Source organism: Salmo salar, chromosome 17 (genome assembly GCF_965601325.2).
Source record: "Salmo salar chromosome 17, fSalSal1, whole genome shotgun sequence".
In the NCBI taxonomy this organism is placed as follows: domain Eukaryota; kingdom Metazoa; phylum Chordata; class Actinopteri; order Salmoniformes; family Salmonidae; genus Salmo; species Salmo salar.
The window spans coordinates 8,314,371-8,375,318 of NC_138307.1; the positions used below are offsets into that span (position 1 = coordinate 8,314,371).

General features: G+C 43.4%; 1 protein-coding gene across 1 annotated transcript; it reads right to left on the reverse strand.

The window, feature by feature from the left end:
- Window positions 1-39,002: 39,002 nt before the first annotated feature.
- Window positions 39,003-59,987, reverse strand: LOC106575196 (anosmin-1). Its single transcript, XM_014151530.3, has 14 exons — window positions 59,730-59,987; window positions 55,706-55,753; window positions 50,409-50,468; window positions 49,892-50,114; window positions 49,377-49,561; window positions 48,984-49,113; window positions 48,174-48,385; window positions 47,508-47,640; window positions 43,926-44,057; window positions 42,085-42,173; window positions 41,786-41,957; window positions 41,314-41,534; window positions 40,727-40,868; window positions 39,003-39,666 (listed from the first exon to the last, which is right to left on the reverse strand). Exons 1-14 carry the CDS (start codon window positions 59,925-59,927, stop codon window positions 39,575-39,577), a joined length of 2,037 nt encoding a protein of 678 aa, XP_014007005.1. The 5' UTR covers window positions 59,928-59,987; the 3' UTR covers window positions 39,003-39,574.
- Between the last annotated feature and the right edge of the window lie 961 nt (window positions 59,988-60,948).

Consider the following 60,948-nt stretch of genomic DNA (forward strand, 5'->3'; position numbering starts at 1 on the left):
ACAATCCAATGTGCAGCCTTAATCCCTGCCAATATTTATTTAACATGTTTAGACACCCCTTGTGTCAGGAACATAAGGTCAGGAAGCCAACACTAGTGGATCATAGTGAGACAATATTCTTCAAAAAAATCTATAATTCTATTTCACCAGTTAAAATGACGAATTCACAGGCTAGTATATTACAGATTACACCTTTACAATTCATTTTTTTAGTAAATGTAATTTACTCTGGCATAGGCCTACAGTAGAACACTGCAACCAGGGGTTCCATCATGGCTCTTTGAGTAGGCCTACAATCACAATATTCACTTTTCAGTTTCTGACCAACGCTGTTGTCCCTGCCTTGAAGACAAAGTTCCCGGCGTATGTTCTTGATGGCCCTCTCTACCCCTCGAGCAGAATGAGACATGACTGTTTCATACATAAATAGACATAGAAGACATAGAATAGAAATGCCCTAGATGTGCCGTAGAACCAAATGATGGTATCATCGTCTGTGGTTGGGTGAATTGAACTGGTCTACAGGCATTGACCAGTTATCTTTTAGATACCCTTGAAAGAGGAAACTGTGATGGTAGGTCAAGTCTGGTTCACACACTGGGCAGAGGATTGACCATATAATTATAATGACTTCTAAATTCTATTACCTCTGGGATGACTTCACATTCAAATTATCCATGGTTGACTCTCATAACAGACTCTGATCACGCTGGGATATGAGTAATATTGAAAATTCATACTTGTGCTGTTTTTGGTCTATCAAATATTAATTATTCCCACTGTAAATCCCTCAGCAAAGTGATTAACTAGTATGCATGGTTGCAGATGAGCGTCCCTAAAGTCTAAATACTCATTACAAAATGTAGAGCTTTCGGGTGAGATTTTTGTATTGATGCTTGCAAGCTGATTAGTCTTTTGATGTTGAGCTGCATTCCACAGGAGAAGCACATTACTGAGTGAAAAGAAGAAAGGGGTGAAATCCTACAAGCACATCAATTGCTATTCATGGGAAATATTCCAACCATGTGAAATTAGCAATTGAGGAAATGGTAATATGATATTTCCATTGGAATATATACCCTTATGAAAAGCTATCTTAGATTTGGATGATGGGGATGGTGGGGGTGTTTGTTTGTTTGTTTGTTACACCGCTTTTCGTTTTTTACAGCCGTTTGTAATACAAATCTGTTAAGGGATTTTCCATTTATCCATTTATTTTTTCTGCAGTTCTGCAACCTATTCCTAGGAGAGAACTATGCCTCTGTGTCGCCTCTCTCCCAGGTCTGGTCTCCTATGGATAAATACTGTCATCTGTTGTCTAAGCCATATATTGCAGAACAGGGGGCTGAGTTGGGCTCTATATGCATGATAGGCATGTTAATACTAGGAGTTGTTTGAAACTGTGAACTGATCATTTAATAGGCCTGTCCTACCCACTACCTAGTAAAAGTCTACATTTTCCTGCCCACTTAGATATTGAACAGCAACAGATATGTTCTTTAGTCCATACAGTCAAACTTCTGTGAAGGTTGCTGGACCATCTTCAACTACTTTTCCTATAAGTATCCAAGCGCAACCCATTTCCACCAATGTTAGATGCATAAATTACAAGGCGTGTGTGGTGTGTCATAAATTACTCTGTATGCCATGCGTACGTGAACTAGGCCCTGGCAGGTTTGTCTCTCTGTGTATTGTCTGCCTTAGGACTCACACCATTAGCTGTGTTCATGAGCATTCAGGGGACATCCTATTGGCTGTCTGGCCCCCGCAGTCCAAGCAGCGTAACACACGGCAAGCAGCCAGTATCAAAGCATTAACGTCTGTTCTTCCTATCCAGGGCCTCTTCAAAGACACAATCACTGTCAGACCTCTTTTTAACAGCGGCTTTCTCTCTGGCCCCAGCATGTACAGTACAATGAGACCGTAGCAATTACTGCTAGGATCATGTCCACTCCCATTACAAAAAGACGCACCATGGGTTATGAAAGGTATTCCAATTTAAGCTGATGTAAAGCACCTACAGTACAACTCCAATACTGTGTGATATTGTCAGATGTAAGCATAGCTGTATGTGAGCCCAGGTTTGAGCTCCTCGGATTCTGTGATCATCTCTGTTCTTCATGCATCCACACACACCTTTTAGTGGCAGCCACTCATGAATTCATAGTACCCTCATCTGCAGAAATAGAGAGAGAGAGAGAGAGAGAGAGAGAGAGAGAGAGAGAAAGAGAGAGAGAGAGAGAGAGAGTCTCTTCTGAATGTGTGTCGGTTGTACGTTGTTCACAGAATGTGCATCCCATAGAGATGAAACCAGTTCTATCTGTGGTGTATCCACAGAATCACAGGCCTGATGGTAACACGACAGCACCACAGGGAATCGAGTTCCAGCCCAGAAATAAAATGTCTGTAATTAGGCTGATTATACACTAGCTGTCTGACAACACAGTAAATCAGGAGAGTGATGAACCTGAACAGTCATTCCACATTCACTAAAACATCACTTTGATGCTGTGCTAATTTGTGACTGGAGCATTTGTATTGGTTCTTATTGAGTTTTGTGTACAAACAACGTTAATGTTGCTGATATTCGAAAAAATGTTGGTTATTAAAATAATGCACATTGTGCACTTTGCACCGTAGTCTTCTATTTTGATATTCAACGTGGTATGGGATATGTCACCAGCAGGGAGCAGCATTGCACAGCAGATCTTCCAGTTCAAGACATCTTACAATGAGAGCTGTGTAAAAACGACTTCACCTCAGTATGCAGGGATTTATTTAGTGTTTGCCATTGAGTCAGCTTATGTCTTCCTCTTCTAATGATGCTCTGCTTCACCAGCCTCTTTCCAAGACACACTCTCCTCTACGTGCTTCTACATCTGCATTGCTTGCTGTTTGGGGTTTTAGGCTGGGTTTCTGTATAGCACTTTGTGACATCTACTGAAAAAGGGCTTTATAAATAAATGTGATCGATTGATACTCAAAGACAAACTCTTCATAATGTGGCTAGCAGACATGCCTCTCTCCCCAAGATGACCCCAATATGCAGCTCTATTTCTTTGGGTCTGGGACTCATTCACTCATCACCCTGTGAGGTCCATGGCTTCCCCAGGCCTCCCCCTATCAGCCTGGGCCAGGTTTCGTTTGATATGTGATATGTGAATGGTTCATGACTGGGTCTCAGTGACAACAGCTGACCTGTAAGAGTGTCTATAGCCCCTGAGGGCCTCTCCTCCTCCTGGCTCTGGGGTCCTTCCTGCCCACCCAGGGTGATAACAGACTCAGGGTATGGTTAGGGTTGTGCGTCTCTCTCTTGTTCTCGTTTTCTCTGTGTCTTTCTCTCTCTGTCTTTCTCTGTCTCTTTCTCTGTTGTCTCTCTCTCTGTGAGTCTCTCTATGTTGTCTCTCTCTCTCTCTGTTTTCTCTCTCTATGTTGTCTCTCTTTCTTTCTGTTGTCTCTCTCTCTCTCTCTCTCTCTCTCTCTCTCTCTCTCTCTCTCTCTCTCTCTCTCTCTCTCTCTCTCTCTCTCTCTCTCTCTCTCTCTCTCTCATCAAGATCTTATCATACTGGTCATTGACAGCACACCAGGATAGGGACAGCTCAGGCATCCCTCACTCATGGTGATGACAGACCGAGAGGTGAGGTAGAGTGTTTGTGGTTATCTCTTACGGTACTCCATGACTCAGAAACATTTGCAGGAATCCTCATTGTTGGCATCCTCACATGTTGCCATATTGAAAACATACGATCTTGTCATTCATGCTCTCTCTTTGATCACAAATAGAGGAAGCAGGAGCAATATGCAGAGATCTCTTTCAAATTGTCCCTCATGTCAGGAGAGGAAAAATAACTAATAGGGTGGAGTAATTTCTAAAAACAAAATTCTATGATTTATATCTGATTCTATTTCTATAATGATCCTTCATTTATGTTGCCTGAAATTCCACTGACTACACTGTTCCACTGACTGTCATTTCCATACTTCTGTGGCATACTGGTGCATTCATACTGGAGCTATTACAATAAATTGGGTATCCGATGCTCTTATGTTTCTCTGCCTTTGGTTGACCCTGAAGAGACTTTAATGTTTTTGAGGGTTAATCATCCATTTTACAAAATGGATTGCAACTGAAAACAATGGTCTTCCTGTTTACATGTACATGACTATCCGAATAAAAGTTGGGGACAAACTGTTCAAGTGGTTTCACAGTGCAGTCAAAAGGGTCTGTTTCACTTGATGTTCAAGCCAGCGAAAAACGTTTGACTTGACGCATTCATTTGTCCGCAGCCCTCCGGTCATGCCGCAACCACAACAGATGGTTAGAGTGTTTGATTCTGTTCACAGTTATGCCGTATTTGAACTGGAATCAAACAACCTCCATGAAATCTGATTATGAGTACTTACATCCCTATTAAGAACAAAAGCATAAAAAATAAAAATAAGCATGATTGGGTGTGGGCAGATAAAAAAAAAAGCCAGATATGTGGACAGCAAACAACTATCGATGTGTCATTTGAAGCCATTTATTTTGGAGTTGTATTATGGGCTGTCCAGTCAAATATCTGAGGGTGTTTTGTGGTTTTCACAGAGGGGTGGCTAAACCTCATCACTCACAAGCAGGGTTTAGGTCGAAGCCGGGAAAGACACACAAGGCCTTAAGCTGTTTGTCAGAGCTGTGTGTGTGATAGACTGTCAACAAAATGAGCACTGAAGCATAGACTAGGCTTGTGCATGAGGATCACAGCAGTACTGCACACACACACACACACAATGCATGCACAACGGTTAAATATTGAACATTGTAACAGCTTGGTGGTTTAACATTAAGAACAATCAACATCAAAGTTAACAAAATACTCACTTGATTGGCAGAAGTTAGAGCGTTGGACCGTTGGACCAGTAACCAAAAGGTTTTTATTTTGAATCTCCGAAATTACAAGTTGAAAAAAATGAGTCGCTCTGCCCTTAAGCAAGGCACTTAGCCCCAGGGTCGCGGTGAATAATGGCTGATCCCTGGCCATGCCCCCACTCTCCGAAGGTGTCTCAGGGGGAGTTGGGATATGCAAAAAAAAACAAATTTCCATTTCACACCTCACACATGGACAGGTTACCCACTTGTACATGCAGTGAAGCAGGACAAATATAAGCACCCCCTATTTGACCTTTGACACACAGAGCCTGAACTAACCACTGAATGTGAAGACTGATTTCCCAGTCTTACTTCCACTTGAAAACAAGTAGTTTGATTTCCATCTCCAATACCTCAGCAGCCTGCATCTAATTGTTTCAACTAAGTATTATTAACCTCTTGAGGATACCCTAGGATAGGGGGCGCCACAGCGCATTTTGAAAAAAAATCGTTCCCATTTTCAACGACCTACTAATCAAACTCAGAAGCTAGGGCATGCATATACTTATTATATATGGATAGAAAACACTCTAAAGTTTCTAAAACTGTTTGAATGGTGTCTGTGAGTATAACAGAACTCAAATGGCAGTCAAAACCCCGAGACCGATTCAAACAGGAAGTGGAATTCTGAATTGTGGACTCGACTTCTCATCTTTCCTTATTAATCACACCGTTAACAATGGTTCAGTGAGCACTTCCTATTGCTTCCACTAGATGTCGCCAGTCTTTTCACAGTGGTTTGAGCCTTATACGGTCGAAACTCATTGAATGAGACGAGTTGGAAATTGGTCACAGGGGATGGGCCATCACCATTATGACGCCGGCGGCCAGGGCTACCCCCACCTTTGGAAACGGTTTTAAAGGCCATGAAATCATCCCCCTCGAATCTTATTGGCTCTCTTGGTGTTACAGGCCCTGAAGATTAATGTTTTACAACGTTTGACATGTTTGAACGAACCTACAGGCGGGAGAATCTCATTTTATCCGGAACTTCAGCCCTGCGCTTGGAGAGAGCCATAGGACGCGCTACCAACAGCAGGCTAATGGAACGTGAAGTATGGACTTTTTGACCGAAAATACATCTGTTGTGGACCTGGGATGCTTTCTGATGAAGACAACTAAAGGTAGGCGATTATTGACAATATTATACAAGATGAGATGTGACATGCGATTGTTTCCAAGATGGCGCCGAGCTCTGTATATTAGCTCATTTTCTGAGTATCGCATCTCCTTTTATCGCAAAGTGTGATTACCCAGTAAAGTTAATTTAAAATCTGGTATGACAGGTGTTCTCAAGAGATATTCATCTATAAATGTTAGATTGACAATATAAATTTAAAAAATCGTTATAGGATAGTAATTTAGGGATGTAGCATTGTTTACCGGGACGCATTTGAGGGGAAATTATTTATTCAACGTCAGACAGAGATGTAAAATGCTGTTTTTATATATAAATATGACCTTTATTGAACAAAAGAATGCATGCATTGTATAACATGATGTCCTAGGGGTGCCATCTGATGAAGTTTGTAAAAGGTTAGTGCTGCATTTAGCTGTTTTTTGATTATATGTGATGCAAGTGGTTGGTCGGAAAATGGCTATGAAGCTGCTTTTTACGATGGACTCATCTAACATAATCTAATGATTTGCTTTTCCTGTAAAACCTTTTTGAAATCGGACGACGTGGGTCGATTCAGGAGAGGTGTATCTCTAAAAAAAAAATATATATATTATTTTTATTTTATTTTAATTATGATTTTTTTTTATGCTAATTGGCGATATGATTTTTCGCTGGATTTTGATCCCGCTGACGGGATGAGACGCTGGTTCCACAGCCTTTTTTTTGTTTACTCAACTTTTCAATCCAAGTGTTACCTAAGTGTTACCCAAACTTACAGTGCCTTCAGAAGGTATTCACACCCCTTTTTCCCAAAAGATTTTGTGTTACAAAGTGGGATTAAAATTGATTTACTTGTCATTTTTTGGTCACCAATCTACATAAAATACTCTGTAATGTCAAAGTGGAAGACAAATTCAGAATGAGAATGAGCCAGGTTTTCCTCTAGGACATTGCCTGTGCTTAGCTCTATTTCATGTATTTTTATCCTAAAAAACTCCCTAGTCCTTTCCGATGACAAGCATACCCATAACATGATGCAGCCACCACCATGCTTGAAAATATGAAGAGTGGTACGCAGTGATGTGTTGTGTTGGATTTTCAGCAAACATAATGCTTTGTATTGAGGATTTCTTTGCCAAATGTTTTGCAGTTTTACTTTAGTGCCTTGTTGCAGTCTGGATGCATGTTTTGGAGTATTTAAAAAAAAAGTTTTGTACAGGATTCCTTCTTTTCACTCAGTCATTTAGGTTAGTATTGTGGAGTAACTACAATATTGTTGATCCATCCTTAGTTTTCTCCTATCACAGTCCAACTCTCTAACTGGTTTAAAATCACTATTGGCCTCATGCTGAAAAACTGAGCAGTTTCCTTCCTCTCTGTCAACTGAGTTAGGAAGGACACCTGTAACCTTGAAGTGACTGGGTGTATTGATACCCCGTCTAAAGTGTAATTAATAACTTCACCATGCTCTAAGGGTGGTGTCCTATTCAATGTACTGTATGCTTTAAAAATGTTTTAACCATCTACTAATAAGTGCCCTTATTGGCGAGGCGTTGGAAAACCTCCTTAGTCTTTGTTGTTGAGTCTATACTTGAAATTCACTGCTTGACTGAGGGACCTTACAGATAATTGTATGTGTGGGGTACAGAGATGGGGTAGTCATTTAAAAATCATGTTAAACACCATTATTGCACACAGAGTGAGTCTATGCAACTTATTATCTGATGTCGTGTCTTTGGCATCATTAAACTAAAGACTTATTTTTATCAAATAAATTCTCTGTTATTATTATTACGTGATTAAACTAACTTAATCATGTAAATGTAATTAACTAGGAAGTCAGGGCACCAAGGAAAATATTCAGATTACAAAGTTATAATTTTCCTAATATAACTTTCAGGTATTTTAATATCTGATGAATTAGTCTTCTAAATAATGAATTATTCTTTACCTCACGTTAGTCTCATTCCAAACGTCGTAAATTGTTGGTTATCTGCATGAACCCAGTCTTCACTATGAATCATCCATGCATCAATTGTCTTAAATCATGTATTTACTAACTAAATAATCACAGAAATGCATAAACAAACAAACAAACAGTAGATATAGTTACAAAGAAAGGATAGCGAAGTTTCCCAAGTGGGATAACCGGTATCGCGGCTTGGTGGACAAAAGGGAAGTGGGGGTCGACTGAGAAAGGAGGGAATTACGCACTATACACTTGATAATTATATTCATTGAAATGCTAGTCCTTTGCACATGAACGCTCAGTGTGCCGTCGTGATCTCTGTTGGAATAGTCCATCTTTCTGTTGGAGAGTTCGTCTGATTGTCTCTCGTGGTTAAAAGATTCAGCAATCTACTCAAACCTTAGCTCCCTCTGTGATGAGGTACTGGTCTCTACTCAAACCTTAGCCCTCTCGTAATTGAGGTAAGCTTGGTCTGAAGAGGATTTTCGTAGGTGGGGGTTATATTCGTAACAGCAGAAAGGGGCTGTCCCATGATGCCAGATCAATGTCTGTGCTCATGGGGCGGGCCAAATATTTAGTTAAACTCCAAAGGGAATTGTAGTTTCCTTCATTAAACAGTTTAAAATCACATTACATCATTTCACAAATAGTAACATTTTTTATTTATTTATTTTTATTTTTATTTTTTGGTCATTTAGCAGACGCTCTTATCCAGAGCGACTTACAGTAGTGAATGCATACATTACATTTCCTTTTTTTTTTTTTTGTACTGGCCCCCCGTGGGAATCAAACCCACAACCCTGGCATTGCACACACCATGCTGGGATTGCAAACACCAACATCTTTACTCATTCATTTTATACAACAATTAGATGCAAGCCTCACAACTGAGACTCTTGTATAAACAGAGTTATGGTAAAGTGGCTGTATTGTCTCTCATGAGTTTCACAAAATTGTACAAAATGGACCAGTTCGTAGCTGGCTACTTCACCGACCGTTTATACATTCTCCAGAACATGAATATTGTTCAGTTCTCAAATTCTGTGATGTGGAAGAAGTTCCTTTGTTCTCTCTATGAAAACTCACTCTCTCTTATACTCTGGCCATAAGGAGAGAACTCCTCAAGGAATTTATGACCTGCCTAACAGAGCCTGTTGGTAGGGGATGAGAGAGAGAGGGGGGGATGGTACTCGCTATCCCCAAAGAGGGCAACGTCATGACACTGACTTGTTAAGCAAATCTTTACTCCTGAAGTTATTTAGGCTTGCCATAACAAAGGAGTTGAATACTAATTGACTAAAGACATTTCAGCTTTTCATTTTTTATTAATTTGTAAAAATGTCTAAAAGCATAATTCGACATTATGCGGAAATGGGATACCTTGTCAGTTGCACAACTGACGGCAGGTATCAAGTGTGTAGTGCAGCAGGTAGTCTAGTGGTTAGAGCATTGGACTAGTAACCGATGGTTTGCTAGATCAAATCCCTGAGCTGACAAGGTAAAGATCTGTTGTTCTGCCCCTGAACAAGGCAGTTAACCCACTGTTCCTAGGCTGTTCTTAACTGACTTGCCTAGTTAAATAAAAAAAATGTGTCTTCTGCATTTAACCCAACCCCTTTGGTTATTACATGTGCGGGGGGCTGCCTTAATCTATGTCATCGGCACCCGGGGAGCAATTGTTGTTGAAGGTTAACAGCCTTGCTCAAGGACATAATAGCAGGTTTTTCCCTCTTACCAACTCAGGGATTTGAACCAGCAGTCTTTCAGTTACTGGCTCAATGTTCTTAACCACAAGGCTACCTGCTGCCCATAAATGTGTTATTGTGTGCCGATCACTGCCACAAAATGTAAATGTTGTAACACAACACAATGTGGAAATAGCCAAGGGGTGTGAATACTTTTTGAAAGCACTGTAGCTCCAACTTGAGAAAACTTCAGCAAAAAACATGTGTTTGATCAATTTGTCTCATATGTTCATTCAACTAGAAATCATTATTTGGGTATCTGGACTAGAAAAGGCTGTGGAACTGGTTCCACACACTTTCAACGTTATTATGGTGTGCGTGTTCATTTATACATTATTGATTATTGAACACGTTCTCACCTGGGATTTGAACTCATAACCTCTTGGTTCATGGAATTCCACTCTCCCTGCTACTCCACCGCGTGTGTAAACGATCAGTTAGTCTGACTATTCTCTCCTCCTTGTTATCATATACAGTGGGGGAAAAAAGTATTTGATCCCCTGCTGATTTTGTACGTTTGCCCACTGACAAAGAAAGGATCAGTCTATAATTTTAATGGTAGGTTTATTTGAACAGTGAGAGACAGAATAACAACAAAAATATCCAGAAAAACGCATGTCAGAAATGTTATAAATTGATTTGCATTTTAATGAGGGAAATAAGTATTTGACCCCCTCTCAATCAGAAAAATTTCTGGCTCCCAGGTGTCTTTTATACAGGTAACAAGCTGAGATTATGAGCACACTCTTAAAGGGAGTGCTCCTAACCGCAGCTTCTTACCTGTAAAAAAGACACCTGTCCACAGAAGCAATCAATCAATCAGATTTCAAACTCTCCGCCATGGCCAAGACCAAAGACCTCTCCAAGGATGTCAGGGACATGATTGTAGACCTACACAAGGCTGCAAGGGCTACAAGACCATCGCCAAGCAGCTTGGTGAGAAGGTGACAACATTTGGTGTGATTATTCGCAAATGGAAGAAACACAAAAGAACTGTCAATATCCCTCGGCCTGGGGCTCCATGGAAGATCTCACCTCGTGGAGTTTTAATGATCATGAGAACGGTGAGGAATCAGCCCAGAACTACACGGGAGGATCTTGTCAATGATCTCAAGGCAGCTGGGACCATAGTCACCAAGAAAACAATTGGTAACACACTACGCCGTGAAGGACTGAAATCCTGCAGCGCCCGCAAGGTCCCCCTGCTCAAGAATACATATACATGCCCGTCTGAAGTTTGCCAATGAACATCTGAATGACTCAGAGGACAACTGGTGAAAGTGTTGTGGTCAGATGAGACCAAAATGGAGCTCTTTGACATCAACTCAACTCGCCGTGTTTGGAGGAGGAGGAATGCTGCCTATGACCCCAAGAACACCATCTCCACCATCAAACATGGAGTTGGAAACATTATGCTTTGGGGGTGTTTTTCTGCTAAGGGGACAGGACAACTTCACCGCATCAAAGGGACGATGGACGGGGCCATGTACCGTCAAATCTTGGGTGAGAACCTCCTTCCCTCAGCCAGGGCATTGAAAATGGGTTGTGGATGGGTATTCCAGCATGACAATGACCCAAAACACACGGCCAAGGCAACAAAGGAGTGGCTCAAGAAGAAGCACATTAAGGTCCTGGAGTGGCCTAGCCAGTCTCCAGACCTTAATCCCATAGAAAATCTGTGGAGGGAGCTGAAGGTTCAAGTTGCCAAACGTCAGCCTCGAAACCTTAATGACTTGGAGAAGATCTGCAAAGAGGAGTGGGACAAAATCCCTCCTGAGATGTGTGCAAACCTGGTTGCCAACTACAAGAAATGTCTGACCTCTGTGATTGCCAACAAGGGTTTTGCCACCAAGTACTAAGTCATGTTATGCAGAGGGGTCAAATACTTATTTCCCTCATTAAAATGCAAATCATTTTATAACATTTTTGACATGCGTTTTTCTGGATTTTTTTGTTGTTATTCTGTCTCTCACTGTTCAAATAAACCTACTATTAAAATTATAGACTGATCATTCCTTTGTAAGTGGGCAAACGTACAAAATCAGCAGGGGATCAAATACTTTTTTCCCCCACTGTAGTTGTCTGGAGGGGAATATTACTCTGTTTTAACGTTACTCCTGAATCACTATGATGAATGAAATAGTTTTTCTGGATTGTAATTCAGCAGAACTGATATTCACTTTGAAGATAAAGTGCAGCAATACAGGTAAAGTCAGTTATTGACACAGACATGGTGGCATAGCAAGAAGCTTGATGTGTCATGAACCAAGAGGTGTGAGTTAAAATCCCAGTTGAGGACATGTTGAATATAAATGACTCGAAATGAACATTCCCCTTGTAATCATGTGTGTCAAATATGTAAGTTGGAAACATTGTTATTATCACTGTTATGTGTAACTAATTCCACAGCCTTTTTTTCTAGTAAGATGCCCAAATAATATTTTCTAGTTGAATGAACATATGAGACAATTTGAGCAAACACCACATTTTTTGTTTTCTCATGTTGAAGCTAAGTTTGGGCCAACTAAAAATGTTACGTTCAGGTAACACTTTGACTGAATAAATTGAGTAAACAAAAAAAGGCTGTAGAACCAGTTACTTAATAATATTTAGTTGAAACAACTAGATTTTTTTTTTACAGTGTGGTCCACAGTCCCACTACTTAAATCTCACACAAATGCAGGACTTCACTAACAGATTTCTGTTCTTCCTCTCCAACTAGAACAATCTGTTTGACACAGCAAGTCACACTGTGGAATCCTGAAAGTGTTCCCATGTTATTGTAACGGGTGTCGTAAGGATTAGACCAAGGTGCAGCGGGAACGTGTATACTCATCTTCTTTATTAAATCAAAAGAAGGAAAAACAAACAAATCACGTATACAAAACAACAAACGCCACTAAACAGTTCTGTCAGGTGCACAGACACAAAACAGGAGACAACAACCCACAAATCCCATTACAAAAACACCCCTATACATAGGACCTTCAATCAGAGGCAACGAGGAACAGCTGCCTCCAATTGAAGGTCAATCAACAAACCCTAAACATAGAAGTAGAAAACTAGACTGAACATAGAAAAACACTAACCTAGAACATAGACCAAAAAACCCCGGAACACATAAAACAAACACCCCTCTTACATAAGTACATAGCCCAACAAACCCTGAACCACATAAAACAAACATCCCCTGCCACGTCCTGACCAAACTACAATAACAAATAACCCCTTTACTGGTCAGGATGCGACAGTTATAGTATAATCTCAAAATTCACCATCTTGGTCTGAAAGACGCTGTGGGTGGCCCACTTTCCTAGATTAACCGATATAAATGTTTACTAGACCACTGCATACTGAACTAAAACTAACAGCAGCACTCTACTGTTAGTAGGTTAATAATTAATTATAACTCTGACTAACTATGACTTTGTGATCCATTCGTCCTTTGCTGAGCTGGCCAGGGTTCAGATCCCTGACAGCACATAATGTAGAAATCGATGAACACGCCTCCGGTGCTGACGTATATCCAGTGGTGCTTGACATATCTATCAATAACTCATAATTAACTGTCTTTAGGACTGTCTAACAACAGTGATATTATTACTGTAAAACAAAGGTTTTGAGCAATGACAAAGTGAACAATTCTAAAAAAATAGACAATCTAGCTAGCATGTACAGTTGAAGTCAGAAGTTTACATACACTTAGGTTGGAGTCATTAAAACTCGTTTTCAACCATTCAACAAATTTCTTGTTAACAAACTATAGTTTTGGCAAGTCAGTTAGGACATCTACTTTGTGCATGACACAAGAAATTTGTCCAACAATTATTTACAGACATTATTTCACTTATAATTCACTGTACCACAATTCCAGCTGGTCAGAAGTTTACATACACTAAGTTGACTGTGCCTTTAAACAGCTTGGAAAATTCCAGAAAATGATGTCATGACTTTAGAAGCTTCTGATAGGCTAATTGACATCATTTGAGTCAATTGGAGGTACCTGCGGCTGTATTTCAAGGCCTACCTTCAAACTCATTGCCTCTTTGCTTAACATCATGGAAAATCAAAAGAAATCAGCCAAGACCTCCAAAAAGAATTGTAGACATCCACAGGTCTGGTTCATCCTTGGGAGCAATTTCCAAACACCTGAATGTACTACGTTAATCTGTACAAACAATAATACGCAAGTATAAACACCATGGGACCACGTAGCTGTCATACCGCTCAGGAAGGAGACGCGTTCTGTCTCCTAGAGATGAACGTACTTTGGTGAGAAAAGTGCAAATCAATACCAGAACAACAGCAAAGGACCTTGTGAAGATGCTGGAGGAAACGGGTACAAAAGTATCTATATCCACAGTAAAACAAGTCCTATATCGACATAACCTGAAAGGCCACTCAGCAAGGAAGAAGCCACTGCTCCAAAACCGTCATAAAAAAGACAGACTACGGTTTGCAAGTGCACATGGTGACAAAGATTGTACTTTTTGGAGAAATATCCTCTGGTCTGATGAAACAAAAATAGAACTGTTTGGCCATAACGACCATTGTTATGTTTGGAGGAAAAAGGGGGAGGCTTGCAAGCCGAAGAACACCATCCCAACCGTGAAGCATGGGGTTGGAAGCATCATGTTGTGAGGGTGCTTTGCTGCAGGAGTGACTATTACACTTCACAAAATAGATGGCATCATAAGGAATGAATATTATGTGGATATATTGAAGCAACATCTCAGTCAGGAAGTTAAAGCTTGGTCGCAAATGGGTCTTCCAAATGGACAATGACCCCAAGCAAAATGGCTTAAGGAAATAAAGTCAATGGAGTGGCCATCACAAAGCCCTGACCTCAATCCTATAGAAAATGTGTGGGCAGAACTGAAAAAGCATGTAGGCCTGCAAGGAAATGCTACCCGAAATGTTTGATACAAGTTAAACAACTTAAAGGCAATGCTACCAAATACTAATTGAGTGTATGTAAACTTCTGACCCACTGGGAATGTGATGAAGGAAATAAAAGATTAAATAAATAATTCTCTCTATTATTATTCTGACATTTCACATTCTTAAAATAAAGTGGTGATCCTAACTGACCTAAGACAGGGAATTTTTACGAGGATTAAATGTCAGAAATTGTGGAAAACTGAGTTTAAATGTATTTGGCTAAGGTGTATGTAAAAATCCGACTTCTACTGTTAACTTCTAGTTAACAGAAGAAAAGAAAGAGAAAATCAGGACAGAAGAAAAAGGATATCAAAGTGAAACAGTTCTCTAAAGACACAGGAGACAATAATACAAGAAACAACACTTCTGTAGCTTGTCAACTATGTCTCTGTCTATCCCTGTTCTCTCCTCTCTGCACAGGCCATACAAACGCTTCACACCGCGTGGCCGCTGCCACTCCAACCTGGTGGTCCCAGCGCGCACGACCCACGTGGAGTTCCAGGTCTCCGGCAGCCTCTGGAACTGCCGGTCTGCAGCCAATAAGGCTGAGTTCATCTCAGCCTATGCTACCCTCCAGTCCCTAGACTTCCTGGCGCTGACGGAAACATGGATTACCACAGATAACACTGCTACTCCTACTGCTCTCTCTTCGTCTGCCCACGTGATCTCGCATACCCCTAGAGCATCAAGCCAGCAGGGTGGTGGCACTGGAATCCTCATCTCTCCCAAGTGGACATTCTCTCTTTCTCCCCTGACCCATCTGTCTATCTCCTCATTTGAATTCCATGCTGTCACAGTTACCAGCCCTTTCAAGCTTAACATCCTTATCATTTATCGCCCTCCAGGTTCCCTTGGAGAGTTCATCAATGAGCTTGACGCCTTGATAAGTTCCTTTCCTGAGGATGGCTCACCTCTCACAGTTCTGGGTGACTTTAACCTCCCCACATCTACCTTTGACTCATTCCTCTCTGCCTCCTTCTTTCCACTCCTCTCCTCTTTTGACCTCACCCCCTCACCTTCCCCCCCTACTCACAAGGCAGGCAATACGCTTGACCTCATCTTTACTAGATGCTGTTCTTCCACTAATCTCATTGCAACTCCCCTCCAAATCTCCGACCACTACCTTGTATCCTTTTCCCTCTTGCTCTCATCCAACACTTCTCACTCTGCCCCTACTCGGATGGTATTGCGCCGTCCCAACCTTCGCTCTCTCTCTCCCGCTACTCTCTCCTCTTCCATCCTATCATCTCTTCCCTCTGCTCAAACCTTCTCCAACCTATCTCCTGATTCTGCCTCCTCAACCCTCCTCTCCTCCCTTTCTGCATCCTTTGATTTTCTCTGTCCCCTATCCTCCAGGCCGGCTCGGTCCTCCCCTCCTGCTCCGTGGCTCGACGACTCACTACGAGCTCACAGAACAGGGCTCCGGGCAGCCGAGCGGAAATGGAGGAAAACTCGCCTCCCTGCGGACCTGGCATCCTTTCACTCACTCCTCTCTACATTCTCCTCTTCTGTCTCTGCTGCTAAAGCCACTTTCTACCACTCTAAATTCCAAGCATCTGCCTCTAACCCTAGGAAGCTCTTTGCTACCTTCTCCTCCCTCCTGAATCCTCCTCCCCCCCCCCCCCCCCTCCTCCCTCTCTGCGGATGACTTCGTCAACCATTTTGAAAAGAAGGTTGACGATATCCGATCCTCGTTTGCTAAGTCAAACGACACCGCTGGTCCTGCTCACACTTCCCTACCCTGTGCTTTGACCTCTTTCTCCCCTCTCTCTCCAGATGAAATCTCGCGTCTTGTGACGGCCGGCCGCCCAACAACCTGCCCACTTGACCCTATCCCCTCCTCTCTTCTCCAGACCATTTCCGGAGACCTTCTCCCCTTCCTCACCTCGCTCATCAACTCATCCTTGACCGCTGGCTACGTCCCTTCCGTCTTCAAGAGAGCGAGAGTTGCACCCCTTCTGAAAAAACCTACACTCGATCCCTCCGATGTCAACAACTACAGACCAGTATCCCTTCTTTCTTTTCTCTCCAAAACTCTTGAACGTGCCGTCCTTGGCCAGCTCTCCTGCTATCTCTCTCAGAATGACCTTCTTGATCCTAATCAGTCAGGTTTCAAGACTGGGCATTCAACTGAGACTGCTCTTCTCTGTGTCACGGAGGCTCTCCGCACTGCTAAAGCTAACTCTCTCTCCTCTGCTCTCATACTTCTAGACCTATCTGCTGCCTTTGATACTGTGAACCATCAGATCCTCCTCTCCACCCTCTCCGAGTTGGGCATCTCCGGCGCGGCCCACGCTTGGATTGCGTCCTACCTGACAGGTCGCTCCTACCAGGTGGCGTGGCGAGAATCTGTCTCCGCACCATGCACTCTCACCACTGGTGTCCCCCAGGGCTCTGTTCTAGGCCCTCTCCTATTCTCGCTATACACCAAGTCACTTGGCTCTGTCATATCCTCACATGGTCTCTCCTATCATTGCTATGCATACGACACACAATTAATCTTCTCCTTTCCCCCTTCTGATAACCAGGCGGCGAATCGCATCTCTGCATGTCTGTCAGACATATCAGTGTGGATGACGGATCACCAGCTCAAGCTGAACCTCGGCAAGACGGAGCTGCTCTTCCTCCCGGGGAAGGACTGCCCGTTCCATGATCTCGCCATCACGGTTGACAACTCCCTTGTGTCCTCCTCCCAGAGTGCTAAGAACCTTGGCGTGATCCTGGACAACACCCTGTCGTTCTCCACTAACATCAAGGCGGTGACCCGATCCTGTAGGTTCATGCTCTACAACATTGGCAGAGTACGACCCTGCCTCACACAGGAAGCGGCGCAGGTCCTAATCCAGGCACTTGTCATCTCCCGTCTGGATTACTGCAACTCGCTGTTGGCTGGGCTCCCTGCCTGTGCCATTAAACCCCTACAACTCATCCAGAACGCCGCAGCCCGTCTGGTGTTCAACCTTCCCAAGTTCTCTCACGTCACCCCGCTCCTCCGCTCTCTCCACTGGCTTCCAGTTGAAGCTCGCATCCGCTACAAGACCATGGTGATTGCCTACGGAGCTGTGAAGGGAACGGCACCTCCATACCTTCAGGCTCTGATCAGGCCCTACACCCAAACAAGGGCACTGCGTTCATCCACCACTGGCCTGCTGGCCCCCCTACCTCTGAGGAAGCACAGTTCCCGCTCAGCCCAGTCAAAACTGTTCGCTGCTCTGGCACCCCAATGGTGGAACAAGCTCCCTCACGACGCCAGGACAGCGGAGTCAATCACCACCTTCCGGAGACACCTGAAACCCCACCTCTTTAAGGAATACCTAGGATAGGATAAAGTAATCCTTCTAACCCCCCCCCCCCCCCCCCCTTAAAATATTTAGATGCACTATTGTAAAGTGGTTGTTCCACTGGATATCATAAGGTGAATGCACCATTTTGTAAGTCGCTCTGGATAAGAGCGTCTGCTAAATGACTTAAATGTAATAATAATGTAATACTGTAACGTCACAGTAGTTCTCGGAATGTATAGCGGGTGTAGGGTTGTAGCGGGTGTAGGCTACATTGTAGTGGTTTTAATGAAAAGTATAAATCTAGAGCAGTGGTTCCCAAACTTTCCATAGTCCCGTACCCCTTCAAACATTCAACCTCCAGCTGCATGCCCCCTTTAGCACCAGGGTCAGCACACTCTCAAATGTTGTTTTTTGCCATCATTGTAGCCTTCCACACACACACTATATGATACATTATTAAACATAAGAATGAGTGTGAGGTTTTTGTCACAACCCAGCTCGTGGGAAGTGACAAAGAGCTCTTATAGGAGCAGGGCACAAATAATAATATAAAAATAATCAATATTTTGCTCTTTATTTAACCAACTTACATATAAAACCTTATTTGTTCATCGAAAATTGTGATTAACTCACCACAGGTTAATGAGAAGGTTGTGCTTGAAAGGATGCACATAACTACAATGTTGGGTTGTATTGGAGAGAGTCTCAGTCTTCAGTCATTTTCCACACACAGTCTGTGCCTGTATTTAGTTTTCATGCTAGTGAGTGCCGGGAATCCACTCTCACATAGGTACGTGGTTGCAAAGGACATCAGTGTCTTAACAGCGTGATTTGACAAGGATACTCTGAGCGCAGCCCAATCCAGAAATCTGGCAGTGGCTTCTGAATAAATAAAATTTTCACTGAACTGCTTGTTGCAATTTCGATGAGGCTCCCTTGTTCAGATATCAGTAAGTGGACTGGAGGCAGGGCATGAAAGGGATAACGAATCCAGTTGTTTGTGTCATCCGTTTCTGGAAAGTACCTGTGTAATTGCACTCCCAACTCACTCAGGTGCTTCACTATATCACATTTGACATTGTCTGTAAGCTTGAGTTCATTTGCACACAAAAAAAACATACAATGATGGAAAGACCTGTGTGTTGTCCTTGTTAATGCAGACAGAGAAGAGCTCCAACTTCTTAACCATAGCCTCAATTTTGTCCCGCACATTGAATATACACTGCTCAAAAAAATAAAGGGAACACTTAAACAACACAATGTAACTCCAAGTCAATCACACTTCTGTGAAATCAAACTGTCCACTTAGGAAGCAGCACTGATTGACAATAAATTTCACATGCTGTTGTGCAAATGGAATAGACAACAGGTGGAAATTATAGGCAATTAGCAAGACACCCCCAATAAAGGAGTGGTTCTGCAGGTGGAGACCACAGACCACTTCTCAGTTCCTATGCTTCCTGGCTGATGTTTTGGTCACTTTTGAATGCTGGCGGTGCTTTCACTCTAGTGGTAGCATGAGACGGAGTCTACAACCCACACAAGTGGCTCAGGTAGTGCAGCTCATCCAGGATGGCACATCAATGCGAGCTGTGGCAAGAAGGTTTGCTGTGTCTGTCAACGTAGTGTCCAGAGCATGGAGGCGCTACCAGGAGACAGGCCAGTACATCAGGAGATGTGGAGGAGGCCGTAGGAGGGCAACAACCCAGCAGCAGGACCGCTACCTCCGCCTTTGTGCAAGGAGGAGCAGGAGAAGCACTGCCAGAGCCCTGCAAAATGACCTCCAGCAGGCCACAAATGTGCATGTGTCTGCTCAAACGGTCAGAAACAGACTCCATGAGGGTGGTATGAGGGCCCGACGTCCACAGGTGGGGGTTGTGCTTACAGCCCAACACCGTGCAGGACGTTTGGCATTTGCCAGAGAACACCAAGATTGGCAAATTCGCCACTGGCGCCCTGTGCTCTTCACAGATGAAAGCAGGTTCACACTGAGCACATGTGACAGACGTGACAGAGTCTGGAGACGCCGTGGAGAACGTTCTGCTGCCTGCAACATCCTCCAGCATGACCGGTTTGGCAGTGGGTCAGTCATGGTGTGGGGTGGCAATTCTTTGGGGGGCCGCACAGCCCTCCATGTGCTCGCCAGAGGTAGCCTGACTGCCATTAGGTACCGAGATGAGATCCTCAGACCCCTTGTGAGACCATATGCTGGTGCGGTTGGCCCTGTGTTCCTCCTAATGCAAGACAATGCTAGACCTCATGTGGCTGGAGTGTGTCAGCAGTTCCTGCAAGAGGAAGGCATTGATGCTATGGACTGGCCCGCCCGTTCCCCAGACCTGAATCCAATTGAGCACATCTGGGACATCATGTCTCGCTCCATCCACCAACGCCACGTTGCACCACAGACTGTCCAGGAGTTGGCGGATGCTTTTGTCCAGGTCTGGGAGGAGATCCCTCAGGAGACCATCCGCCACCTCATCAGGAGCATGCCCAGGCATTGTAGGGAGGTCATACAGGCACGTGGAGGCCACACACACTACTGAGCCTCATTTTGACTTGTTTTAAGGACCTTACATCAAAGTAGGATCCGCCTGTAGTGTGGTTTTCCACTTTAATTTTGAGTTTGACTCCAAATCCAGACCTCCATGGGTTGATAAATTGGATTTCCATTGATTATTTTTGTGTGATTTTGTTGTCAGCACATTCAACTATGTAAAGAAAAAAGTATTTAATAAGATTATTTCTTTCAGTCAGATCTAGGATGTGTTGTTTAAGTGTTCCCTTTATTTTTTTGAGCAGTATAGTTGCAGAGAGTCCCTGTAATCCTAGATTCAGAACAGTCAGGAGAGAAAAAACATCACCCAGATAGGCCAGTTGTGTGAGAAACTCATCATAATGCAAGCGGTCAGACAAGTGAAGATTATGGTCAGTAAAGAGAACTTTAAGCTCGTCTCTCAATTCAAAAAAACGTGTAAATAATTTGCCCCTTGAAAACCAGCGCACCTCTGTATGTTGTAAAAGCATTACATGGTCGCTGCCCATACCATTGCAAAGTGCAGAATATACACGAGAGTTCAGGGGCCTTGCTATAACAAAGTTAACCATTTTCACTGTAGTGTCCAAAGTGTCTTTCAAGCTGTCAGGCATTCCCTTTGTACCAAGAGCCTCTCGGTGGATGCTGCAGTGTACCCAAGTGGCGTCGGGAGCAACTGCTTGCAAGCACGTTACCACTCCAACGTGAGCAGCAGCTACGTTTGGCTACATAAGGACTGTTAGTGGAATTCCCACGAGAGAGTTACGCTTCATGTGTTTGGATGTTAATTATATAACTAGGCTACCTGTATTTGACATTGTGTTGTTATTTTGCTGAACACTAGATGGTTTAATTTTATTTTTGGCAGTGAAACGTGGCTACTCAGGCAAGAAAAAAACCTCACCCAAATGTATAGCCCCGTTGGAAAATATAAATTGACTATTTTTTTGTGAATCACATTTTTATTTGGCGTAGCCCCGACGGCATTGCGCGTACCCCAGTTTGGGAATACCTGATGTAGAGTAAAGTAGCCTAGTGTTTAATGAGTTAACTGGAAGTGGATTACAAGCCTTGTACAAACCTGATGTGTATAACCACATCATTAGCATTATATGAAGGAGAGGGTAGAGAAAGCAGGCACCCAGTTCTTTCATCATTCATCTCTACTGAGGACAGCTCTGACTCTATTCCACTACGCTTGAAAATAACTCCATGTGTTTCCTTATTGACGTGAACGCTGGTTGTGGCACAGAAACAAAGACCATTGAGGCAAGGGCAGAGACTCACGTCTGTCTTCATATTGTCAATACAGTAACAGGTCCGGGTTTGTTTGTATGAACTAATTAATGATTCTCTGAAGACGCCATCAGATAGGAGGCAGAGAGAGTTGGATTCATAATTCATAACAATCTGCAACTAATTCAGTGATTGTCTCTGCCAATTTTGTTTCAATACCTACCATATTATGATAACCTAAAATTTGATAGGCATAATGGAAATGTAGAGGAGAGGCCAGCGATCATGCAATAATATGTGATATTAAAGTCTATCAATATCTGTGGCTTAGGCTGCCTACTCTTCGGAAACATACTCTTCCGAAGGCTCCATCCCAAATGGCACCCTATTCCCTATAGAGTGCAGTACTTTTAACCAGGAGTGCCATTTGGGAGGCAGCATGAATCTATCAGCGTTAGAAGCAGCTCTTCCAATGGGAATATCCTCTGCTAGGCCTCGTCCTTACTGTTGGAAGTGTCCAAGTTATAGATCCCTGAAGATCACATAGAGTAGATCTGCCAGGAAGCACAAATCAGAATTATGAAACCGCCAAATGCTCTTTTCAAAGTGGCTGCGGATGTTCTGAGGGGAATTTTCGCACGCAAGCGCGTATGTGTGTGAGGGGGTGAGGGTTAGAGTGTGTGTGTGTGTGTGTGTGTGTGTGTGTGTGTGTGTGGGGGGGGGGGGGGGGGGGGGTGAGGGTTAGAGTGTGTGTGTGTGTGTGTGTGTGTGTGTGTGTGTGTGTGTGTGTGTGTGTGTGTGTGTGTGTGTGTGTGTGTGAGAGAGAGAGAGCGAGAGAGCCTATATGCGTGCAAGTGTGTCTGAACTTTGACATTACTTCAACACTCAAGCCGATGTTTTCTCAGTCCTACTGCTATAACACTTTTAATAGTTCACTAATGAGGAAGATGGAAAATACGGTATAGAATGGCATGCTCTTTGATTCATCTCGTCCTTGGTTAGGGTACAGTAACAGGGTCTGTGTTGATGGAAACCATAAATCAGGTCACACTTTCATTCTCAAGTATTAGTTTTCCACATCAATACTCCGTCATCTCTTCAGAAATGCTGTCACAGGTTCACAGCCACAGAATTATTCTAATTTCTATGGTCTATTTTCTAATTCTACAGTCACAGTGAGTATGCTTTACACACACTGTGCTGATACTTACTCAAAGACATGTTAATCTCCATAAACGTGACAATTGGAGCTCAGATACCCCTTATGTGCAACAGACCCTATCAATCAATATCCATGTTTATTTCATGTGTTGGTCAGATACAACATTGATGTGCAGCGTTGTTGGAATGCGGATCAATGCGGCCAATGTTGTATGGTTGGACGCCAGCACGGTAGACTTCTGTAGTGGTGACCTAGCTCTCACTATCACCGTCACAAGGACATTCATGAATGGCTTAGTACACATAGCAGACCAAAGAGAATGAGGTCATTTGGTTTAAGCTAGTCTCGCGATGCCATCCTTCCAAGTCTCATTGTTGATGAAGCCTGGAAATCAAGACTAAGTATAATTGTGCAGAGTATAGATACTTCTACATACATATTTTATTATTTAGCTGTTTGGCATCTTGCATTGTAAGATGAACCATCCCTATGTGATATTGATCTATTGTTCCAATTTACTTGTATCTATTTTTGCATACATTTTTCCCTCTCTTACAGACCTGTGTTAAACCCTGCTTTTGGCATAACAGCTTTGGAAGAACGTCCATTTGTAATATATTACCTTGAATCCTCATCCCTTCTAACTGCTGCTGCCAGCCCCTCTGGTTTAGATTAAGTGTCAATGCATGCTTTATCAGCCTATCAGAGCTGCCATCATCTCCCCCCTTTCTCGCTCTCTGTCTCTCTCTCTCTCTCTCTCACTCTCACTCTCTCTCTCTCATCCTCTGTCTCTTTCTCTCTCGCTTTCTATCCCTCTCTCTCTCTCAATCTCTCTTTCTCTAGCCATCTCCCTCTATCCCTCTCTCTCTCCCTCTGTATCCCTCTCTCCCTCTATCTCTTTCTTTCTGAGGTAATTCATCTCTCTCTTTCTCTCTCTGTTGGCTGATCACAGTGGACATTGTTTGAAAAGAAGAAACCCCTGTCAGGATGGAAGATGCAACACAGCTGAGCTGAGTGAGTTGCTAATCTTCAACACAGCGTTTCCAAACAATGGGAGACAGAGAATGCCTTGAGGTGAAGTCTGCTGTTTCATTGTTTTGTAGGTCCAATGAAGAGTGAAGGTGAAGTATTTTACTCCCAGCCCACTTAATCAACCTAGCCAGGGTTTACAGACAACACAGCATCTCCAACACCCACCACTGTTATACAGGATGTTGCCATTGCTCTGTAGTTCCTGACCGCATACATATTCCATAACAAAACGGTACATAAACGTTGTCAAGCTACTATTCGTTCTACAGGTAATAAATGCAGTTACCATGGTGGGCTTGTAAAAATGTGATCATAGAAAATGGTTTAAACCCTATATGTTATGCATGAGTGCACACCAGTACTATAAAAAAGAGCTGCATGTACAATAAATCATTGTTGCCCGATTGCTGAGTTTAAAAACAATGAGTTATAAACCATGCCATAAATTACACACAATGCATTTCTCATCCATAACCACCTCCCTGAGATAACCCACAGCATAATCTCTGCTTTTATTAGAGGGATATGGTGGATCTGTCTGGACCTTGGACTATCCCCCTTACTGGCAGACTGTGTCTCTGGATTAGAATTTCCAGCATCTCAATATTGAGCACACATCACAACAGATCATGCATGTCCCCTAAGAGAGAGGGAGAGAGCAAGAAAGAGGAGAGTGAGAGAGAAGGGGGGTGATGAGAGAGGGGGGAGAGAAACAAAGAGAGAAAGGGAGACACAGAGAGAGAGAAATGGAGAGACAGAGAGGTCCCTCTTTACAATCCAGAGCACATCATATTAGATTACATTGGAAATCACACTTCCATTTCAAGGAATTTTTATTCATTAGAATAAACAGAAACGTTCCTAATTTCATCTGCTAGTCCTGCTTGACCTTGTACATTTTGCCGCTCACTACTCAACAAGCAAGGCAATCACTCACTCACTCACTCACTCACTCACTCACTCACTCACTCACTCACTCACTCACTCACTCACTCACTCACTCACAAACCACTTGGATAGCATACTTTCTGTCTATATGTGTTGTACGATCAATATTAAACACTATATGATTTGTAGTTACATGAAAGGTTCTAGTGTATTGGATAAGATATAACCAATATACACACTACAGTAAGTATACAAGCAAAAACTAAAACAGGAAGTACCAGTGACTCGCTCAATACGAAAGTGGTCAGATGACGCAGATGTTAAGCTACAGGACTGTTTTTCTATCACAGACTGGAATATGTTCCGGGATTCTTCCGACGTCATTGAGGAGTACACCACATCAGTCACTGGCTTCATCAATAAGTGCATCGATGACCTCTTCCCCACAGTGACCGTACGTACATACCCCAACCAGAAGCTGCTTTCATTTCAAGGAGCGGGACTCTTTATTATTTATTTTTTTACCTTTATTTAACTAGGCAAGTCAGTTAATAACAAATTCTTATTTACAATGACGGCCTACCCCGGCCAAACCCTAACCCAGAACAATTGTGCGCCACCCTTTGGGACTCACAATCACGGTTGGTTGTGATACAGCCTGGAATCGAACCAGGGTCTGTAGTAATGCCTCTAGCACTGAGATGCAGTGCCTTAGACCGCTGTGCCACTCACTCTAACCCGGACGCTTATAAGAAATCCGACAAACCATCAAACAGGCAAAGCTTCAATACAGGACTAAGATTGAATCCTACTACACCAGCTCCGATGCTCGTCGGATGCGGCAGGGCTTGCAAACTATTACGGACAGAAAAGGAAGCACAGCTGCAAGCTGCCCAGTGACACAAGCCGACCAGACGAACTAAATTACTTCTAAGCACGCTTTGAGGCAAGCAACACTGAAGCATGCATGAGAGCACCAGCTGTTCCGGACGACTGTGTGATCACGCTCTCTATAGCCGATGTGAGTAAGATCTTTAAACAGGTCAACATTCACAAGGCCGCAGGCCAGAATAATTACCAGGACGTGTACCCCGAGCATGCGCTGACCAACTGGCAAGTGTCTTCACTGACATTTTCAACCTCTCCCTGTCTGAGTCTGTAATACCAACATGTTTCAAGCAGACCACCCTGTGCCCAAGAACACCAAGGTAACCTGCCTAAATGACTACTGACCCGTAGCACTCACGTCGGTAGCCATGAAGTGCTTTGTAAGGCTGGTCATGGCTCACATCAACACCATTATCCCAGAAACCCTAGACCCACTCCAATTTGCATACCACCACAACAGATCCACAGATGACACAATCTCTATTGCACTCCACACTGCCCTTACCCACCTGGACAAAAGGAACACCTACGTGAGAATGCTATTCATTAACTACAGCTCAGCGTTCAACACCATAGTGCCCTTAAAGCTTATCACTAAGCTAAGGACCCTGGGACTAAACACCTCCCTCTGCAACTGGATCCTGGACTTCCTGATGGGCTGCCCCCAGGTGGTAAGGGTAGGTAACAACATGGGGACCTGTCATGCCAAATAAAGTCCCCCGGTCAAACAGTGTCACCCTCTACATCACAATGGGATTCGATAAACAATTAGCATCCGTTGCTATATCAACGGTGTGATGACCTAATGATTAGAATTTTGGAGATCCTTACAGTCTAAATTACGTTCTTTTCATCATCGCTATGCAAACAAGGCTGATGTCCGTGACAATTTTGCAGTTTTGTTTAGCTAATAAAATGAAAACATTCATTCTAACCACTTTTTGGTACCTTGTTAACATTACATGAAATCCATGTCTTAAACCTCTTCAGCATCTGATCCCGTTAGCGGGATCAAAATCCAGCGAAAAATCATATCGCCAATTAGCATTAAAAAAATATCATAATTTTTTTTTTTTTTATAGATACACCTCTCCTGAATCGACCCACGTCGTCCGATTTCAAAAAGGTTTTACAGGAAAAGCAAATCATTAGATTATATTAGATGAGTCCATCGTAAAAAGCAGCTTCATAGCCATTTTCCGACCAACCACTTGCATCACATATAATCAATAAACAGCTAAATGCAGCACTAACCTTTTACAAACTTCATCAGATGGCACATTGAGTAATGTGGCATAATCAACTGTAAAATTGTCTAACCAGGAGTGTGACAGAACAGTTGGAAGTGTCCAACTGGAGAAGATCGTTGGCTTCCACCGAGGTAACCCTTATGAAGACATAAAGAGAAAAATGTTAGGAAAACTAAAACTAGCTTCAGGTTATTTTGTGTGCAAATTCAAATAGTTATTATATGAGATTTTTTTATATTTCATCAACCCTAATGGATGATGACCCCAGCTAGGAGCGAAAGAGCAGCAAGGTTTCCCAGGTCTCACCTTCCTTTCATCCTTCTTCCAAACCAAGTAATTCACCCAGATGTCGAAGCACTCGGTCCCCTTCTTGATTCTCCTTCGGTAGCTCTACTTCTGCTTATCCTGCGCCTTGTTGATGTTCAGTCTCACCTTGATTGATAACAGAAATAAATGCAAATATATTTCATAATAGAATGTCCCACATGTATCTCTGTCAGCACGGCCTCCTTCTCCTCAGTGAAAATCACCCTCCTGTGTGGCTGGCCATCCTTCCCCCGTAGGTACATGTGATTGCCTAACAAGTTGGAAGACAAGTCTAAGTAAATTTGCACTGCTGTTTTTCCTCTTTCTCTCGCTCGCCATCCCTCTCCGTCTTTCACTCTCTTCCCACCCCTGTCACTTTCTTCCTCTATGGGTCTCTCTCTGTCACCTAGTTAAGGGCAGTTGGAGTTAACATAATTGTTTACACCTATCCATTTGATTGATCAGGGTTCACTTATAGCTAGATACCTCAATGTGACACATAACTAAATGTATAGCTAGCGAAATGTAGATGACCAAATCAAATTGTATTTGTCACATGCGCCAAATACAACAGTGAAATGCTTACTTCCAAGCCCTTAAACAACAATGCAGTTAAGAAAATAAGAATAACAAATAATTAAAGAGTAAGTAACAATAGCGTGGCTATATACGGGGGGTACCGGTACAGAGTCAATTTCAATGTGCGGGGGCACCGGTGTCGAGGTAATATGTACATGTAGGTAGAGTTATTAAATTGGCTATGCATAGATAAAGAGAGTAGCAGCAGCGTATAGGAGGGGCGGGGCAGTGCAAACAGTCTGGGTAGCCATGTCATTAGATGTTCAGGAGTCTTATGGCTTGGAGGTAGAAGCTGTTTAGAGGAATCTTGGACCTAGACCTGGTAATCTGGGACCGCTTGTCATAAAGCAGCAGAGAGAACAGTCTATGAATAGGCTGGCTGGAGTCTGACAATTTTTAGGGCCTTCCTCTGACACCGCCTGGTATAGAGGTCCTGGATGGAAGGAAGCTTGGCCCCAGTGATGTACGGGGCCGTACGCACTACCCTATGTAATGCCTTGCGGTCGGAGGCTGAGCAGTTGCCATCCCAGGCAGTGATTCAACCAGTCAAGATGCTCTTGTTGGTGCAGCTGTAGAACCTTTTGAGAATCTGAGGATCCATGCCAAATCTTTTCAGTCCCCTGAGGGGAAATAGGTTATGTCGTGCCCTCTTCACGACTGTCTTGGTGTGCTTGGACCATGTTAATTTGTTGGTGATGTGGACGCCAAGGAACTTGAAGCTCTCAACCTGCTTCACTACAGCCCCGTCGATGAGAATGGGGGAGTGATCGGTCCTCCTTTTCCTGTACTCCACAATCATCTCCTTTGCCTTGATCACGTTGAGGGAGAGGTTGTTGTCCTTGCACCACACGGTCAGGTCTCTGACCTCCTCCCTATATGCTGTATCATCGTTGTCGGTGACCAGGCTGTTACGCACGCCTCTTGGAGGAGGGAACGCAACACCCTGCTACACGCACCCTGCTACATGAAAGAGGTATGTGACTGTAGGTGCGGGTAAGGATGACAGAGGCAGAGAATATTACCGTAAACAGGGAATTTATTCTTCCTTCACACAGTAATTTGGGGAAAAGGGGCTGGATGCAACCAAAGCAAGTCAAAGTTAAAGAGCCCACTTCCCTACCTTCCCACTACTTACTTATTCTTAACGCCACCTGGCGCGCTAACCAAAATACAGGGGGTGGTCCGCCCAGGATTACCTAGTGTGCCTAGACAGAGTACATACTACGGGTATATGTATGCTCGCAGGCCTCTTGCCTAAACACTCCCAAGGTGCCTTCCCCTTCCCCCTGGGAACAAAAACAGAATAATTACTAACGTAAAGTGAACAATTTCAATAATCAAAAACACAGTCCTTTTGACATACACATACCTCTGCAAGACCAGCTACAAAATACTTTACAACAAATTATACAGACCAACAACGAAACACAGGACATACAAATAAGCCAGGAACACTGGCTTTTCAAGCTGCAGAAGGAGTTGGTAATTGAAGACAGCTCTATCCCCTGACAAGAGGGCGGGGTCAGAGCTCCAATTAGCAATGGGGCCGACCAATCAGCTGCTTTGGAATCCAGGAAGCCATTTCCTGAAATACACACGTACATATACACAAACAAACCCAAGACAACACAGAAACTGGGGAACGTAACAAGACCTACCACTGTTGTGTCATCAGCAAACTTAATGATGGTGTTGGAGTCGTGCCTGGCCATGCAGTCATGAGTGAACAGGGAGTACAGGAGGGAGCCGAGCTCGCACCCCTGAGGGGCCCCTGTGTTGAGGATCAGCACGGTGGATATGTTGTTACCTACCCTTACCGCCTGGGGGCGGCCCGTCAGGAAGTCCAGGATCCAGTTGCAGAGGGAGGTGTTTAGTCCCAGGGTCCTTAGCTTAGTGTTGAGCTTTAAGGGCACTATGGTGTTGAGCGCTGATCTGTAGTTAATGAATAGCATTCTCACATAGGTGCTCCTTTTGTCCAGGTGTGAAAGGGCAGTGTGGAGTGCAATAGAGATTGCATCATCTGTGGATCTGTTGGTGCGGTATGCAAATTGGAGTGGATCTAGGGTTTCTGGGATAATGGTGTTGATGTGAGCCATGACCAGCCTTTCACAGCACTTCATGGCTACAGACGTGAGTGCCATGGGTCAGTAGTCATTTAGGCAGGTTACTTTAGTGTTCCTGGGCACAGGGACTATGGTGGTCTGTTTGAAACATGTTGGTATTACAGACTCAGACAGGGAGAGGTTGAAAATGTCAGTGAAGACACTTGCCAGTTGGTCAGCGCATGCTCGGAGTAGACATCCTGGTAATCCGTCTGACCCTGCAGCCTTGTGAATGTTGACCTGTTTGAAGGTCTCTCTTACATCGGCTGCTGAGAGCATGATCACACAGTCGTACGGAACAGCTGATGCTCTCATGCATGTTTCATTGTTAATTGCCTCGCAGCGAGCATAGAAGTTATTTAGCTCTTCTGGTAGGCTCGTGTCTGTAATGATTTGCAAGCCCTGCCACATCCGACGAGCATCGGAGCCAGTGTAGTACTATTCGATCTTAGTCCTGTATTGAAGCTTTAACTGTTTGATGGTTCGTCAGAGGGCATAACGGGATTTTATAAGCTTCCGGGTTACAGTCCCGCAGCTCCCGCAGCTCTAGCCTTTAGCTCAGTGTGAATGTTGCCTGTAATCCATGACTTCTGGTTGGGGTATGTACTTACAGTCACTGTGGGGACGACGTCCTCGATGCACTTATTGATAAAGCCAGTGACTGATGTGGTGTACCAATGCCATCGGAAGAATCCCGGAACATGCTCCAGTCTGTGCTAGCAAAACAGTCCTGCTTCATCGAAACACTTTTTTATAGACCGAGTCACTGGTGCTTCCTGCTTTAACCTGTTATGGCTAGGGGGCAGTATTTTCACGGCTGGATAAAAAACGTACCCGATTTAATCTGGTTACTACTCCTGCCCAGTAACTAGAATATGCATATAATTATTGGCTTTGGATAGAAAACACCCTAAAGTTTCTAAAACTGTTTGAATGGTGTCTGTGAGTATAACAGAACTCATATGGCAGGCAAAAACCTGAGAAGATTTAATGCAGGAAGTGGCCTGTCTGACAAGGTGTCGTTCTTCTTGTCTCTGTTTATTGAAGAGTGAGGATCTTAGCTGTCCCGTGACACTTCCTACGGCTGCCATAGGTTCTCAGAAGGCGGCAAAACGCTGAATCGTGGCTTTGCAGGCTCTGGCTGAAACAAAGTAGCGCGTTTGGGTAGTGGCTGGTTACAGTACTGTGAGACTCAGGCTCGTGCCCGCGTCGACCGAAAGCTTTGTTTTCTTTCCTATGTTTAGCTAAATGGACATTCCCGGTCGGAATATTATCGCTTTTTTACGAGAAAAATGGCATAAAAATGGATTTTAAACAGCGGTTGACATGCTTCGAAGTACGGTAATGGAATATTTAGATTTTTTTTGTCACGAATTGCGCCATGCGCACGACCCTTCTTTACCATTCGGATAGTGTCTGGGACGCACGAACAAAACGCCGCTATTCGGATATAACGATGGATTATTTTGGACCAAACCAACATTTGTTATTGAAGTAGCAGTCCTGGGAGTGCATTCTGACGAAGACAACAAAAGGTAATCAAACTTTTATAATAGTAAATCTGATATTGGTGAGTGCTAAACTTGCCGGGTGTCTAAATAGCTAGCCCGTGATGCCTGGGCTATGTACTTAGAATATTGCAAAATGTGCTTTCACCAAAAAGCTATTTTAAAATCGGACATATCGAGTGCATAGAGGAGTTCTGTATCTATAATTCTTAAAATAATTGTTATGCTTTTTGTGAACGTTTATCGTGAGTAATTTAGTAAATTGTTAGCAAATTCCCCGGAAGTTTGCGGGGGGTATGCTAGTTCTGAACGTCACATGCTAATGTAAAAAGCTGTTTTTTGATATAAATATGAACTTGATTGAACAAAACATGCATGTATTGTATAACATAATGTCCTAGGTGTGTCATCTGATGAAGATCATCAAAGGTTAGTGCTGCATTTAGCTGTCTTCTGGGTTTTTGTGACATTATATGCTAGCTTGAAAAATGGGTGTCTGATTATTTCTGGCTTGGTACTCTGCTGACATAATCTAATGTTTTGCTTTCGCTGTAAAGCCATTTTGAAATCGGACAGTGTGGTTAGATAAAGGAGAGTCTTGTCTTTAAAATGCTGTGAAATAGTCATATGTTTGAAAAATTGAAGTTTTTGTATTTTTGAGGAATTTGTCATTCGCGCCACGCCTATCATTGGATATTGGAGCAGGTGTTCCGCTAGCGCAACGTCTAGATGTAAGAGGTTAATTTTTGCTTGTAAGCAGGAATCAGGAGGATAGAATTATGGTCAGATTTGCCAAATGGAAGGTGAGGGAGAGCTTTTTATGTGTCTCTGTATGTGGAGTTAATGTGGTCTAGATTTTTTTCCCTCTGGTTGCACATTTAACATGCTAATAGAAATTAGGTAAAACTGATTTAAGTTTCCCTGCATTAAGTTTCCCGGCCACTAGGAGCGCCGCCTCTGGATGAGCATTTTCCTGTTTGCTTATGGTGGTATACAGCTCACTGAGCACGGTTTTAGTGCCAGCATCGGTCTGTGGTGGTATGTAGACAGCTACAAAAATACTGATGAAAATTGTCTAGGTAGATAGTGTGGTCTACAGCTTATCATGAGATACTCTACCTCAGGCGAGCAAAACCTTGAGACTTCCTTAGATATCGTGCACCAGCTTTTGTTCACATATATGCATAGGCCCCCGCCCTGTGTCTTACCAGAGGCTGCTGTTCTGTCCTGCCGATGGAGTGTATAACCCGCCAGCTGTATGTTCTTAACGTCATCGTTCAGTCACGACTCGGTGAAACATAAGATATTACAGTTTTTAATGTCCAGTTGGTAGGATATACGTGCTTTCAGCTCGTCCCATTTATTTTCCAGCGATTGAACATTAGCTAGCAGGACGGAAGGCAAGGGCAGATTAGTCACTCTTCGAATGATCCTCGCAAGGCACCCTGATCTTTTTCCACAAAATCTCAGTTTCCTTCTCTAGCGAATCACGGGGCTCTGGGCCTGGTCGGGTGTCTGTAGTAGTATATCCCTCCCGTCCGACTCATTGAAGAATAACTCTTCGTCCAGTTTGAGGTGAGCAATCGCAGTTCTGATGTCGAGAAGCTCTTTTCGGTCATAAGAGACGGTAGCAGCAACATTATGTACAAAACAAGTTACGAACAACGCGAAAAAACTAACAAAATAGCATGGTTGGTTAAGAGCCGATAAGACGGCAGCCTTCCCTTCCGTCGCCGTTAGCTAGATGAAAAATTGTTGTTAAATGGTTGTACATAAATCCTTCCAGTTATCTAACAGTAACAGTAATATCAATTAACTGCTGTCATGACGTTGGCCTGTGGGTAAGGTTTATGACCCCCCCATAAATACCTTTCTCCCTTCCCCTCTCCTTCTGACCCTACTGAAGGACTGCTGTCCTGAAGGATTGCTGTCCTGTTAAATATAGAGAGTCTGGGAACATCAAACAAATGGGGAAAGGAACCATATTTTGGTAATAAAACCAGTTGGAAATATGCTTTGGAACGTAATGAGTATGGATGTCAGTTCGGTTGTCATCTGAGACATTATGACTGATGACAGGACGACATAAACTGTACCTGGGAAAGTATACACCCTCTAGTTATCAGAGTCACATGGAATTGTTATGCAATTGAACTGTTTGATATTGAAATTGTTTGTTAGGAGATTAAATGTAATTTTAGCTTCCAAATGAGAGAATTGGGTTTTCATAAGGAAAGTGCCCTGCTTGATCAGTGGCCCACCCCTGTGAAGAGACAGGGGTTATAAACGATGAAACACATCCTTCCCCCTCTCCACTATATAAGCCTTTGACGAAAAGATAACCACATGTTCCAGTACGTGAGGTCTGCAGCCTCTACGTTAGAAGGACACACATGTCAAGTACAGAACTAAGCCAACCTTGGCGTGAGCTTTGGTGGCGAATGGTATGAACTTTGAGCTTATTCACTACAGAAGTGATACTTCCTAGCCGTTGCGTTAGCAGCGGCCGCTGTAGACGTGGGCTAGGAAAGGACGGACGACGGATCCAGTCTAACAGACGGACGAAGATACCACCACGTATCCAATTTACCACCAGAGACATTCTTCCGAGGACAGGAAGATCTGTTGGCCAACCCGGCCAGCATCTACGACCAATCTACCGAAGCGCAGCTCAGAGTAAATATTTATTTAATTTTCCTTTTCCAAATGGGCGGTAATTTAGAATGCATAAGATAATGTATTTACGATAGCATAGCTGCTGTTTCTTTGTTCCTAAATCTTCCCGCTCTTTCATTCAAGCCCAACCCCCTTTCCTTTGTGTAACCAGCCATCATGTATGACATCATTTGTATTCGGTGTATTTGTAATTCTGTGTGATTAGTTTAGGTATTTAGTAAATAAATAATTAAACCCAATTTTGTATTGCTGATTCAACTTGTTAGCCAGGGTTCGTGATAGCCAAGAATTTACAACTTTCATTATGAGACTGAAAATAAGATAAGGGTTAATATTGACTGCTATCGATGTAAAATATGACTAAGTATTTTAAGAGTTTATTCGGAAGATAACGGCTCTATAAACGTTCTTCCGTGGTGCCCCGACTTTCTAGTTAATTACATTTACATGATTAGCTTAATCAGGTAATATTAATTACAGAGAAAGGATTTTATAGGTTAGCATGTCATATCACTTAATCCGGCATAGCCAAAGACACGACACTGCTTAACGTTAATGTTACCCTGAATTGTGAATTTTCTACGAATTTCCCTACGAATGTTGCGCCTCTAGTCGAGATCAGTGCTGCCTTCATAGTACGTCACCTGGTTGGAAAGATAAAAGAAAATCTCCTCGAGGGATGCCATTAAAGTGCAAGCTACATAGAAACAGAAAGCAGCTACAATAACAGTTAGCTAGCTAGATAAACAGAAAGCACCTACAATAACAGTTAGCTAGCTAACTTAGATAACGTTAGCTAAATAAAACTGTGTGGCTGAGGTAATTAAGTAGCTAGCAATGTCAATATGAAATCAATATAGAAACAAATTAAATGATTTATTCCTATTTAACAATATTTTCTTATATAAAGACAAATATATGGTGAAGAAATAATGTTCTCTATCCAGTCTTTTTGGTCTTCTGAAGCAGCAGGTAGTCAGCAGGTTGTCACTGTCAAAAACATTGTCCTTGGAGAGCAATTCTGAGGTAATCATTTTGAATAACTGAACGAGCGCTTCTGAGGTGAAATAAAACTAGAACTGCCAGCGTCCTCCTTCCTTCGCGACCGCTATGAGGTAACCAGGCAACCAGCATAGCAACGGACGCTTTGGTTCATTATGTAATCCTGTCAAAATGTTGCAAGTTCTAGCAACAGCCCTAGCAACAGAAGATATAACTCATCGAATCCCATTGTGACATAGAGGGGGACACTATTTGGCCGGGGGACATTATTTGGGATGATAGGCCCCTCAGGGGTGCATGCTCAGTCCCCTCCTGTACTCCAACACCATCATTAAGTTTTCCGATGACACAACAGCGGTAGGCCTGATCACCGACAACGATGAGACAGCCTATAGGGAGGAGGTCAGAGACCTGGCAGTGTGGTGCCAGGATAACAAACTCTCTCACAACGTGATCAAGACAAAGGAGATGATCGTACAAGAAAAGAAGGGCCGAGCACAGGCCCTAAAAATGTATTCATTTAAACTTACATTTCACATTGGCCATTTAAAAAAACATGCAAGACCTGCTTTGAAGCTGACTCTGAGGAGTTGGTTTGAATAAATTCATCTAAACCACACAAGATTTTGTGTTTGGAAAAACAGCCTCCGTTAACACGTTAATATACAGGTAACTGCCAAAATAAAGGAAACACCAACATAAAGTGTCTTAATAGGGCGTTGGGCCACCACAAGCCAGTATAGCTTCACTGCACCTTGGTATAGATTCTACAATTGTCTGGAACTCAATGAAGGATGCGACACCATTCTTCCACGCAAAATTCCATCATTTGGTAGTTTGTTGATGGGTTGTAAAACGCTGTCTAAGGTGCCGCTCCAGAATCTCCCACAAGTGTTCAATTGGGTTGAGATCTGGTGACTTAGACAGCCATGGCATATGGTTTACATCGTTTACATGCTCATCAAAACATTTAGTGACCACTCATGCCCTGTGGATGGTGGCATTGCCCAGCATTTTTATACATGACCCTAAGCATGATGGCATGTTAATTGCTTAATTAACTCAGGGACTACACTGTCATGACGTTGGCCTCTTTGAGTACAGGGAGGACAGTTGACCCCCTCCCCCCTTGCACCATCCCCCAACCTACCTCCCCCCACCCAGGCCCTGTGTGAAAGGGTTGTAAAACTCTAAGAGGAGAATCTCTTGCCACATGTCCCATAGAGAGACACAGGAAATTCTTCCAACTGACAGAATTGGGGGACCGAATGACATTTAGGTTCTGGAGAAGGTATGAAAGATTGGTGAAGAATCCAGCTACGAACTGGTCCGCTTGGTACAATTTTGTGATACTCAGAAGAGACAATATAGCCATATTACCATAAAACTGTTTATATAATAGCCTCAGCGATGAGACTTGCATCCACATGGTTGTATAGAATGTATTAATAAGGATAAAGCTATTTGTAATACATTGAGATGCTATGTACTGATGTTAATGTGATAGAATTGTATTTCTGTACCAAGCTTAACTCAGTCATCGGCACGCCCCCAGGGACACAGACAGGACCAGGCGTCATGTGACATGTTCACTATAAAACTATACCCTGATCTACTTTCTTCAGACCAGGCCTCCACTCCATTGCGAGTTGGCCAATAGGTTTGACCATCCAAGTACTCTACTGAAAGTGAACCATACCACGTGGTTAACTTTTAGACTATTGATACTGACAGAATAAGAACAAGTCTTTGATATTAATTAATAGTCTGCAGCTAGAAATTATATCATTGAACGCGAAGACCAACGAAACATCCATTCTATAACAACATTAATGAATGTCGCTTTGAAAGATCCATTCTAACCGAGAGAGAGAGAGAGAGAGAGAGAGAGAGAGAGAACGCGGACAAAACTCTCCAACAGAACGACGCTCCAACAAGGATCCCGACGACACACTGAGCGTAAATATATATTGATTGCAATTGTTCCCGAATGAGTGAGCGTTCAATTGTCAATTGTTAATATTAATGAACTCTGTGTACCTCCTCAGCTGAACTTTTTATGACCCATTGTCTAACAGACCAGCCATGCCTGTTAGCCACTAGGGCACATTACTCTACCAATTCTTTGTGATGATAATTACTGTTTGTATACTTTCTGTGAATTACTTAGTTTAGTAAATAAATGATTTTAAGACAATTGATGTATGGATGACTCTTAGTAAAGACTGGGTTCGTGCAGATACAACAATTTACGACGTATGGAATGAGACTGGACGCGAGGTAAAATACACCATTTAAACCAGAAGATAATCGGCCTATACTATAATAGAATAGAATATATAATGTTATAATATAGGAAAGTTATATTAGGAAAATTATAACTTTGTAATCTGAATATTTTCCTTGGTGCCCCGATCTCCTAGTTAATTACAATTAAACGATGAATCAGTTTGATCGCGTGATAATAATTACAGGGAGTTAATTGATAAACATGTCTTCAGTTTAATGGTACCCCAAAGACACGACAACACCTTTGTGGAAGCACCTGCTTCAATAGGATTTGTATCCCTCATTTACTCACGTTTCCATTATTTTGGCAGTTACCATTTACATTTTACATTTACATTTACATTTAAGTCATTTACCAGTATAACATTAATATATACAGTAACATAAGCTTGACATATCAACATTGGATATTTCCTCATTCACAAAGATGACCTTGTAGAATGATAAATCATATTTTTTCCCCCAATGAGGATACAGGTTTGTGTCATGGTGGTAAAAACAGAGGACAAAGGTGGAGGTATCAAGGATAAGGCCAGCGTTAAAAATATATATTTTGAAGTTAGTTGGTTGCTAGGTTATCATTTTGAAGTTATTTGCTAGGTGCTAAAAGTTAAAGAAATATGAGAAATATATTTTAATATTTTAACCATCATATACATCCCATATGTTGTCCCTTTTCCTTCCTTCCTTCCTTCCTTCCTTCCTTCCTTCCTTCCTTCCTTCCTTCCTTCCTTCCTTCCTTCCGTCCTTCCTTCTTTTTCCATCTCTCCTTCTATGTTTCTGCCTCATCTCTCTTGATCTCTCTTATGACCTCTCTGGGGAAGGTCATAAACGTGTTTGGGCATAGAAGGATCACAGTCTTAAACCACAGTCATTAATCCTGAGCCAGGATGGAGCTGGATAGAGTTTGTTATGATCACCGCAAGGTCATTCTTTCCTTATACTAAATAGCCTTCCAGTACAGTGTTTACAAGAGGGTTCAGCTGTTTACTGTTCACACAAGTGTTTTACACCATTACATGCCATAGACAGCAAATGATATCTGCATTAGCATAAAGAGCAGCAAGGAGGGATTTCTTCAATGTGTGAACCAACTCCCTCATAGGATAAAAATAAACAGGTAAAGGACCCCAAAGACGGAAAAAATAGAGAGAGAGAGAGAGAGAGAGAGAGAGAGAGAGGAGAGAGAGAGAGAGAGAGAGAGAGAGAGAGAGCGAGAGAGAGAGAAAGAGAGAGAGAGAGAGAGAGAGCGAGAGACCATAGCAGAGTCATATTCAGATGCATGTGCACACATAGTGTAGTTAGACAGGCAGAAACACAGAGACCCAGTTGGTTGGGTTGAATAGGAATAAGTGTGAAGCCATGCACCGTGGGTATAGAACGCTGACAGACTGTGTTGCCTGGTGGTGTGTGTGTTTGTGTTTCCACACGTCCCCAGGAGACCTGTGTTTCAACAGCTAACCTTTCGTTTGCACACCAAACAAGCTATCATCTCAAAAGAAACACAATGGTCGTCTATTTTCTCTGGTTTATAACCATGGACTTTTGAACCATACAGTATAAAATATGCACAGACACAACGCTTTTGACATGGAATTTACTTTTACTTAAAACATTTCTATACAGAGTATGTCAGTTCACAAAAGGGTGAATTGGAAAGCATAAACACAGTAATACATACAAATAAACCACTGTGACATAAATAAATGATTGACTAAATGTATGTACACCATTTACAGTACATGAGAGTTGGGACACAATATGACATCTTCAGCCTACTAAAACGTAAAATGATATAACTTTTATGTTAACATTTTTTATTAATTAACAGTGACAAGTCATTGTCTATTTGTCGGAGAGAGGGAGGTTGTAATACAAACCATTTCATGCCAGAAACACTAGGATTTTACATGCAAAGCCAAGGTCTGTAAGGAATCTTAATCTACTGTATAACGACTCATATCCACATGCAACATTCAGAAGCATTTCCTCATTGAAGGTTTGGGTGAACTGTTTATCGGTGGGCTACTTGTTAGCAATTTCTTTGATTGGTAGGGTGTACATACAGCAGTAGAGGCATGACTGAGTAGTGTCTGAAAGAGGACCCTTCTCCCTTCTGTCGGTGGCTGTTGTCCAGTGTCCTGAGTCTGGGAGGTTAGTTCTGTGCAGTCCGGTCAGCTCTGGTCAGCTGATCTCTCAGTGCCTCTATGTTGGGCTGGTGCTGGTGATGATTCCTGAGTCTTGGTCCTGAATGGTCACATTGAGATAGGCCAAACAAGTCAACGACACGGTCAAAGTTAGGGTTACAAAGCTACCGGTAATTTACGAAAGTTACCAGATTCTTCAGTAATAATGGCAATTAACAGATAATCTATGGAAACTTTAGTGATTTATACTTGAATAACAAACATATTTTTATTCATATATAAAGTATACATTTATTATATCTGTGTCCATATTGTCCATGAGTTTCTAGTGGATAGACCATATGGTTCAAGATAAAATAGCGTCAGTAATGAAAAAAGCATCAAATCAATAATGGCATTATTTTCAATGAACTCTGCAGCTCTTCCAACTACAATCAGTTTGTACCCAAAACATTTACAGCAAAAACATATTGATATAGTCAAATAAATAAATGAGTAAAAAATATAAAGGTTAGTTCATGCTGAAATCCTCATATTAAACACATACTAAGTTGGTTTATATTTAGAATAAAGTTTTATAGCTTTGTCATTCATTTATTTATTTTAAAATCATCTTATTGGATTTTTTGTCATATATTTTACAGGAGGCCACACAGAGGGCCAGAGATAGTCGGCAGTACCCAAAAAGGCCACTAGATGTCGTATGGTAAAATTCCATACATTCCCTGAAAGTTACAGAATTATGGTAGTTTACTGGTAGACTTCGAAAGTTTCCAGTAATATACTCTCCCTTTGCAACCCTAGTCAGACTGCAACATCACCCAATTTTTACATTACATTTTCTAACACCTATCAAACTGGCCATGTTTAAGAGAACATCAGTTATCAGTGGTTGTGCATGTGCGTATTTTACATTTACATTTTAGTCATTTAGCAGATGCTCTTATCCAGAGCGACTTACAGTAGTGAATGCATACATTTTTATTTTTTTATTTTTTGTACTGGCCCCCCGTGGGAATCGAACCCACAACCCTGGCAGTGCACACACCATGCTGGCGTTGCAAACACCATGCTCTACCAACTGAGCCACAGGGAATGCCTCATTGTAAATCTCTTTTAGCGTTTGGAAAAGAGCAAGATAATCCAATCAGTGATCTTACTGTGCTGCAGGACTGGTGAGATGTCGGGAGTGGAAAAGGTCTTAGTGGTGGCAGGACCCTCTCCTCCTGCTCCAATCACCTGGATCTCCAGCCTGTAGAGGGTGGCTAGCTGCAGACCTGACACTACCAGGACATTACGCTCCTGAGAGAAGAGGGAAGACAACAATACAGGGGCTCATTAACTGTTAAAAGGGGGAGGTGGTTGGCTTTTTCCTATATGGATGTTTTGGTCACCTTACTCTACTACACATCCCCCCCCCCTTTGCCGCGAAACTACTTATTTAAACCGCAACAAATCATGGGAATTTGTGAAAATGAAAATGGGTTACTTAGACATTTGTTGGTTATTTATGGGAATTTTGATTTCCTGAGACAAATGGTCAGATTTGTTGCATGAAGGTGGGCAAATTCATTGAGTTGATATGGGTTTCCAGTTATGGTGGCACCCCACTGGGGAGACACTGGTTGAATCGACGTTGTTTTCACGTAATTTCAATGAAATTATGTTGAACCAACGTGGAAAAGACGCTGAATGACGTCTATGCCCAGTGGGAAAGCACTATTTGGGTTTATACTGATGGACTTACTGGTGGTAGTATCTGGGACTGTGAGATTAGGCTGTTGGGAAGGTTGTTATGGCGACTGGCTGAGGTCACTTCCGCCCATGTGACCTGGAACCCGTGGAGCTGTCGGGGTGGGAGTGGCGCAGACACCTCCCATGTAAACACAGCTGTGACGTTACCCTTGTGGGCCATGAAGGAGGCGGTCAGGTTCTCTGCCTTGGACAGCACCTTCGGAGGAGGACTTCCTATGGGACAAACATACAGAGTGTTTGAGGGGATCAGTTTGAGCAAAGCAATGCGCAGAATTGCAAATCTTGATCACATAATGACTAGTTATTTAGGATGCAAGGTGACGTGTAGATCAGTGATTCAGTCCGACTTCAATGTAGTTCATCTCAAACATAGAGATGTACACCAATGGACATGTGAATTAAAGGGTCACTAGGTCAATGACAAAGTGACCAAAGTGGTCTTTGGGTGGTCAGTGGTGTCTCACCTTCCTGGCCGGGACAGGCTATGTGTTTGGGGCTCTTGGCCCTGATGCTGGCACAGGAGGGGGTAAAGAAGAAGGTGGTTTCTGCCTGGGCACGTTCCTTAGTACCCAGTGGCTGGAGGTTCACTCTGTACTTACAGGAGAAGAGTAGGCCGGGGAGGCTGGCAAAGCCCTCCTATAAGAGGTTAAAGACAGCGACTCAGATATGATGAGAGCAGCCTATACTGTAACTTCAATAGAGATATATACCCTTTGTCTTAGTTTCACCATAAATCGGTTGTTGGCTGAATGAAACTGGTTACCTGTGTGATGATCTTGTCCACTCCTTTGGTCTGGTTGTGTCCACAGTACTCTGGTACCCACTGGACACGATACCGAACTACAGTGGGATCTGAGAGAAATTGAAAGTAGTATCAATCAATAATCATTCATTATCAATCAACTGCCGATTTGTCGCATAACACTGGTGACAAAGCACACATTGTCCTTTCAAAATAAGAGTCAATAGTTAACTTATAAAGCTCAACTTGTTCAGACAGAACAGATTATTTGATGCAAAATGTAAGAGAAGCCGTTCCTCAGTTAGGGTAGCCCAGTGTGTGTGTTCTGGGTAGCCCAGTGTGTGTGCTCTGGGTAGCCCAGTGTGTGTGTTCTGGGTAGCCCAGTGTGTGTGCTCTGGGTAGCCCAGTGTGTGTGCTCTGGGTAGCCCAGTGTGTGTGCTCTGGGTAGCCCAGTGTGTGTGTTCTGGGTAGCCCAGTGTGTGTGCTCTGGGTAGCCCAGTGTGTGTGCTCTGGGTAGCCCAGTGTGTGTGCTCTGGGTAGCCCAGTGTGTGTGTTCTGGGTAGCCCAGTGTGTGTGTTCTGGGTAGCCCAGTGTGTGTGTGTTCTGGGTAGCCCAGTGTGTGTGTGTTCTGGGTAGCCCAGTGTGTGTGTGTTCTGGGTAGCCCAGTGTGTGTGTGTTCTGGGTAGCCCAGTGTGTGTGTGTTCTGGGTAGCCCAGTGTGTGTGTGTTCTGGGTAGCCCAGTGTGTGTGTGTTCTGGGTAGCCCAGTGTGTGTGTGTTCTGGGTAGCCCAGTGTGTGTGCGCTCTGGGTAGCCCAGTGTGTGTGCGCTCTGGGTAGCCCAGTGTGTGCGCTCTGGGTAGCCCAGTGTGTGCGCTCTGGGTAGCCCAGTGTGTGCGCTCTGGGTAGCCCAGTGTGTGCGTTCTGGGTAGCCCAGTGTGTGCGTTCTGGGTAGCCCAGTGTGTGCGTTCTGGGTAGCCCAGTGTGTGCGTTCTGGGTAGCCCAGTGTGTGCGTTCTGGGTAGCCCAGTGTGTGCGTTCTGGGTAGCCCAGTGTGTGTGTGTTCTGGGTAGCCCAGTGTGTGTGTGTTCTGGGTAGCCCAGTGTGTGTGTGTTCTGGGTAGCCCAGTGTGTGTGTGTTCTGGGTAGCCCAGTGTGTGTGTGTTCTGGGTAGCCCAGTGTGTGTATGTTCTGGGTAGCCCAGTGTGTGTGTGCTCTGGGTAGCCCAGTGTGTGTGTGTTCTGGGTAGCCCAGTGTGTGCGCTCTGGGTAGCCCAGTGTGTGCGCTCTGGGTAGCCCAGTGTGTGCGCTCTGGGTAGCCCAGTGTGTGCGCTCTGGGTAGCCCAGTGTGTGCGCTCTGGGTAGCCCAGTGTGTGCGTTCTGGGTAGCCCAGTGTGTGCGTTCTGGGTAGCCCAGTGTGTGCGTTCTGGGTAGCCCAGTGTGTGCGTTCTGGGTAGCCCAGTGTGTGTGTTCTGGGTAGCCCAGTGAGTCAGCGATGCTAGCTTACTCTGCTCATGTTCCTGCATGAACAGGATTCAGGACGTACTTCTACGCATCTTATCAGCTTGTAAGAAAGCAGCCTTTTGTTTCAGCCTTTTGTTTGTTTAATTACACACAAGCAGCCTGTACATTTACGATAATCTCTCTGTTTACATAACGATAGGGAGGTGGTGGTTAGAGGATTATTTCCTCAGCAACACTGCTGTTCTTATCAAAAGCCAAATCAAATGTGTGTGTGTGTGCTTGCGTGTGTGTGTGTGTGTGTGTGTGTGTGTGTGTGTGTGTGTGTGTGTGTGTGTGTGTGTGTGTGTGCCTATGCGTGCATACATTCGTGCGTGTGTGGCTGTGTCTAGGTTTCCCCCTGCATACCTGTGCTCCTCTGCCAGTAGACCCGGACCTGCAGCTGGCCGTCCTGGTAGAAGGGGGTGCCCACATCCAGCACATCAGGGATAAGGCCCTCGGAGACGGGGACCGGGCGGACACCAGACCTCTGCTCCTCCCCTGATTGTGGAACAATGAAAATGGGAACAAAGCGATGTTAGATCATATGCAAACATACACTACATGCCAAAACATTATAGCTTTCCCTTTTTACCCTCATCTTGACAGGGAGTCATGCTGAGACCAAGGTCTCTTTCACAGATCAGCCCTGTATACACACCAATATACACATCAATATACACATCAATATACACATCAATATTCACATCAATACACAAAATGCAAAACACATTCATAGGAAACAAACACACTCTTCAGTAAAAAGATCCTCAATTAGCCTTTTCCGTCAATCCAGATAACAAGATAATTTTAAGCGGGGACATGATCAATGAGGGCACCATCCAATGTACATACACAATACGGTATATACAAAAGTATGTGGACACCCCTTCAAATTAGTGGATTCGGCTATTTCAGCCTCACCGGTTGTTGACAGATGTATAAAATCGAGCACACAGCCATGCAATCTCCATAGACGGACATTGGCAGTAGAATGGCCTTACTGAAGAGCTCAGTGACTTTCAACGTGGCACCATCATAAGATGCCACCTTTTCAATAAGTCAGTTCGTCAAATTTCCGCCCAACTGTAAGTGCTGTTATTGTGAAGTGGAAACGTCTAGGAGCAACAACGGCTCAGCCGCAAAGTGGTAGGCCACACAAGCTCACAGAACGGAACCACCGAGTGCTGAAGCGCGTAAAAATCGTCTGTCCTCGGTTGCAACACTCACTACCGAGTTCCAAACTGCTTCTGGAAGCAACGTCAGCACAATAACTATTAGTCTGGAGCTCCATGAAATGGGTTTCCACGGCCGAGCAGCCGCACAGAAGCCTAAGATCAACATGCACAATGCCAAGCGTCGGCTGGAGTGGTGTAAAGTTCACCGCCATTGGACCCAGGAGCAGTGGAAATGCGTTCTCTGGAGTGATAAATCACGCTTCACCATCTGGCAGTCCGACGGACGAACTTGGGGTTTTGCGGATGCCAGGAGAATGCTACCTGCCCCAATGCATAGTGCCAACTGTAAAGTTTGGTGGACGAGGAATAAAGGTCTGTGACTGTTTTTCATGGTTCAGGCTAGGCCCCTCAGTTCCAGTGAAGGGAAATCTTAACGCTACGGCATACAATGACATTCTAGACGATTATGTGTGTCCAACTTTGTGGCAACGGTTTGGGGAAGACCCTGTCCTGTTTCAGCATGACAATGCCCCCGTGCACAAAGCGAGGTCCATACAGAAATGGTTTGTCAAGATTGGTGTGAAAGAACTTGACTGGCCTGCACAGAGCCTTGACCTCAACTCCATCGAACACCTTTGGGATGAATTGGAACGCCGACTGCGACATCAGTGCCCTACCTCACTAATGCTCTTGTGGCTGAATGGATGCAAGTCCCCGCAGCAATGTTCCAACATCTAGTGGAAAGCCTTCCCAGAAGAGTGTTATAGCAGCAAAAGGGGGACCAACTATTTATTTCTCAACTGTGTCAGTCATGAAGTTCTGTCAGCCAGTGATTGTCAAGCAAATAACTGCTGGTCTCACGGTAATTGACCGTTAATTAACATAAACACATTTAGCAAATTCTGGCTTCCACGCATAGCCTACAAGCCACTGATTCAGACCTTTGGAACATCTACATTTTAAAAAGTCTAATAAATCCATTTAATATAGCCTAAACCATCACAATAAATCCATGATTTATTTTAGACAGGTCTAAAGAAACTGTAGTCTATTTCAGAAGAACAGAATAGTTGTCACGACTTCCGCCGAAGTCGGTCCCTCTCCTTGTTCGGGCGGCGTTCGGCGGTCGACGTCACCGGCCTTCTAGCCATCGCCGATCCACTTTTCATTTTCCATTTGTTTTGTCTTTGTTTTACACACCTGGTTTCAAATCCCCCAATTACTTGTTCATTATTTAACCCTCTGTTCCCCCATGTTTTTTTGTGAGTGATTGTTTGTATGTATACGGCCCGTTATTGTGCGCTAGTTTATTGTGTTGTATTTATTGATTCCTTGAGTAAATTACGTTCCTTACTCATATCTGCTGTCCTGCGCCTGACTCCTCCACACCAGATACACACAGGCCCATTACAATAGTATACTCTGAGTTGTCCTGATGCTAGGCCCTGATCTGGCTATGTCATATGGTTGTGGGCTACACTAGTTCATTTAGCAGATATGATTTGCTTACAATTCAGTGGCATTATTTAATATTATTTAATAGTATAAAGAATAATAGTATGAAGAATTTCCTGGCGGCATCCCCTTTGTGTGGCCGTAATGCCCCCTAAATAAATCCAGGCCTTTTGCGGCCATGACCCCAAATGTGATTATGCATGTAATGCTTTTACTATAAAGGTGCCATTTTATGGTGAAAATGTACTTCCCCAAACCTGAAACTCACGCGCTGCTTATGTATGCCAGTTAGGCTCTACTCCCCTTGTAAAGCAGATTAATGTGCTTCATTTTAAGAAGTTATTTGGTCACTTTAGTTGTGATACAAACCTTATCAAAACAGGCATATGGGCTCTGTGTGCGACTATGATTGGAAAAAGTCGCAAAAAAAAGGCATTGTTTCTTATGCTGGGCATCATTCACAAGTGATAATATAGAATTCACAAGTGATAGGCTAACATTGTCACCCATCAGACTATTCTTAATTTAATCTTGTCTTTACATATACTAAATAATATATGTGTGAAATTTGTTTTGATTTAAAATGGACCATTATCATGCACATGTCTCGAAACAGGGGCAGTGGAACAAATATATGCCATCTATGCACTTAAACGGCGAACAGAGGACGCTTTTCCCGTGGTTCATTTTCACGCCAGCCAGGAAGGCTATACTCCTGTTGGAAAGATAAATAATGTGCTTAATATTAGGAAAGTTGAGAAATAAATATAGTAGGCCTAGCCTATAGAAAGCTGATGGGATCCTCCTCTTTTTAATAGAGGCCATCACTCTGTTTTCTCACGCAATTGCATAGCCTATAGAAATGTTGCGCAATATGAGCTCATTGGCTCTCATAAAGTGCTTGATTAGATTTTCGATTACAATTGCATTGATGCTGAGTACCAGGCAGTCAGCAAGTTTGGTAGGCTAATAATGACCATCAGCAGCATCAGAGCTTGGAGAAGACTAATTACCGTGATAAACGGTATTTGACTACAGTCATGACTCGTGACCGGCGGTGTCGCGGTAATACAGTCACAGCCCTAGCAACTTTGGAATAAAATGTTCGACAAGCAGACTATTGGTCATGTAGTGTATCACGCTTCCAACCTCAATATACTGGGTAAATATTTAATAGAGTTGGAAAATCCTGTAAATCCTCCAACCGGGATTTCTGGAAAAACCAGGGAACTTTGAGAATGTTCCCAGGATTTGGGGAGCCTAATTATCAAATATTTTCCTTAACAAATGACAGCTTATAAGACTGTTGTTGACGTACTGTGTCGTGTGTTGAAGTGCAGGGTGGCTTTGGGACTTTTCAGTGGAGTCTGTCTCCAGTAGGACACGGCCTGTAGCTCCACACTGTAACTCCTGTTAGCTCGCAGACTCTCCAGCTCCACATAGCTCTGCCCCTGGATACACACACAGGACAGAGGGGTTATGGGGTCAGGAAGACCGTGCTGTGTCCTCTGCATCCACACAATAAAAGGTACAAAGTAGGTCCAATAACCACAGCAATAACTTTGAATTTAATAGCATCAATTTGCGATTCATTTGCCAGAGGCGACAACTATACAATTGCTTGGTTTGGTGTGTAAGCACTAAGCACCATGCGATTGGAGGGTTTATGCCATCAAAGCCACACACACTGCCATTGTTTATCCTTCCATTACATTTGTTGTGGCTTGAGGAAAGAAAGAACAGGCGTCCACTCTACATTGTCCCAGGGAATGTCACATGTTAATGAGTGCCTACATGTCAGGGTAGAAAAAGGGTTCCAAAAGGGTTCTCCTATGTGGACAACCGAAGAACCCTTTTAGTTTCTAGAAATAGTATGACTAGACCGCCAAAGCCCCTCAGACCAAGTCATTCCATTTCTATTGGTATGACTGACCTACCACATGGGCCCAACATGTCAAGGTAGGGGCCTTACTCTACGACTTACCCCATTGACCATCTTCCTCCTCTTTGTCTTAGGTGGTGCTGTGGCCCCAGTGCTGCCTGTGGCCCAGCTCCAGGACACCTTGTAGTGGTGTACAGGGACATCCAGGTCTGAGGGGATGGACCAGCGCAGCCGGACCGACACCGCCCTGCCGCCGGGGCCAAAGGTCACGTTGGACATCCTCAGCTCAGATGGGGCAGGGGGGCTGGAGGGGTCTGGGGACGACATCATTAATCAATCAGGTGTCATTGGTCTGAAGTAGACATCAGTAGTGTTTCCGGTGTTTCTATGTTAAACCGTTTTGTTATATTTCAGTCTTCTGTGATGCATATAAAGTGTAATATTGGGATGCAAACTCAAAATGTAATACATTTAAACTCTATATCTGACATGGTACAGGGGTCTTCTTTTATTAAAGCCCATAACCACGTGTGTGAGGTGTATACTTCTGTTTCAAAGTAGATTTGTTTAAGACTACCAAGAAACACTCTGTGTGATTCTGATTTAACCCACTGCAGTAAAAGGTCAATCAATCTTTGAGGCATTCTCACTGACAAATGCAGCACAGCTAACCTACACCGCACATTACAGCTGCCAAATACATTAAGCTTTAGTAACTGTCTATTAAAGCTATTCATACATTGACTGGAAGGTATTACAGCTCTAGGGGGCTTAAGCACAATACAGCACTTCAGAAATGGCCAAAAGCCAATGTAATTAGTCTGTATTCATCTTCATTACAGTCAGTACAATATCACCCCAGGTTGTTTAAGCCAGCCTCACACACACACGCAAGCAGACACACAAGCACACCTTTCTTGGTGTGGATGTGGCGACTGGGAGTGGTGAACCCTCTGGTCCCGTGGACGTTCACTGCTGCCACTCTGAACTGGTACCACCGGCCTGCCCGGATATCAGCCAGCCGCGCTTTCTCCTTCGTGGTCTATATATATATATATATATATATATATATATATATATATATATATATATATATATATATATATATATAGATATATAGATATATATATATATATGTATATGTATGAGAGAGAGAGAGAGAGAGAGAGAGAGAGATGTTTAACTTCATGAACAATCAATACATTGCCACACATTGAATTCTAGGTAGATTACACTCATTTGTCCCCTTATAATCAACTAAATCCAGTATTAATAAGTAAGCATCCCCAAAAAAGGATGACTAACCTGAGCTACCACCTCCCACTGTGTAGCAGCGTCCTCGCTGGGTTGGATCCCGTAGTTCCACCTCCTCTGGACCACGTAGATGACCGGCTCGGCCGACACGTTGAATCGGGAGGACCAGCTCACCTCCATCTGGCCAGACCTCAGCTCCTCAAAACTCAGCTCCTTCCTGGGCTTCAGAGGGGCTCCTGGAAGGGTGAAGTGGGTCGTTTCAAGGTCATGTGATCATTCGATTTTAGTCATTTAGCAGACATTCTTATTCAGAGCAATTAGGGCTAAGTGCCTTGCTCAAGGGCACATCGGCAGATTTTTTACATAGTTAGCTCAGGGATTCGAACCTTCCACTGACATCAGTGAATTATCTAAGCGAAAGTTAGGTTTTTTTATCTCGTCTTTGAATTGGCCCACAAATTGGTTGCAGATAATATATTGGTTGTAACCAACCAACAAAAAATGTACATACTGTAGTTTCCTGTCTATTTTACTAAACATACTGTATGTACTGGAGGTTGCTGTACCTTTGTTAAGGTTCTTGGGAGGTTGGCAGGTGTGCCCACAGCCGTTGGAACAGCACTTCTTCTGGGCAGAGCACTCTCTGTCCTCCTCGCATCCCTCCACACACGCCGCCGCAAATCCGCTGGCCTTCTCAGGGGCAGGGCAGTCACCCTGCTTCACTGCCACCACCGAGCGCAGGAACTCACAACTCGTCACACACTCCCAGTGCTTCTTGGGAATTGAGCGCTGGGGTGGAGGATTGGGGGACAGAGAGAGAGAGAGAGAGAGAGAGAGAGAGAGAGTGTGTTAGAAAGCACAGATGCTTTACTACTAAAATAACACGCAGAAAAACTAAGTAAGGAAATTGAAGAAGCACTGAGGTAAAATATGTCTGTGTCTGATTACCTTTGCCAAAAAAATGTCTATGGAGGATAATCTGAACTGAACTCTACTAATTTAGCCTCTCAACATGAAGCCTCTCCTCAGCGCGTTCCTCCCCCCTAACTTAACGAAGTGGGAGGCTGTCAAAAGTCATCATACCTCACAAAGCTCCCGGCACTGGCTCTTCAGGTCCCAGGAGGCCTTGCAGGGTTCCAAGCACTTTGAAGGGGAGAGAAACAGAGATGGAGGTGAGGGCTTGTTACACCTTCCATGCCACCACTGGAGATTTCTGAAGCAGCTTAATAAATTAAAAACCTGTCACCACGGTATTCAAAACAAATACTTGAATACTTCTTCTGCCCTCAATCTCCCTCAATATAACAGCAAAAAATGTTACCACAAACTTTAGCAGTTTGAGGTTTATTGGGAGGAATCTTTGTATGCATCTTACATCTGTGGCCTTGTCGGTGTTCCTGACTCTCTTGAGGAGAGAACAGCTAAAGAACTTGACAGTCGGTTGCTGGACCCACATTTCATTTGGGGAACATCAGTTTAAGGGAAATAAATAGGATGTTTGAAAATCAAAGAACACCACTCTTCCACAGTGTGTTTGTTATTAACCATGTGCTTCCTGTAGCGGCTTGTAGATCTGTACTGCTGTCCTTGTCCCCTGAGAGACACTCTTCCTGCATGAGTAACCCAGGATAGGTTGCCCAGGGGAATATTCACATTTCCAATTTCATGCTGCAATGAAACACCGTGGTTGGTAGCCATGGAGGAAGGCAGTGGGGAATATTGCATCACAATGTACAGTAAGGCTGGTGGCTCTAGGGGTAATTTGAAAGTTACCATATTACAGTAACAATATCCATTTGATATCCAGGTTTAACTATGCTGAACAAAAATATAAACGCAACATGCAACAATTTCAATGATTTTACTGAGTTACATTTCATATAAGGCAATCAGTCAATTTAAATAAATAAATAGGCCCTAATCTATAGATATCACATGACTGAGCAGGGGCGCAGTCATGGGTGGGCCTGGTAGGGCATAGGCCCACCCACTTGGGAGCCAGGCCTAGCCAATCAGAACAAGTTTTTCCCCACAAAAAGGGCTTTATTACAGACAGAAATACTCCTGTTTCATTAGCTGTCCAAGGGGCTGGTCTCAGACGATCCCGCAGGTGAAGAAGCCGGATGTGGAGGTCCTGGGCTGGCGTTGTTACATGTGGTCTGTGGTTGTGAGGCCGGTTGGACGTACCGGCAAATGTTCTAAAAAGACGTTGGGGGCGGCTTATGTTAGAGAAATGAACATTCAATTCTCTGGCAACCGCTCTGGTGGACATTCCTGCAGTCAGCATGCCAATTGCACACTCCCTCAAAACTTGAGACATCTGTGGCATTGTGTGACAAAACTGCACATTTTAGAGTGGCCTTTTATTGTCCCCAGCACAAGGTGTACCTTTGTAATTATCATGCTGTTTAATCAGCTTCTTGATATACCACACCTGTCAGGTGGATGGATTGTCTTGGCAATCTCTGGGATCTTTTTCAGCTCATGAAACATGGGACCAACACTTTACATGTTGCGTTTATATTTGTGTTCAGTATAGAAACTCGGTATGCTTATGGTTATTATTTCTTACTTACTTATGCCTTGACACAAGTATAACAGCATGTCCAATACACTCCTACAACCTTCTAGAGAAAACCTCAACCATGTAATGCGTTGTTGAAGGTTTTCAAGGCGTGAAGATTGGAGTTATCCTGGGGCAACGTTTTGGTCGGAATGAGAGTGGGAAACACATTTATCTTCAGTTGCTGTGAAAACATGAGCAAGTGTGTGTGTGTGTGTGTGTGTGTGAGTGTGAGTGTGTGTGAGTGTGTCTGAGCGTGTGTGAGCGTGAGTAAGTGTGTGAGGGGTGGAATGGGGTGGAGAGTGTTGGTAGTTGTCGGAAACTCTGAATAATGTGAAGGAAGGAGGCACCCGTTAAATGCAGCTGAGGTGCCCACTTTATGGTGGGGGAAATGCGGAGACCCTGCCGAGCTCGCCCCAGGCCCCACTGCTACTTGTATGGAAGGAAAATCCTGAAACTGCTGCAGGCTGACGTTGTACCCTTTCCCATTCAGTAACACATGCTCATACATTGCTCATACATTCAACTAGCTCTCTCTTACCCCTCTACTCTCCTGTGGTACCCTGTCCTCGCTTTATCTCTCCTACAGTCCCTCCATACTACAGTGTACTGCATGTCTAAAGCTCTCCCATAGCGTCTAGATCCTCGGCTCCCTGCCATAGCCTAATACCATGCCGTACTATGAGTGTCCCTGTCCTGTCATCTCTTATCTCCCTTCTCTGGTCTCCAACTTGAGATTCTTCCTCTAATCCCAACTGACGCTCAGGCTCTCTCGTCTCCTCGTTCTTATTGTGCCTCTCGGCTACGCTTTGTTTTCCGCCCCATTTCAAACTCAAACCAAGCATTCCTTTTCACTAGCGACCGACTGCAAATAAAGCAGAGTTCTAGGACTCTAATAGAATGTCTAGGAATTTACAGAACACCTAAGGACTCTCTTCCACTGATGGCAAAAGACAAAGGAGTATTACCCCTTAATGGCAGAAATTTGATAGACATTTTAAAGTCAATAACGCTTACTCTTAATTTTGAACACAGGAAAACCTGCTTTGTTTTACAAAGGAACCAGGGTAAACACGAAAAGCATCAGCATGGCCATTTCAGTATGCAGTAGGACAAGAGCGAACCGTTTCCTCTCTGAACGACAGTAGATAATGGCCTCAGTGACTTCTGAACCGTGCATAACGCTGCTGTTCTGTTTGGGTGGTGTAGACCGAGCCTGCTTCTCAAATGGCACCCTGTTCTCTATACAGTGCACTCCTTTTGACCAACGCCATATGGGCCCTGGTCAAAATAAATGCACTAAATAGGGAAAAGGGTGCCATTTGGGATGCACACTGGCTGTACTGTAGCACACAACCGTGTTTGATACCGTGCCCAGATGACACTCTCCCTGGAGAAAAAAGACCCTGCCTTTGTCTCTCCCTTCCTGTTTCTACAAATTGAACAGGCTTTGGGGGGGTTCCAGAGACTTTCACAAGAGGACAATCCTGTGCCAGTTCTCTGTAGTGCTAACACTGTTCATTACTTCACATGGTCATGTCTGTGGTGGAAGGAAGAAGATGCATTAATGTGGCGTGTTAGAAATGGCACCCTATTGCCTGCATAGGGCTCTGGTCAAAAGTAGTGCACTATATATGGAATAGGGTGCCATTTCAGCCTTGTTTTTAGTCCTTAGGGCCGCGTCATCCCAACTGCTAGACCAGTAAGTGTTAGTTGGTACACTAATGACTCCCAAGTGCTGCCTAAACGCCAATCTGAAGGAGCCGTGGCTTGTCGTGAGGTGATAAAAAATAATGACCTCAACTAAGCATTCATATCTGCAGAGCTGAGAGGCTGACAGGCAGCCCGGTGTAATGGCCTGGCAATTATGACCGTCCACGGCTCTCCTAAATGAGGCACTGAAGCGATCCTGTCATCCCCTGCTAAGCCTTTAAATGAAGATGTGACCGGACTCTATTGTGTCAGACTATGGTAATCATCTATAGTAGCCTTAATTGACTGCCTGCCTCGACGAGATAGTGACAGGCGGATTAACAGTCACTCATCGTTACCAGGGAGGTCCATCGAGACAACGTGATGCTGAGTGAGCACGGGCAAAGTACAGGATGATCCGACTATTGTGACCAAACGTTATCATTTCTCTACTGGATGTAATCACTGAGGGCTTTAAAAAAAAAACGGCAGCACTGTTGTTGTCTCCGATAAGTTGTGGGTGGACTTTTAGTGTAGCTGTAAGCACTGCTGCAAGCAATCACCAAATGCAGACATGCGATGGCTTACGCAGCGAAACAAATCATCGCCTGTAATCAAATACTGCAAAACATGAGGGTCTGACTTCCAATTTTGTGGTTGAGCTGGAACTACAGCTTACATAGTAGCAAGTGGCATTTCAGGAAGACCTTAAAATCAGACTGAAATCCTTGAGCAGCCAATCAAATCTAATGTTGAGTTCTAGTGATATACTGAAACATTGGCGATACTTAACTGAACTGAAAGCAAAGGAAGATTACTTTTAAAGTGAGACTGCAGAGACATTAAGATCTCCTTAGTGAGAATAAATTGATTCTTCATCTCCACTTCAGAGCCTCTAATTTGGCAATTAGCTGCCGTGTAATGAACATTCCACAACGAAGAGGATTCTAATTGGCTGTGTTCTTTCTTAACGAGAATAGAACAGCATTATTACTTTCTTAACGAGAATAAAATAACATTATCATCACTCTTCAAGAAAAGAGCGCTGAAATTGATAATTTTATTATATGCTCAGTTTCACCATTAAAAACAGAGCAAAAAAACAGCACATCGGGTTGGACCTAGTGTGGAGGATGCGATCATGCTACAGGGATTGACCTGGTTTAAAGTTTGAGTTGAAAACTCTCTCAGGAGTTCTGTAGAAATCTGCTGAGAAGTTGGCCAAATGTTTTCATGGACCCACCAAGAGAGGTCAGAGCCTGGCTGACTGTGTTTCTGCTGCGAGCCTACCCTGGGGTGTGTCTGTCTGTCTGTCACAGAGAGAGGCGCGTGTTGTTGTGCTTCTCTCTCCCATACGGTGACACAAACAGACAACTAACCAGAGTGTTATACTGTAGTAAACAAAGCAACAAAACAATCACAAAGACAATTTGAAACTGATTAGGAATGTGGCTTCAGAATAAATCGCTACGAGCGTGAACGTGTTATTAAAAAAAACATTATTCAATTTATCAATAACATATAAGATAATATTGTTCATAATGGTATTTGACTGCTCTTTGCATTATGAGATTTGACAACTGTGCAACCATTCTATTGTCGTATCCTACAGTATACTGAAGCCTGTGGAATAATCGCAAAGGCAACATGTCAGCTTCACTTCTGTACACTGTGGGGATAGTATACTGAAGGGCTGTTAGAGAACGTTATTGTCCTCATTACCAAAAATGAGTGGACCTCTTTACCCAAAGACAATTATGACTTCCAGAGAGGGATATGCAGAAGTGTATTTGATGAAAATACAAAGTGGAGAGACAAGGAGCTTAACAGCCAAGCATCCATCTAAAGCACCTGTCGCTATACGTTGCAATCATATATTTTGTAGGCTCTATGATCTACAGAAGAACAGTACATAGCTGGCTGCAGTATATTGGCTGACAGTGATGTATGGTATTGCATGGTACATAGAGTACTGTGTAAGAACCACTATGACAATGATTTATCATGCTATTTGTTCAGCTGCTGACTTTCCCTGAGAGCTTTTCCTCTCTGAAAATAGATCATTCAGTTTTGTGCGATTTCTGTCATGTTAGATATGGTATGCATGTAAACATCAGTACATTACCTTGGCACACTGTCTATGATTTTGACACCAGCCCAGGGATCCATTGTTCTGAAATGAGAGAACAGAGTAGAGGGCAGTCAGTAGTATAAAACTAGGGAGAGTAGAGAGTAGAGGACAGTCAGTAGTATAATTACTAGGGAGAGTAGAGAGTAGAGGACAGTCAGTAGTATAATTACTAGGGAGAGAAGAGAGTAGAGGACAGTCAGTAGTATAATTACTAGGGAGAGTAGAGGACAGTCAGTAGTATAATTACTAGGGAGAGTAGAGAGTAGAGGACAGTCAGTAGTGTAATTACTAGGGAGAGCAGAGAGTAGAGGACAGTCAGTAGTATAATTACTAGGGAGAGAAGAGAAGAGGACAGTCAGTAGTGTAATTACTAGGGAGAGAAGAGAAGAGGACAGTCAGTAGTATAATTACTAGGGAGAGAAGAGAAGAGGACAGTCAGTAGTGTAATTACTAGGGAGAGAAGAGAAGAGGACAATCAGTAGTATAATTACTAGGGAGAGAAGAGAAGAGGACAGTCAGTAGTAAACTCGGCAAAAAAATAAACATCCTCTCACTGTCAACTGTGTTTATTTTCATCAAACTTAACATGTGTAAATATTTGGATGAACATAAGATTCAACAACTGAGACATAAACTGAACATTTTCCACAGACATGTGACTAACAGAAATGGAATGTGTCCCTGAACAAAGGGGGGGTCAAAATCAAAAATAACAGTCAGTATCTGGTATGGCCACCTGCTGCATTAAGCACTGCAGTGCATCTCCTCCTCATGGACTGCACCGGATTTGCCAGTTCTTGCTGTGAGATGTTAGCCCACTCTTCCACCAAGGCACCTGAAAGTTTCCGGACATTTCTGGGGGGAATGGCCTAGCCCTCACCCTCCGATCCAACAGGTCCCAGACATGCTCAATGGGATTGAGATCTGGGCTCTTCGATGGTCATAGCAGAACACTGACATTCCTGTCTCGCAGGAAATCACGCACAGAATGAGCAGTATAGCTGGTGGCATTGTCATGCTGGAGGGTCATGCCAGGATGAGCCTGCAGGAAGGGTACCACATGAGGGAGGAGGAGGTCTTCCCTGTAACGCACAGCATTGAGATTGCCTGCAATGACGACAAGCTCAGTCCGATGATGCTGTGACACACCGCCCCAGACCATGATGGAAGCTCCACTTCCAAATCAATCCCGCTCCAGAGTACAGGCCTCGGTGTAACGCTCCGACCATCACCCCTGGTGAGACAAAACCACGACTCGTCAGTGAAGAACACTTTTTGCCAGTCCTGTCTGGTCCAGCGACGGTGGGTTTGTGCCCATAGGCGACGTTGTTGCCGGTGATGTCTGGTGAGGACCTGCCTTACAACAGGCCTACAAGCTCTCAGTCCAGCCTCTCTCAGCCTATTGCGGACAGTCTGAGTTGTTGTTGCCATCCTGTACCTGTCCCGCAGGTGTGATGTTCGGATGTACCGATCCTGTGCAGGTGTTGTTACACGTGGTCTGCCACTGCGAGGACGATCAGCTGTCCGTCCTGTCTCCCTGTAGTGCTGTCTTAGGCGTCTCACAGTACGGACATTGCAATTTATTGCCCTGGTCACATCTGCAGTCCTCATGCCTTCTTGCAGCATGCCTAAGGCACGTTCACGCAGATGTGTACAGTGCAGGCAAGGATAGTCATCTGACCTCTCTGTCATTATCAGGTCAATAAATGGTTGCATCCCAAATGGCACCATATTTCCATTATAGTGCACTACTTTTGAACAAGGCCTATAGGGCTCTGGTCAAAAGTAGTGCATTATGAAGGGAATAGGGTACCATTTGGGACTCATCAATTCATCATACCCATGTTATGAAGGCTACTATGGCAGCCCAAGGGACATGAAAGTCAGAACAGATAAAGGTGAAATAAAACAAATTAAAAAAAGATAAGGGCATTTTGTTATGTCACTTTGACTAAATGAGTGGAGCACAATATGACCTCTGACGCAAATCAGAACTAGTCTCACAAGTCAGACAATTGTTTTCGAAATATTACACGTGAAAGACTGGAAATCAAGGGTAAGACTACACCCTAAATGGCACCCTATTACTTATATAGTGCACTACTTTCCACCAGAGCCCTGTGGGCCCTGGTAAAAAGTAGTGCACTACATAGGGAATGAGTGTAATTTGGGATGCAAGCCTAAGTTTGAACCAGCTCAAAGCAGACTTTAATGGTCCTGTCCAAAAACTATAAGCACTTTGAGATATCAGCTGTTGTAAGAAGGGCTATGTAAATACATTTGATTTGATATAATCCAGATTGATGGTGGCATTAACATGATCTGAATTCACTGTCTGACGTAGTTTATGTCATGTTAAAAAATCTCAGAAAGGGACTTTTCAATATGGAAGGTTTACGATAGATTCAGCGATCTGTACCAAGATGTATTCACATGGCTGCTTCCAGCACATTGCCAACAGAGACCTTTCAAACAATATGCTTCATTTTAGTCACGTTCACCTGTCCATTACTATGTGTCGAATTGATGAAAACGTATAGCTGAAGCGTACTGTAGCTAAACCCAAGTCTGGCAATAAGAATTAGCCATTTTATAGGCTGACATGACATAGTATCCTATCCACTCCTACAACGGGTAGACTTGATCTACGATCCATGACAGGAATTCCATCGCAGAGGGAATAGATGGACTGCCCTACGCAATCTAACATTGACCCTGCTACATGATCCGTGGGAAGTAGTGATTAAACAGGTTAAAGGTCATATCCTGACCCTTAGCGAGGTCACGAGTGCTTGACAGTGTGGCTAATGATGTGACATCAGTGCAGTTCCAGTCCTATGATAATAAACCATAGCTAATAGCCATGTGGCTCACTAGTTCCCCATTCCATATTCATTATGGAGCAATTCATTCAGTAAACTATATAGGCCTACTATATGGGAGTATGCTAGTGGGTATTCTCACAGGACCATCCTTCTGAATCCTGAGGCTGAATAGTGAGTAACTGGGCATGTTCACTGCTAAGGCTAAGTTATCTCCGTCCACTGTATGGTTTATTTCACCTTTATTTAACCAGGTAGGCCAGCTGAGAACAAGTTCTCATTTACAACTGCGACCTGGCCAAGATAAGGCAAAGCAGTGCGACACAAACAACAACACAGAGTTACACATGGAACAAACAAACGTACAGTCAATAACACAATAGGAAAAAAATCGATATGCAGTGTGTGCACTTGAGGTAAGATTAGGGAGGTAAGGCAATAAATAGGCCGTAGTGGCGAAGTAATTAGAATTTAGCAATTCAACACTGGAGTGGTAGACGTGCAGAAGATGAATGTGCAAGTAGAGATACTGGGGTGCAAAGGAGCAAAAAAATAAGTAACAATATGGGGATGAGGTAGTTGGATGGACTATTTACAGATGACATCTGTAAATCCAAGGAGGACATGAACTTGATCATGTGACCTGGGTGGCTCAGTCACAGAGTCATAGGCTTAGGACTGGAGGGGTAGTGAAGGGCTTGATATGGACGTCAGTTGGATAACAAGCTTCTCTCTCTCTCTCTCTCTCCATCAGCCTGTAGGTTGCTCCACTTCTCAATGCAGAACCAGATTTAAAAATGGGACATGGTAAAGAGAACTTTCTAATGAGGAGTACAGTGTACAGAGAGTTTCCTCTGTCAGAACATGATACTGAACTGTCCATAGATCATGTGTCTAGTTTGCTTGCAAACGTACCAAATCTAAAGCAGTTATTGTGAGGCCAAAATCAAAAGTTCAGTTATCGTTTAATAATCAACTAAATAAAGAAAGAAAGAAAAGAAAAACAAACATGTTCTTATCAATTATGGAAAATGTCTATTTCAAGCACATTCCTGTTTATTAATTCATTTGCGCATAAAAAGTAAAGGGAATATTATATAATGCAGTAGAAACAAATCGGATTGCCTGCGTTTGATCCAACTTTGACTTTATTCCATGAAGACAGCGGCATGCTCGCCCGCTTGTTTTGGCCTTACCTCCACCTGAGATCGTTTGGAGAGCGTCGCTATGCGAGTGCTGTGCAAGCTGAGGCACCGAGACGCACATCTCCCCCGGTAGATGTCGTTCATCGACCGGGTCTCGTCTTTCCTCTTCGTCTTCGCGTTGACACTCAAGAACAAGATACTCCACAAACCAAGACTCGCAAATACACCTCGACTTTTGAATAACGACATTGTCCGGGCCTTTTCTCTTGCGGGTGTCCCCTCGTATCGACGGGACGGGTTTATGACAGTTTGTGGATGCAGTCCGGGAAACTGATGAAACTTCTACGTCGAAGGGAGGAGCCAGGATCTGAGCTCAGCCTGCCATTGGAAGACACCTACCATAAACGGGAAATGATCTCAGGTATGATGTGTGTGATGAGTTTGGACTGTACCCATCTAATTGTTTAATTGCTGACATATTTGAAGTTATGATTGCCAAATAGCCTCCAAAAATTGCAATCTCAATGTAAGGGCTAATCTACCTCACGTTATAAAACCAGGTCTAGTATTATCTTTAATGATAATGTCCTGCTTCAAATGAAAAGGGCATTTTGATAAAGGGTAATAACACATTAACAAAATCGACATAATCCACCCCTCAGCGCTCCTGTTCACCTGCCACTCACTACACCTGTTTATGGTCTTTCCCAATGCATTTTCTGGGCCCCCCCCCCAAAAAAAAACCTACAACTGCAACAATCACTTCATAATCTCTTAAATATTATCCTTGACTGTACTGAAAAACTCATTTTCTACATATTCATTGTGTCTTATTTGGGATTCATCCCTTCATTTTCATTAATTCATTCATTAAGTAATTGATCCATTCGTCCATTCATTCATTCATTGAAACTTACCTGACTAACAATAGTTAGTATAGCATAGTAGTTCTCTAGTAGAATCAGTTTGTTGCCTCATGGAAACCTATCTGGGGGGCGGGAAGTTACACAGTTTCCAGGGAACCCCATCATTTTCACCGGTAGCAGAAAACAACATTTTAATGGACAAAACTATAAAAACTAACCACTACCATATCTCACAAAGTATCTCTCCACGTTTTGGCACCGTTTTCTTGCCCACGGAAAGGAGAGAATATGACGTGTAGGAAATATTGAAGAAATCCTCCCGTCGTTGGTATTTTTTTGCTCATGCTCGTTGAAAAATAGTCTCCGCTTGGTGCATTAGCCTCCTGAGGTGATAATGACTGGCC

Bases quoted from the DNA above. Each gene is read 5' to 3' on its own strand.
- LOC106575196 (XM_014151530.3), bottom strand. From the start codon at position 59,927: ATGTCGTTATTCAAAAGTCGAGGTGTATTTGCGAGTCTTGGTTTGTGG. The intron at 48,386-48,983 runs GTGTGCTTGTGT...TGTCGTCCCCAG, and splicing joins CCACATCCACACCAAGAAAG to ACCCCTCCAGCCCCCCTGCC. The intron at 39,667-40,726 runs GTAAGATCACTG...GTGACCATTCAG, and splicing joins CTCACCAGTCCTGCAGCACA to GACCAAGACTCAGGAATCAT.